General features: G+C 48.9%; 1 pseudogene; it reads left to right on the forward strand.

Annotated features, from left to right (window-relative positions):
- The first annotated feature begins 5648 nt into the window (after positions 1-5648).
- Positions 5649-31132, forward strand: LOC147967762 (uncharacterized; annotated as a pseudogene).
- The last annotated feature ends 40957 nt before the right edge of the window (positions 31133-72089 follow it).

The following is a 72089-nucleotide window of genomic DNA, read 5'->3' on the forward strand; positions in this document are numbered from 1 at the left end:
TATACTTTCAGTGTCATCTAAACAGTGCGTGCATGCGTGGTATCCTTTGTTTGTCTGTCCTGAAAGGTTACTGAGAGCGGGCCAATCGTTGATGGTCACGAACAGCAACGCCTTAAGGTTAAATTCCTCCTGTCTGTGCTCATCCCACGTACGTACACCGTTTCCATTCCACAGCTGTAAAAGTTCTTCAACTAATGGCCTTAGGTACACATCAATTTCGTTGCCGGGTTGTTTAGGGCCTTGGATGAGAACTGGCATCATAATGAACTTCCGCTTCATGCACATCCAAGGAGGAAGGTTATACATACATAGCGTCACGGGCCAGGTGCTGTGATTGCTGCTCTGCTCCCCGAAAGGTTTAGTGCCATCCGCGCTTAAAGCAAACCATACATTCCTTGGGTCCTTTGCAAACTCATCCCAGTACTTTCTCTCGATTTTTCTCCACTGCGACCCGTCAGCGGGTGCTCTCAACTTCCCATCTTTCTTTCGGTTCTCACTGTGCCATCGCATCAACTTGGCATGCTCTTCGTTTCTGAACAGACGTTTCAACCATGGTATTATAGGAGCATACCACATCACCTTCGCAGGAACCCTCTTCCTGAGGGGCTCGCCGTCAACATCACCAGGGTCATCTCGTCTGATCTTATACCACAACGCACCACATACCGGGCATGCGTTCAGATCCTTGTATGCACCGTGGTAGAGGATGCAGTCATTAGGGCATGCATGTATCTTCTCCACCTCCAATCCTAGAGGGCATACGACCTTCTTTGCTGCGTATGTACTGTCGGGCAATTCGTTATCCTTTGGAAGCTTCTTCTTCAATATTTTCAGTAGCTTCTCAAATCCTTTGTCAGCCACAGCATTCTCTGCCTTCCACTGCAGCAATTCCAGTACGGTACCGAGCTTTGTGTTGCCATCTTCGCAATTGGGGTATAACCCTTTTTTGTGATCCTCTAACATGCGATCGAACTTCAGCTTCTCCTTTTGACTAATGCATTGCGTCCTTGCATCGACAATGACCCGGTGGAGATCATCATCATCGGGCACATCGTCTGGTTCCTCTTGATCTTCAGCAGCTTCACCCGTGGCAGGATCATTGGGCACATCGTCTGGTTCCTCTTGATCTTCACCAGCTCCCCCGTTGCAGCATCACCGTATTTAGGGGGCACATAGTTGTCATCGTACTCTTCTTCTTCGCCGTCTTCCATCATAACCCCTATTTCTCCGTGCCTCGTACAAACATTATAGTGTGGCATGAAACCCTTGTAAAGCAGGTGGGAGTGAAGGATTTTCCGGTTAGAGTAAGACCTCGTATTCCCACATTCAGTGCATGGACAACACATAAAACCATTCTGCTTGTTTGCCTCAGCCGCATCGAGAAACTCATGCACGCCCTTAATGTACTCGCGGGTGTGTTTGTCACCGTACATCCATTGCCGGTTCATCTGCGTGCATTATATATAATTAAGTGTCCAAATTAATAGAAGTCCATCATCACATTAAAACCAAAGTGCATACATAGTTCTCATCTAACAACATATGGCTCTCCAGAGCATCTAATTAATTAAACCATACATTGAAACTATGTAAAACATTTCAATGCGAAAACAAATGCGATCATAATCGCAACCAAGGTAACAATTGATCCAATGGCATAATGATACCAAGCCTCGGTATGAATGGCATATTTTCTAATCTTTCTAATCTTCAAGCGCATTGCATCCATCTTGATCTTGTGATCATCGACAACATCCGCAACATGCAACTCCAATATCATCTTCTCCTCCTCAATTTTTTTTATTTTTTCCTTCAACAAATTGTTTTCTTCTTCAACTAAATTTAACCTCTCGACAATAGGGTCGGTTGGCATTTCCGATTCACATACATCCTAGATAAATAAAATCTATGTCACGTTGGTCGGCATAATTTTCATAAACAATAAATGAACCAATAGTTATAAAGATAATATACATACCAAATCCGAATCATAGACAGGACGAGGGCCGACGGGGGCGGATACCAAAACCATCGCACTATATAAGATGCAATAATAAATGTAAGAAAATGATACAAGTATCTATCTAAACATACAAGTAAGAATATTTTTCCTTTCAGAAAGAAGATAAGAACAAGAGGCTCACCACGGTGGTGTCGGTGATGAGATCGGCGCGGGTGATCGACGGTGGTGAAGACGGGGACGGGGCGTGACGGACCGCTAAATCTAGACAAATCTCGAGGAAAATGGAGCTTGGAGGTCGAGCTTCGAGAGGAGAAAGCTTAAGTAGTGTGGCTAGGGCATTCCATCAAACACCTCATGTGCATAGGAGGTGAGCTAGAGCACCACAAAGCCCTCTCCCCCTCGGCCAGAAAAAATAGAGCACTGTGCTCTGCTCTTGCGCGAGGAGGTATATATAGGCACCTCATTGGTCCCGGTTGGTGACATGAGCCGGGACTAAAGGGGAGCCTTTGGTCCCGGTTCAAGCCACCAACCGGGACCAATGGTGGTGGGCCAGGAGCGAGGCCCATTGGTCCCGGTTCGTCCCACCAACCGGGACCAAAAGGTCCAGACGAACCGGGACCAATGGCCCACGTGTCTCGGCCGGCCCCCTGGGCTCACGAACCGGGACCAATGCCCACATTGGTCCCGGTTCTAGACTGAACCGGGACTAATGGGCTGAGCCGGCCTGGACCATAGCCCTGTTTTCTACTAGTGGGCGCAAACGGTTCCGGGCCATGGTAAGGCGACACCCATGGGATACCGTGCGTGAGGCCGCAAAGTGATATGAGGTGTTACCGGCTAGATCGATGTGGCTTGGAATCGGGGTCCTGACAATGGGCTAGAGTGAAATGATTATGTTGGTACTGTGAGGGATGTGTTGAACATGATTTGGTAAAGGTATCGATGAGAGGCCATGTAGGAGTACATGGTGGGTTGTTTCATTGAGGCCGTCCTTAAGAACTGAGATATGTATGTGTGATTTAAGAATCAGTTACTACCATGCATTGGGATCCTTAATTGACCCTCTTGGCTTCTTAACCACCCTAGTCCTCTGTCCAGGAGTTGCAACTAGTTTCTGGTGTTTATAGGTTATGTGTTGGCGGCCGTGCGTAGCACTGACCCTAGGGGTGGGCTATGATGCAGTAGATACACCATGGCACGGTGTACCGAGTCGCCCATTTGGTGTCTCGGGAACCCTATACACATCGTTCGGGGCCGTATGTGGAAACCTTGGCCGGACTCCCTGCGGATGGAACCTGGATAGGCGATAAACCTGGACTAGAGACTTGAGTGTTTAGGTAGGCCGTGGCCGACACCCTCGTTGGGCTTCCGCTTGAAGGTCGCCGAGTACATGTCGTGTAAACGACGATAAGTGGTGAGAGCGTGTATGAAGAAGTACACCCCTGCAGGGTTAACATCATCTATTCGAATAGTTGCGTCCGCGGTAAAGGACTACTTGGTTGCCTATACAGTTCATAGACAAGTTAATGGTTACTACTAAAAGACTCAAGATAAGTGTGAGTACCGAGGATGGCCCTCTCGTAGGATGACGAGGGAGGATCCACGGTGGAGTATTGTGTTGGCGATTAGTGGACTCGTGTGGGAAAACTATTTTACAAGTGGTGTCTCGTAGGGTAGCTTAGCCAAGAGTCAAAGCTGGCTTGCTACAATAACTCTGCCACCTTCTTGAGAATGAGCATGTATAGTAGGATCTGTTGTAAGTCTTGCTGAGTACCTTTGTACTCATGTTGCTTTAATTACTATTTTCAGACGACAACACAGCCCCATCCGACGGGTTTTACGTAGACCTCGACGTCGATGAGTGACTTGCCACCCAGGTGGTGATTCCGAGCCATGGAGGGCCCTATGTAGATAGACAAGCTTCGTCAAGCCTTCTTTCTTTCTAGTGTCTGTACTCAGACTAGTTTGCTTCCACATGTGCTTGTATGCTTGTATGACTTGAGTGTAGGGTCATGTGACCCCTACCTGTATGAACATGTTATGTATGGCTCTCCGGAGCCTTTAAATAAAGTACTTGAGTTGTAGAGTTTTGTTGTGATGCCATGTTGTATTTACACATATCGAGCATATTGTGTGTATGATTGAAATGCTTGGTATGTGTGGGATCCGACAATCTAGTTTTTTTATCCTTGGCAGCCTCTCTTTTGGGGAAATGTAGTCTAGTGCTTCATGAGCCATAGTAGTCCGCTACAGCCCGGTTCACCGGAGTCCTGCTATCCCAGCACTACTGCTCAAGCACTTGACTGGCCGGCATGTGTTTCACTTCGTTCATGTGTCTGTCCCTTCAGGGAAATGTCACACGGTGACATCTGGAGTCCTGCCTAGCCTGCTACAGCCCGGTTCATCGGAGTCCGGTTACCCCAGTGCTACAGCCCGGATTCACTCCCTGTTGACCGACATGCTCGATGTTGATTCATGTATGCATGTCCCCGTAAGTTTGTGCCTCTTTGGGTTCACGACTAGCCATGTCGGCCCGGGTTCTCTGTCATATGGATGCTAGCGACACTATCATATACGTGGGCCAAAAGGCACAAACGGTCCCGGGCCATGGTAAGGCGAGACCCATGGGGATACCGTGCGTGAGGCCACAAAGTGATATGAGGTGTTATAGGCTAGATCAGTGTGACTTGGAATCGGGGTCCTGACAGCATTGGCATCAGAGCCAGACTGCCTGTAGGTTCGTTCAGCCAAACTGGTTGATGTCGAGTCTAGAAATGCTTTAGTTATATGTAGGGGAATTGATTGTGGGAGGGAACGTAAGGCTCTTTTACTCCTTTACCTTATTCCCTCGGGTCTGAGTCATTCTCTTTTATTTCTACGTGGGTTAAGGACTAGGCTCTCTTCTCTCTATCAGGTTCACGTGTTACTAATCCGTAGTAACTTATAGGATTGTTGGTTACCAGCCTCAGTTCAGTTTCTACTACTTTTAGTATGTTGTCAGTTGAACCAGAACCTTGATATGATGTTGTTGAGTGGTTTTGACAACTGTTGTGAATGTCTCAAATCTTTTTCTGAGCATTTACAGCCGTTATGCTGTCCGATCCCTCCTAGAAAATACTAATGCCTTTGCATTACTTCGTGCTTTCAGATGGCCACCCGTTCATAGAATCAAGTGGTTCGTATGACTCGGTGCCTCGATGTACCTGGTCACACGGCCATACTGGTCCGAGTGATGGTCGAGACAGGCTATCGATGGTATCCTGCGTATACCGTCGAGGAGCAGTTCCAAGACTTCAATCAGAGCCAATACCTTTGTACCGTCAGGATATACCCCTCTTATCCTGGAGCTACTGAACCCCTCCACTGCTCTTATGGACTTGGGGTTACTATCGAGATGTCCGTGCAGGACGCAGCTTACTCAATGATGACTATGATTCGAGCCAGAACTGTCTTGCTTCGGAACACCGATTTCCGCTACATGCCAGCCTCACTCCCTGGGGCACAGGGGTACTATCAGGCTTTGTACTGTGACTCTACACATGAGGATTCACTACTCCGCACCACTGACGAGATGCTCGAGGACAAGGACCGCGAAAATCGTGCCTTGCGAATGGAGCTCTTCAACTCTCGTTCTGACCACTGGGCCACTTTGACACGGTTTGCACCTTCCGTGTAGGCTAGATACATGGACATGAGGGACATGTACCCCGTGCGGTCTGGGTTGCCAGATTGTATGGACTGGCGTGATGTAGGAGGAATTAGCCCTCCCGTGGACCCCGTCTGCCACCGTTTGTTGGGCCAAGGCCACATCAGAGTCCCTATGGACCTCAAGCTCCACAGGACCAACTGTTTCCAGATGATCATGTTCAGCTCCCAGGACATGGTGGTGATCCCTATGAAGATTACTATGGAAACGTCTGAGTTGGTAGTAGCTTCACTAGTATTGTAATAGTTGTATCCTCCACAGTCCTGCGTGACCCGTGGAATATGACTTGGTGTGTATCACATTCCGGAGGTGTAGAAAATAATGTATAGGAGCTTGGAATGCCTCCGATGAGATGTAACGTCTTTCACCGTAGTTGTACTCTAGCCTGGGCTTGTACTAAACTATGTACGGTGTGTATGACCGATGGTATATATATGGCAATTTCTATATTACCATGTCGTGCAAATAAACATCTCAGCATTCCATGTTATCCATTACATTCCACACTTCCTTTCCAAGATTGTGCCATCCTTGTCTAAACATTGTCTTGTTTTTCCTAGGATGGTCAACACCCGCAGCAACCCTGCTGCCCCAGAGCAGGGTGAAGCCAGTGCAGCTAGGGATGAGAATCTGCCTCACCCGCCTTCTCTGGCCGAAGTTATGCTAGAGGCAGAAAGAAACAAGCGTGAGACTAACCGCTTGCTGGAGCGGATTGAGCAGAACACTGCACGTCATCAAAGGAACAACATGGTGTCAATAAATGACTTTATCAAGTTGTACCCACCAAATTTTAATCATTCTGTTGAGCCCCTCGATGCGGATGATTGGCTTCGCAGCATCACCCATAAGCTACATTCTGCCAACGTATAGCCGAAACTGATAAGGTTACCTACACTGCCTATCACCTCGAAGGCCCTGCTAGCCTTTGGTGGGAAAACTTTGAGGCTATGCGCCCGGCTGGCCAAATCACTACTTGGGCTGAATTCAGTGAGGCTTTCCGTGAGCATCACATTCCGGAGGGTCTCATGGATCGTAAGCGGGAAGAATTATGTAATTTCACCCAAGGCAGACTGACGGTGGATGCATACAGTCGTGAGTTTGGAAATCTGGCACGTTATGCTCCTGAAGAGGTATCCACCGACGCCAAGAAGCAGGAAAGGTTCCGTAAGGGACTTAGCCCCGAGCTTCGCCGTGACCTCCGTCTGCATGATTGCACCTCCTTCCAGAAGTTGGTCAATGACGCCATCAGTGCTGAGACAGGTCAGACTGACTATGACGCTTCACGCAAGCACTCCCATGATTTTGGTTCTTCATCCGGCTCTGGATCTCAGAAGCGCCGGGTGTGGATTCGAAACACAGCGCTGCCACCCAGGTTCACCCCGAGGCCATCCTTTGAGGCGCCTCGCCCCAACCAACAGTTTGCACCGCCTAAGACCTATGGTGGCCCCGCTGCTAATACTGCTCCACACCCCAATGTTGTGACATGTTTCAAGTGTGGAGAGCCGGGTCATTATAGTCGAGAGTGTCCCCAGAACAACAACCCCAACCAGTCTGGAAAGTCCGTTGGCCGTGGTAAACCAGCGGGAAAGACATTCTACGCCAAGCTAGACACCACTACACGTCGCCATGTCAACTATGTCTCAGCTGAGGAGACTCGTGATGATCCCAACGTCATCCTTGGTACGCTCCTTGTTAATTGCCATCCGGCATATGTTCTTTTCGATACTGGAGCATCTCATTCATTCATATCTGAGAGCTATGCTCAATTGCATAACACGACATTATGTGACATGCCCACTTCCATGGTAATTCAAACTCCGTGTTCCAAATGGCAAAACTCTAGAGTAAGCCATGGGAATGAAATTCTTATCGATAGACTTGTCTTCCTTGCACCACTAATAGCTCTCAAGTCCTCGGACATAAACATCATCTTGGGTATGGACTGGATGTCAGCCCATTATGCTAATATTGATTGCTCTACTAGAACTATTCAACTTATCCACCCATCGGGCAAGACAGTCAATGTCTTAACTCGAGTGGCCAAGCTCTAGCTTTACTCCCTAAATGCCAACCCCCTTCCAGACCTTGAAGATATTCCGGTAGTCCGAGACTTCTCGGATGTCTTTCCTGAAGAATTGCCAGGTGTTCCACCTGACAGAGATGTCGAGTTCGTGATAGACCTTGTTCCAGGAACTGTTCCGATCTCTAGAAGACCCTATAAGATGGCACCCTTAGAACTAGCTGAGCTTAAGAAACAACTCGATGAGTCCTTGAAAAAGGGTTTCATCCGCCCTAGTTCTTCTCCTTGGGCTTGCCTCGTCCTCTTCGTCAAGAAGGATGGAATGGATCGGATGGTTGTAGATTACCGACCAGTCAACTTGGTCACTATCAAGAACAAGTATCCTCTTCCCAGGATCAGTGATCTGTATGATCAGCTCGCTGGATCCTCAGTCTTTTCCAAGATGGATTTGAGGTTGGGCTACCATCAATCAAAATCAAAAACGTGGACATTCCCAAAACGGCCTTTGTTACTCGTTATGGCTAATACAAGTACACCGTCATGTCCTTTGGTTTAACCAATGCCCCAGCCACCTTCTCTCGGTTAATGAACTCGATCTTCATGGAGTATTTGGATAAATTCGTCGTGGTATACCTCGTTGATATACTCATCTACTCCAAGAATGAGCAAGAACATGCCGAACATCTAAGGCTGGTATTGATGAAACTTCGAGAGCATCGCCTTTATGCCAAATTCTATAAATGTGAATTTTGGTTGCCAGAAGTGACCTACCTAGGCCATGTAATCTCTGGTAAGGGTATTGCTATCAATCCCGAGCGAGTTCAAGCCGTCCTTGATTGGACTCCGCACGAAACGGTCAAGCAAGTTCAGAGTTTCCTTGGCTTAGCGAGCTATTGTCGCCACTTCGTCGAGAATTTCTCCAAGGTTGCTAAACCTCTAACTGAACTCCTGAAGAAATATAAAAAGTTCGAGTGGACCCCATAGTGCGAGTTCAGCTTTCAGGAACTGAAAAGACGCCTGACATCTGCTCCCGTACTGGAGCCACCAGATTTCTCCAAGGACTTTTGAGGGAGTCCTGGATTAGGGGGTGTCCGGATGGCCGGACTATACCTTCAGCCGGACTCCCAGACTATGAAGATACAAGATTGAAGACTTCGTCCCGTGTCCGGAAGGGACTTTCCTTGGCGTGGAAGGCAAGCTTGGCGATACGGATATGTAGATCTCCTACCATTGTAACCGACTTTGTGTAACCCTAACCCTCTCCGGCGTCTATATAAATCGGAGGGTTTTAGTCCGTAGGACAACATATAGATTAACAATCATACCATAGGCTAGCTTCTAGGGTTTAGCCTCTCTGATCTCGTGGTAGATCTACTCTTGTACTACCCATATCATCAATATTAATCAAGTAGGACGTAGGGTTTTACCTCCATCAAGAGGGCCCGAACCTGGGTAAAACTTCGTGTCCCTTGCCTCCTGTTACCATCCGGCCTAGACGCACAGCTTGGGACCCCCTACCCGAGATCCGCCGGTTTTGACACCGACATTGGTGCTTTCATTGAGAGTTCCTCTGTGTCGTCGCCATTAGGAAGGATGCCTCGCCCCGTCTTTAAAGACGACACTGTTGCTAAGGGAGCTTTGGCTGTCAGCCAAACCCTCCGGCTAGGTGGTTTTCTTATGACCGCCTGTTCGGCTTCTGCGCCGACGATGACCTCTCGAGCCATCAAAAACAATCTTCATGTCAGCTCGGAACTCGCCGAGCAGTTAGATCCAATGGAGCTCTCCTCCATAAACGAGCTCTTGGATCGCATCGCCGCCCTAGGAGTCGCTACGGATTACGACCAGATTGGGCCTAAGCCCGATATGAGAGAGATTAACTCTGCCCAAGTCACCCATGACGTTGTCGTGGTAGAGGGACAGGGTGGCGACCCCTCATCTATCTTAAGGACTAGCTATGTCCGGATTTCCGATCCCTCCAAGCCGGATACCCGTGGAGGGGAGGATATCACTCAAGACCTGAACCTAGAGTCAAGCGACGGACTGGATTCATTGGACAACATCCAGGAATCCAAATTCTCGAGTTCGGAAATTCCTTGGCCTCTGAGCCTCAGATGGGGTGAGGCTTCGGATTTAATTCCACCCACCCACCCGAACATAAGCGATCTATCCCAAATTAGGCAAGAGCCTGAAGAAATCGTACATCATTATTGGGCCAGATTCCTCCTGGTTATGAACAGGATAAAGGACTGCCGCAAGGAAGACGCAATTTCATTCTTCTACAATAATTGCACGGACAAGGGAATCCTCAACACCATAAGTCGCCGTGATATTACACGCTTCACTGACTTGGCGTCCATTGTACAAAAGTACTGTGCGATGGAAAGCGCCTGGAAAACCGAAATAAAATTTTGGGACAATTCGGCCCTGAATACAGACCCAGTCCGAAATAAAAGGGTGCATCATCGCCAGACACTCGGGTCAAACACCAAAAAGCAAAAACCCTCTACAGGGCATGGAACCGTATTGGAAGGACGCCACACCAACTCATAGCCTTAGAGCATGTTGGATACTCCGGCAGGTGGCCAAAATTGGCGAAGATCTCCTAATTCCGGAGGCCACAGAAAGCCACCCCAGAGAAACCAATACGGTATTAACAGTCTTCGAGACTTTCGCATCAAATAACATCCGAAAAAGGACACTCCACAGCCTTGCCAAAATCTACCAAGTGGCAACAATAAACCCATGGAGTGACACGGCTATTACCTTTAACGCCAGTGATGAACCTAAATTCCGAACAGCCCGAGTACCAGCTGCATTGGTCCTCAGTCCAATAGTGGACGGCTTTCATCTTACCAAGGTAATCATGGACGGCGGCAGCGGATTGAACCTCATTTATGAGGAAACCCTTCAAAAAATGGAAATAGACTGGAACCGCATTGAGCGAAGCAGCACAACCTTTAGAGGAATAATCCCCAGTCGGGAAGCGCGTTGTACAGGAAAAATCACACTAGATGTGGTGTTCGGCATGCCAGATAATTACAGGTCCGAAGAGGTCACGTTCCATGTGGCTCCGTTCAGCAGCAGTTATCGCGCTCTGCTAGGAGGGAAGCGTTTACAATCTTCCAAGCAATACCCCATTACGGGTACATGAAGCTCAAGATGCTCGGGCCTAACGGGATCATCACTCTCGCTAGTGATCCGGACATAGCACTCCGCGCCGAAAACAAGATAGCCGCATTGGCCCTCGAGGCACTATCCGAAGCCCTAGCGGCTGAGGAACTGACTGCGCTGCGCTCCACGGTGAATAGAGACGATGTGGTACTCGACAAAAGATCCAAGTCCACCTCCTTTAAACCGACGGACGAAATAGTCAAATTCTGTCGGCGTTCTGGGAACGGGGGTCCCCAGACTTTCGTGCCTGCAGCCTGCGGCGTGGCTCAAAAGGGGGCCCAGCGCGGCCCATCTTCATCAACACAGACCCAAGACCCTCGCGAGGGGCCAAGCCTCGCGGGGCGGATGACACGGAGCTTCCTCAGGCACGGCCTCATCAGGCTGGCCCGCGAGGAGGCGAAGAGATCAAGGCGAGGTACCTCACGAGGTGCCCGTGACGCAAGCCATGACGACCAAGGGTGCCAGGCGGGCGCCAGCTCTCGCAGTGTCCTTCTTTCCTCTTTGGTGCAAAGGGAGCAAGCGCAGGCGAGAGCATCAAGCAAAGGCACCCGTTTCGGTGCAATGGGACCAAGACCAGTCCAACGGCAGGGAGGAAGTCATTGTGGAGCCCAAGCCAGCATCACCACCAGAGCCTTTGGCAGGCGAGGACCAACTTTAGTCAGGATAAGTGTACTAGATGTTCCCCTTCAAAGTGGCCAATTGTTGGCGCCCTTCCCGCTCAATATTTGGGAAGAGGCCCAGGGCCTTTGCCTATAAATAGGACTAGCCACCCACAGGGTAGAGGGGATCGAGCATCGGCCAACCTAGAAACTAGAAGGGATCGGATCGCAATCGAGAAGAGAGTGAGAGAGAAGGGTGACTGAACTCCTCCTAGCAGTTCATCGCCCCAGCCAAGAACAGACCCTCGCGAGGTTGTTCTTCCTTGTATTGCTCATCATCATCAGCCCAAGAGGCAATCCACCACACCACACACTGGAGTAGGGTATTACACCACAACGGTGGCCCGAACCAGTATAAACACTTTGTCTCTTGTGCTGTTCTTTCCATAGCTTAGTCCTTAGCGAGGCGGAGGGGTGCAGGTAGGTAGAAGGCGAAATCTCCGTGCGCACCCCAGTGTTCGAACCTCAAGGGTCTGCCGGAACCCGAAATCCGACATTTGGCGCGCCCGGTAGGGGTGCGCCGGAATCCACCTTCTGCCGCTTCGTGTCCCGTCGCGTCGTCACCACCATGTCCGGCGACCAGGCGGGCAACCCAGATCCATGGGCGGCGTGGCCCGCCCGCACAGAGCCGCTCGCCTCGGGCGACCCCGTGCCCCAGGCAGCTCGCGGTCCGCAGGGCGCTGTGGGCCGCGGGCGACGCGGACAGGCTTCGACAGTTCTCACACCGTGGCAGGCGCAGTCCGCAGCAAGGGCCTCCAATCACGCCGCAACCGCGACACCGTACACCCGCCGGGAGCAGGCGAACTCGAGGGCCGCTCTCACGGTGGCCCGAGAGCTGCTGCAGTGCAGGCTGCTGGAGGGCGGCCGCGACGTGCTGCTGGAGCGGGTGGCAGAGCTCCTGGGCTTCGTTGCCTCGGGGGCTCACCCCTTCTGCACCCAGCTCCCATCTCAAGCCCAGGGCGGCCCACGCGGGGGCTCCACGCGCACCCGCGGGCTCCAAGGCTACTCCAACGCCAGCGAAGCTGTCGGCACCGGACCGGCGGCAGCGCTGCCCCCGCTCCCGGTCCGCGAAGAAGGACTCGACGCGACCCACGGCCCAAGTGGACAGCCGCGCTACCACCCCACGGTGGGCGCGTCAAGCAGAGCTGCGTGGCACGCGGAGCACTACGGCATGGCCTTCGGGATGACGGCGCCAGAAGAATACGTGCCCCTCATGATGGACCAAGGACACCCTCACGAGGGCGAACAAGGCTCGCTCCTCAGCCCAAGCTGGGGGGACGAGGCGCCAGAAGCTGAGCCCTTCCAGGAGCCCCGGGACGGTCCCACTGGCCACACTGGAGGCAACGATTATCGAGTATCGCTAATTTCTCAGGAGCAGGCATACGCTAATCATGGATCGCATGAGGTGCAGGTCGCCACAGCGAGCAGCTGCCCCGCTCCCACAGTCTCCTACCCCTCGGGAGGAGGGCGCAGGGGGCTGCAGGGGAGGGGCCGAGATCCGACATCACCACCACGGCGTTCGGAGCAAGTTGTTCTCAGGAGGTAGGCCCTCTGCTGGGGAGGTGCCTCAAGGCCTGCCCCTGGCGGAGGACCCGTGGTCGTCGGGGGAACCGCTGGCGACCGCTCTACCACATCGGCGGCGTCCTGGTTTCCGGTCGTCGTTGATGGCACTAGAGTGTGGCGCAAGGCGGGGCCCTCGTCTGGCGATATGAAGCAAGGCCGGTACCTGTGAAGAAGGCCCAGTGCCTGTGAAGCTCGCCGCCCCGTGACACTCTCATGTAATAATGAGTGGGGTTGTACACGCCCCGGAGTCTCAGGGGTGCCAGCCTCAGGCCCTGGGGCTCCCTCCCACGCCCAGTGGTGACACTTAGCTCCGCGCTGGTGAGAAGACGTCCAATACTAGATTAGGTGCCGGACGCGGCCTTTTGTCTGCTTTCGTTGCTTTGGTTGTCACTTTCCCCCGCTGGATTTAAGTTAGATTCGAATTTGAGATTTGCGTGTGTTCGGGGAAGAGGTGCTTAGTCTCGTTCGAGCAATTTCTCGCGTTTTGATTACCACTTTGCCTCAGCTGCCTCCCCTCGTGAGCCCCTCGCGAGCCGGGTCAGGCCTAGCTTGCGCGCAGCCCAGACTGCCGCCGCCGCATCCTCTCAGGAGGGTTTTTTACTGCAGATCCTACGGATTCGATCAGGGAACACTCGAGACACCACAGCCTCCCACAGGCTACCTCAGGGCCCGCACGGGACAAAGGTAAACTAGCCGACCAGTGCGTCGCTTAAGCCAACCACTTGGCGCGGGCGCATGGGCAATGTAACGTCTACTAATACGATGGACACAAGTTTTACATGAGGGGCTCCCCCTCCAAAATGCTCCCATAGCCATCAGGCCAAAACCTGAGTTCTGTTCATGCAGGGTAAGGAAACAAGAACGATGCATGATCAGTCGGATAAATCCCCCAATGCGTCCTCAGGAGCACCACCCAAACCGTTGCTGGCATCGCTGAAATCGCCATCGCTGTCTGCGTCGCCGCCAGCGGCGTCGGGGCCGTTCACCACACCGCCCTCTTCGGCAGCCACGATCACGCCGTCGTTGTCTGAAGCAAAGGCCCTGACAAGAGCATCCACATTGTCTTCCACCCAGTGCGCCAGGTCGTCTCGGACGGCCTGGGGGACTGGGGCGATGGCGGCGTCGAAATCGAAGTGGGGATCCATGTTCCGGAGATGGCTGAAGACGCGAGAAAAGACGCGCCCGAGCAGGGCACAGCTCCTCTCCTTCACCAACCTGTCGGCCCTGACCGACCGCGCCTCGAGCTGTGTCACCACATCGGTGAAGAACAGAAGGTTGCCGGCGTAGTTGACTGCGTGCGGCTCGCCAACAGCCGCCTCGCAGATGTTGCCCAAGGCTGTGTTGGCTCTCTCCCGGAGCGTGGTGAGCATGGGGCCGTGCTCATGCTCCAGGATCCGCCGCTGACGTATCTCGTCCGCATTCTGGTGCGCGACGACCTCAGCCTCCTCCACCCGCTGGCGAAGAAGGAGCACCTCGGCCTGGGAGGTGGTTGACTCCCCTTGCGCTACCTCAAGGGCGGCCCGAAAAGCATCGGCCCGCCGCGTCGCTTCCTCCAGCTTGGCCCTCAAGGCAGTAGTCCTACCTTCAGCCTCGGCCTGGATCAACCCCAGCCTCTCCTCGAACTCGTGCTCGAGGTTCAAGCGCGCCATCGCTACCCGACGTCCGACCTCCTCCAGGACACGGGCTTCCCGTGCAGCGACATCATCCTTCGCCTGCGTCACCAAGCACTCCCTCGTCTCCAGACGCTCGTACTCGTGGGTACGTTCGGCGGCTTCCAGCGTCAGCGCCTCCTCATGCTTCTGGAGCTCTGCTGGGTCGCCAGAGGCCACCTTCATCGACGCGAGGGCTGCCTCGCGCAGCTCCACTTGCTCCTCCAGTGAGTGGCACCAGGCCAGGAGCTCCCGAGCCCGCTCCTCCACCGCCTCTCGCCGCCGGTCAGCTTCCCGGGCCTCCTCAGCGGCCCAAGATCGGGCCTCCCGAGAGGCCACCAGCGACGCCTTGGCCTCTGCGTCGTCAAGATCGCGCTGACGGCGCGCAAGGGCGATGGCGCCCTCCAGCTCGCGCCTCTCTGCAGCCAGGTGCAGGCCCTCGGCCTCAAGGCGCGCGTCTTCATCAGCAAGCTCCTCACCAAGCAGGCTCACCGCGTCAGCCGCCCTTCGAAGGAATCCTTGGCGAAGAGCACGACGCTCCCGGGCGCGCTCGAGCACGTCTTCCACACCATCATCTGCCCCAAGCAAGCGTCGGGGGCCACGAATCAGCACTCCCCCTCCGGGCAGGGGGCTGGGGGCTGGCACCCTCGCGACGGCCGGGCATGCCACGCTAGAAGCCCGGCCTGGAGCCAGCCCGTCCCCAGATGAAGAGCGCAGGGAGCGCCTCAGCCAATCGCAGTCCACGACCAGGCGAGAAGCCCACGGAAGGCTGGCTATGCCACGAGAAGGCCCGCGAAGGAGGATCGCGAGGTGCGCAGGGCCACGATGCGCCTCGGGATGGTTCGCCTCTCCGATCTCCCTCACCACAAGGGCTCTGCTGCTCAGAGCGCTTGAGGACGGTGGAGGGGGCGAAGCCAAGGGGGACGCCACCTCAGCCGTCTCCGCGAGCTCGGTTGGAAGGGGCCTGCGGAGCAAGGATCAGTAAAAGCAACAGAAGGATCGGGAGCCGGAAAAGGAGAAGGCTTACTCATCAGTGGCGAAGTACTTCCTACGCTTCAGCAGGCGACAAGGGTAATCGTCGCCCAGGGCTTCCCTTCTCTTCCGGAGGGCCTCAAAGTCCACGCGGAAGCGGCCCAAGAGTTGAGCGCAGGGATCAACCTACGATGAAGACGGAGCGTCAAGGCCATCCGTGTCAGGGGCGCCTGCCTGATGCGTGCTTCCAATCGCCTCGCCAAGAGAAGTGGCTGAAGCCTCAGGGGCCTCAGTCACAGGCACTGAGGGCAGCTGCTTGCCACCCTCAGCCTCAGCGGCACGGGCCCCAAGAGCTGCTCCCTCGTGAGCATCGCCCAGCGCTGTCACCCCGCCGGGAGCCCCCTCGGCCTCTGGCGCCTCATGCCTCCCTGCTCTGCCACTTGAGAAAGAGTCGCCTTGGCCGACTGGAAGGGGCAGTCACCATCACTGGGTTCTCGCGAGGCCCCTGGAGGCCGGCAGGGCGCGGTCCCCACTCATCAAAGATAGGCATCTGATTCACAAAATCGCCCCTATTCTGGCAGAGGTATAGCAAGGCCCCTCCTGCTGGATGCTGCCAGGGTTGGGGTCCCCAGTCAGGATCAAGAGCGCTGTCCTCAGCACTTCAGGCATCAGGTCCTCTTCCTGGAGCCTCATACGATCATCACACCCGCTGAAGGCCCACATCCGACGGGAGTGGCGTTGGAGAGGAGCAACGCGACGTAGTAGGAACTCCTTCACCACCTTGGGCGCTGTCACGCCAAGCGACCTCAAGAACGCGAAGCGGTGCCAGACGAAGACGAGCCGGGGGCCCTCAAGCGTCTCCTGGCCCCAGCCCGAATTGGGGACAGCAGGAGAAGTTGGCTCTGATAGCAGGGGGCTGGGCACCCCTGCATCCACATACAGCCATCGCTCGCGGAACCTAGCCGCGGGCAGAGGGAGCCTGAAGTCAATCCCTGAGGCCGTTGTCTCAGACGCGGCAACGAAGCTCACGCACGCCCAGCATTGGGTAGGGTCGACAAGGCGCAGAGAGAAGAAGTGGCGCAGCAAGGCAACCGAAGGAAGGATGCCCATCATTCCCTCGCAAACAAAGGCGAAGACCAAAAGGAGGGTGATGGATTCAGGACCCAGATGCATCATGTGAATCTGATAGTGGAAAGCACGGCATTGAAGAAATTAGAAAAGGGGGGAACCAGACCCTCCCACAGGGCGTCGCAAAATACGGGACCTCGGTGACTATCCTATCGATGGAGAAGTGGGACACGGGCCAGGCCGTCGTCCTCCCGCATTCGTTGAAGATAGTGGCCAGAGCCGAGCTGACCTTGCCCAAGCCCTCGGCGGGGGCAGCCAGCGGCGGCGAGCAAGGCGCAGGCATGGGTTTCTTCCCTTCTTCGTCGGAGCCATGGCGATGGGAAGGGGGGGAAGGTTCGAGATTGGGTTGAAAACAGAAGCTGGAGTTCAAGAGGAGGAAGGACAGAGGGCGCTCGAGCAACAGAAAGGGGAGCGGTTGTGTACGACTACGAGTCCACCTAGCATGGCGCAAAATAAGGGGGCGTGGGGGAACAGTGCCGCCCACGCCCAATCAACCGCCATGCGGCGCCCAAGGCCGCAGGCTGTTAGGGCCCGCGGCGCTTCGCTCTTGCCGTTTCGCCTCCCTGCACGGCCATGTCCGGGCGCGCCTTGGGCCCAGGGGCTACTGTCGGCGTTCTGGGAACGGGGGTCCCCAGACTTTCCTGCCTCCAGCCTGCGGCGTGGCTCAAAAGGGGGCCCAGCGCGGCCCATCTTCATCAACACAGACCCAAGACCCTCACGAGGTGCCAAGCCTCATGGGGCGGACGACACGGAGCTTCCTCAGGCACGGCCTCATCAGGCTGGCTCGCGAGGAGGCGGAGAGATCAAGGCGGGGTACCTCACGAGGTGCCCATGACGCAAGCCATGACGACCAAGGGTGCCAGGCGGGCGCCAGCCCGCGCAGTGTCCTTCTTTCCTCTTTGGTGCAAAGGGAGCAAGCGCGGGCGAGAGCATCAAGCAAAGGCACCCGTTTCGGTGCAACGAGACCAAGACCAGTCCAACGGCAGGGAGGAAGTCATTGTGGAGCCCAAGCCAGCGTCACCACCAGAGCCTTTGGCAGGCGAGGACCAACTTTATCAGGATAAGTGTACCAGATGTTCCCCTTCAAAGTGGCCAATTGTTGGCGCCCTTCCCGCTCAATATTTGGGAAGAGGCCTAGGGCCTTTGCCTATAAATAGGACTAGCCACCCACAGGGTAGAGGGGATCAAGGATCGGCCAACCCAAAAACTAGAAGGGATCAGATCGCAATCGAGAAGAGAGAGAGAGAGAGAAGGGTGACTGAACTCCTCCTAGCAGTTCGTCGCCCCAGCCAAGAACAGACCCTCGCGAGGCGGTTCTTCCTTGTATTGCTCATCATCATCAGCCCAAGAGGCAATCCACCACACCACACACTGGAGTAGGGTATTACACCACAACGGTGGCCCGAACCAGTATAAACCCTGTGTCTCTTTTGCTGTTCTTTCCATAGCTTAGACCTTAGCGAGGCGGAGGGGTGCAGGTAGGTAGAAGGCGAAATCTCCGCGCGCACCCCAGTGTTCGAACCTCAAGGGTCTGCCGGAACCCGAAATCCGACAAATTCCAGGTCCATCCAACGGACCCCAATAAAACAGCTTCCATCGGGGCACAGTTAAACCCTGATGTAGATGTTGCGCTGCGAGAGTTCCTACGAGAGAACTGGGATATTTTCGCCTGGCACCCTTCAGACATGCCAGGAATCCCACGCAGGCTGGCCGAGCACAGCTTAAATATCCTAAAAGAATTCAAACCTGTCAAGCAAGCTCTTCAGCGTTTTTCTGAACCTAAGAGACATGCCATGGGAGAGGAGCTAGCAAAGCTATTGGAGGCCGGATTCATCAGAGATATAAAACATCTGGACTGGCTAGCAAACCTGGTGATGGTACCAAAGAAGGAAAAATCCTGGCGCCTGTGCGTTGATTTTAAAGACCTTAACAAGGCTTGCCCAAAGGATCCCTTCCCCTCCCCCGCATCGATCAAATTATCGACGCTACCGCAGGACACGGTTCGTTGTGTTTTCTGGACACATATTCCGGCTACCATCAAATCAAGATGGCAGAATCAGACCAAGCCGCAACGGCATTTATCACACCATACGGCCCATTCTGCTTCAACCCAATGCCCTTCGGTCTCAAAAACGCCGGCGCAACATATCAGCGCATGATTCAGACATGTCTGGCAAACCAGATCGGCAAAACGGTGGAGGCATATGTAGATGATGTGGTCGTCAAAACAAGACATGTCGAATCTCTAGTAGACGACTTCAGGCTCACATTTGATAACCTCCAAACATACGACATCAAGCTCAACCCAGAAAAATGCGTTTTCGGCGTCCCAGCCGGAAAGCTCTTGGGCTTCATTGTATCCGGTAGAGGAATTGAAGAAAATCCAGCCAAGATCCGAGCTCTGTCACAATTGGATATCCCAAAGAACCTCAAACAAATACAAAAGTTAACCGGATGCGTGGCGGGTCTAAGCCTCTTTATCTCCCGCTTGGGAGAAAAGGCCCTACCCCTTTACCGCCTCCTTCGGCGCACTGAACACTTCGAATGGATGGATGCAGCCATGGCCGGACTCGACGAAATAAAAGCCATATTGGCAACAAACCCAGTCCTGGCCGTGCCAAACATTGGCGAACCAATGATATTGTACATTGCAGCAACACATCAGGTAGTAAGCGCAGTGCTCGTCGTCGAACGAGAAACGGACGGACACAAATTCCCCCTTCAAAAGCCAATCTATTATGTGTCCACTGTCCTCACTCCGTCCAAATCATGGTACCCGCATTATCAAAAGATTGCTTACGCGGTATTCATGGCATCTCGGAAGCTACGACACTACTTTCAAGAGTGTTCAATAATAGTAGCCTTGGAAGTACCACTTAACGATATTATAAACAACCGTGATGCAATAGGCCGGATTGCAAAATGGGCCATTGAGCTCCTCCCATTCGACATAACTTATAAGCCACAGCGAGCCATCAAGTCGCAAGTTTTGGCCGACTTCGTCGCAGAATGGACGGAGGCCGAACTCCCTAAAGAGTACGGCACATATTCAAATTGGATCATGCATTTCGACGGCTCCAAGATGTTGGCCGGACTAGGGGCTGGCATCGTTTTGACGTCCCCCACAGGAGACACAGTTCAATACGTACTCCAGATTATGTACAAAGACTCCAACAATGCAGCCGAATATGAGGCCCTTTTACATGGTCTCCGGATGGCAGTATCCATGGGCATTCAACGCTTGGAGGTGCACGGGGACTCGAACCTCGCAATATCCCAAATAAATGGAGACTTCGATGCCAAGGATCCAAAAATGGCAGCTTACCGCAACGTCATCCTAAAAATGTCAGCTCGGTTCGAAGGGCTTGAATTTCACCATATAGCCCGGGAAAATAATCAGGCAGCAGATGTCCTGGCACGCATTGGCGCAAAACGCGATGTAATCCCCCCAACATCTTCTTGGAAAGGCTGCTCAAGCCATCCGTAGTATGGGAAGGGGAGCCGAACAATAACAGCCCAGACCTAACTGCACTGCCCGACACCGAACATTCTGACACAATAGGAGGCTCTGCCAATGAAATAACACCTTCAGCCCACGTAATAATGGCCGTCATCCCCCCGTGGACAGAACCATTCCTCGCCTACCTTACTAGGCAGGAACTCCCCGAGGACCAAAATGAGGCACGCTGTATAGTGCGGCGATCCAAAGCCTACAAAGTCCACGAGGGAGAGCTTCATAAGAAAAGCACTACCGGAGTCCTTCAAAGGTGCATCTCCTAAGAGGAAGGGTGGAACCTCCTGGCTGAAATTCATGCCGGACTCAGCGGTCATCATGCTGCAGCTCGGTCCCTTGTAAGCAAGGCCTTCCGTACAGGCTTTTATTGGCCGATGGCCCGGGCAGACGCCCAGGACTTAGTCCAACGATGCGCCGGTTGCCAGCTCTTTGCAAACCAAAGCCATATGCCACCCACCGCCCTCCAAACTATCCCCATCACTTGGCCCTTCGCGGTCTGGGGGCTTGACATGGTTGGACCCCTTAAAGGCGGAACCCACAAATACTTACTGGTCATGGTGGATAAATTCACCAAATGGATAGAAGCCAAGCCTGTTAAGACGGCCGAATCCGGACCGGTGATAGACTTTATATCCGGGGTCGTACACCATTACGGCGTCCCCCACAACATCATCACTGATAATGGCACAAACTTTACGGCCGATGAGGTAAAACTCTGGTGCAAAAACATGGGCATCAAGCTCGATTATGCTTCAGTCTATCACCCACAAACTAATGGCCAGGTCGAACGTGCAAATGGTCTTATCATGAGCGGCATCAAACCCAGATTAGTGTGGTCCCTCAAGGAATCTAACACGCACTGGGTAGAGGAGCTCGACTCCGTACTCTGGGGGCTACGGACCATGCCGAATCGCACCACCGGATACACACCATTCTTTATGGTGTACGGCGCAGAGGCAGTTTTGCCTTGCGACATAATTCATGACTCACCTCGAGTGCGCATGTATGAAGAAAGAGAAGCCGAGCTCGATCGGAAGGACAGTTTGGATGCATTGGAGGAGGAGCGCGACGTGGCAAAAGCCCATTCCGCATTCTATCAACAACAGGCTCGAAGATACCAAAGCAGAGAAGTACGGGCCAAAAATTACAACATTGGCGAATTAGTTCTACGCCTGCCGGACAAGAAAAAGGACAAACTCAAGCCCCAGTGGGAAGGTCCCTTCATAATTGACCAAGTCCTGACTGGTGGAGCGTACCGCCTGCGAGATGCATCGGATAACCGACTCGAGCCGAACCCATGGAACGCAGCCCGTCTCCGAAGATTCTACGCCTAGCGTCGGACTCTGTGTTCGTCTCCTTCCTCTGTCCATTTTTTATATACTGTCTGTCTTACATTTCTCTCCTTCTCCCCTTCCTTTCTCTTATATCCTTTAAAGGCTCATCAACTGACGTGCTATTCGCACTCATTAAACCTAGGGGCTTCTTTTAACAGAAGCTTATTTATACGGGCTTCATGCCCAACACATGTGTTACACTTCCGCATGTACCTTTTATTTCACCATTATATGCATCGATATGACTTAAGTTTTAGCCAAGCTGGGTTGCCTGGCTCCTGTGCTTACCCCATACGTTCCCGATTATTCGGCTAGGCGGTAAAGGGAGCATCTCTATGATTGTTACTGCCGGATCAGCCGGATGTGTACCTCAGACTGGGTGAAGCCGAAAGCTAGCGTTCTTAAGGGAATATTCGGTCGGTGACCTAAAAGATGATCTTTTCACTTATTTATTTATGTGCCCCCAGATGCTTTTTCCTGCGTCTTTCTCGTAGAATGGGCATGCACTTTAGGGCATGCCTCCCAGGGAAAGGAACTCCTAACGGAACTATTCTTCCTAGAAGATGTTTCTTACTAACCATGTAATATAACACAACTAGTCGGGCACTTGTGTGTTCACGCACTAATGACCCCTACTCTTGGTCTCCACGCATTCCCTGGTTCTTATATAGCTGCATGGGAATTCGGATGCACTCCGGACCGTCAGGTCCCGAGGCTGAAGCGAAAAGGTCGGCCATGACAAACGATCTACAATCCGGCTAGAAGGCATTATAAATGTCAATTACATTACATAGTCATTCTGACTGATTGTATTCCTCTTCAATACCATCTAACAGGCTGTCTAATTTACAGTGCTACTGGGAATACTTTGCGGCCAATTCTACTTGGCCGTATACTAAGCTTACAGGGATCTCCTTCCCATCGGGCCCCACAGGGCCGACCTCGGCCATGTGGTTGGGGTCAGCCTTTGTGTACCGCGTCTTCACCATGGCCCAGGCCTCCCTAGCGCCTTGATGGCAGGCCGATATCTTCCACAATCGGAAGCACCGCCGTGCTCCCTTTAGCTTCTCCGCAAGCTCTCCAAGACCTTCGGGCATGGAGATGGATGGCCACAGGGCCTGGGCAACGCCTTGCATCGCCTGCCGAACTCGCTCGAGCAGTTGTGAGAGCTCGGAAAGAAGGTCACCCGTAGAACCGGGCATCTCCTCTGCAAGACGACCTGTTAGCACACCTACAGACATTACTCTGTTAGTCGACTTCCCTGCCGAACCTTTTTTCAAAAGGTTCGTTCAAGCACTTACTAAATATGCCGCGCCGAAGCCGCTGATTCTCCTTAACGGAGTCTGACAGCTGGGCACGAACATCTTTCAGTTCGACATCCAGCTTGGTGTTGGCATCTTGGAGATCGTTCTTCTCCCGCCTCACCTTTGTCAGCACCTTCTCACCAGCCTTCAGCTGGTGTAGGAGGTGTTTCCTTTCCGGATTCAATCCGGCGCCATCTGCAATTTCATTTGTCAGATTCGCACCCATGCCGTGCTTTGCAAAATACTTATCTTTCGAAGTGTATATCACCAGAGGGGGTCTCCTTGGGCTCCCCTGCCACGGCTAGTGCGGCCTCAAGTTGGGCTTTGCACTCTTCCAGCTCCTTGGACTGTAGGGAATTCTTTTCTGTAAGAACCTGCATAACAAATGATCCTTAAATCAGTTATTCTAACTGTTTCAAGTCTCGGGGGCTACTAGTATATATATATATATATTTACCAAAATTTTCTTACCCGTATGTCTTTTACATATTGCTCCGTGGCTCTGGCTAGACCATTTTGAGCGGCACGGAGGTACGCATCTCCCGAATTGAAGGCGTCTAATGCCTCTCGGGAGAAACAAGCGTCCGGTGCGCACCTTGTGTTCTTCTCCGCCTCCAGACCAGGCTTTGGAGCCTGGCTGGTGGAGGCGCGATTGGCAGCCTCTCGGGATATAGTCCGGCGAGGTCTCTTTATCCTGAAGAAAGCACGAGTGTTAATATACCTTGAAGGTATAACACCTGGGATAAGGTGGCGCGCCATACCTTTGCGCTGACGCCTTGGTCCGGACTGCACCTCTTTTCTGCCCACGGGGCCCTGCGGCCCCTCGTTGGCTTGTCGCCGCAGGTTCGGCCTCCCGTCTCAAAAACCTCCCCTGCAAAGTTCGGTTGTAATCACGAAACTGAAAACACGAGAGGGCGGACCCCTATTCGGGGTACTGGGACTTCAATCTCAGTTACCTGGGAGGCCGGGATTAGCCCTGGGTAATCGGCCGTAATGGCCACCAAGGCGTTGTCCTTGCTCAATTGATGGAACACTCCATCAATCAGCTCCACAGATAAGTCCGGATCCTCTTGAGAGGCCGGGTCGAGGGACCGTCCTGGGTCCTCGGGTTGTGGAGGAGGGTTGTTTATTTCTTTAACAGCCTGGCGTAGTTCCTGCGTTGAAGTCGTTAGACTGAATATTTAACAATGGGAATATAAAATGAATGGGCAGGTAAATGTGGCCACTTACCCAGCTTGGGGGATTGTACATAGAAAATCCACCCTTTGGGTTGACGTGGAGAAATTCCTCCTCTTCTCCCTTGTATAAAGCGGACAAGGTCTTTGTTAGAGTCGCAGCCGAATCCGGCCCCTTACGGCCGTAGCGGGTGGCGTCGTCCTCCCCGTTGAAGTCCCACATGGGGTGGCCTCTATACTGTAGCGGCTGCACCCCTCGCATGATGCATGCGGCCATGACCCCGATCATGGTCAGTCCGGAATGAGCTAACAACCTTATCCGGCCCATCAGGTAACGGACGTCCTTGTCACTTTCCCTCTGAGGGCTCCATGGACGCCAACTTAGGCGCTTCTTTAGTGGAGCACTGTCGAACTCAGGGAGGCCAGTCCGTACAGGATCCGGCAACGGGACGTCCTCTATGTAAAACCATTCCGAAGGCCAGTCCTCGGACGCCTTCTTCGGGGTTCCGGATAGATATCCGGTCCCGGCGATGCACCACACTTCGGCTCCACCCACTTGATATATTGACCCCTTCTGAGAACGAGGCACAAGGCAGAATAGCTCTTTCCACAGCCTGAAATGAGCCTCAACACCCAAGAACAGCTCACAGAGGGCTACGAAGCCCGCGATATGCAAAACGGAGGCAGGCGTAAGATTGTGTAGCTGGAGGCCATAGAACTCTAGGAGCCCCCGGAGAAACGGGTGGATTGGAAATGCGAGCCCCATATTAAATAAGGTACGAGGCATACCCGCTCTCCTTTGGAGGGACTAGGGGCACTCTCCGCTTGCTCTCCGCCATTATAGATAGCAAGACCGGCTCGAACCGGGACCATATAGGCCGGGGGGAGAAATCCCTTGGTCTGGAGCATCACTAGCTCGCTATGCGGGATGGAGCATCTCTCCCAATATCCAGGCTGAGGGCTGGAAGGGCGAAAGGAGGAGTTGCGGCGGCTGGCCATGGTGGTATGGACCTTTGTCGGATGCGCTCTGATGAACACTCGCGAGGGGGAGAAGGTGTGGTTTGGATCTAAATCCTCGTCCCTTTAAATGGGCGGCTCATTTATGCGGCTAGGGGTGTGGATGTAAAAACACTCAGACTTTTCATATTCGTTTGACATGTGGGAGATGACCATTATTGAGCGTAGAAGCCAAGGAGCGCAACATCTACAAGAAGCCGGACTTTATTCAACTGGTACACAGAATTTGGAGGAGAACCCGCCTTGCAATGCCGAAGACAATCTGCGCGCCGGACTCATCGTCATTGAATCCTGGTTCGAGGGCTACTAAGGGAGTCCTGGATTAGGGGGTGTTCGGATGGCCGGACTATATCTTCAGCCGGACTCCCAGACTATGAAGATACAAGATTGAAGACTTCGTCCCGTGTCCGGAAGGGACTTTCCTTGGCGTGGAAGGCAAGCTTGGTGATACGGATATGTAGATCTCCTACCATTGTAACCGACTTTGTGTAACCCTAACCCTATCCGATGTCTATATAAACCGGAGGGTTTTAGTCCGTAGGACAACATACAGATTAACAATCATACCATAGGCTAGCTTCTAGGGTTTAGCCTCTCTGATCTCGTGGTAGATCTACTCTTGTACTACCCATATCATCAATATTAATCAAGCAGGACGTAGGGTTTTACCTCCATTAAGAGGGCCCGAACCTGGGTAAAACTTCGTGTCCCTTGCCTCCTGTTACCATCCGGCCTAGACGCATAGTTCGGGACCCCCTACCCGAGATCCGCCGGTTTTGACACCGACAACTTTATTATCTATTGCGATGCCTCGTGACAAGGACTAGGTTGCATACTCATGCAAGATCGTCAGGTAATTGCCTATGCTTCACGGCAATTACACCCACATGAGGAAAACTATCCCACACATGATCTACAGCTTGCAGCTGTAGTCCATGCACTTAAAACTTGGCGACATTACCTTCTCGATAATCGTTGCGAGATCTTCACCAATCACCAAAGTCTGAAATATATCTTCACCCAACCGGATTTGAATCTCAGGCAAAGATGTTGGGTCGAGTTGATCTCAGATTACGACTTAGGGATAACTTACACCCCGGGAAAAGCCAATGTTATGGCTGATGCACTATGTCGTAAATCCTATTGTAACAACCTGATGTTACAACAAGGTCAACCACTTCTCCATGAGGAATTTCGGAAGCTTAATCTTCACATTGTTCCTCAGGGATTCCTATCTACCTTGGTGGTGAAACTGACACTTATGGATCAGATTGTAACCGCCCAGCGGTATGATAAGGGGATATCTCGGATCAAGCAGAACATTGCTAGCGGAGCTGCTACATGTTTCTCTGTGAACGATCAAGGTGTTGTCTTCTTTGAGAACCGCCTAGTGGTTCCCAAGAAACAAGAACTACGGCAAATGATCCTTAAGGAAGGTCATGAATCCCCCCTCACCATTCATCCCGGTAGTACTAAAATGTATCAAGACCTACACCAGAGGTTTTGGTGGACTAGGATGAAGAGAGAAATTGCTCATTACATTGCTAACTGCAACGTCTATCGTCGTGTTAAAGCAGAGCATCAACGGCCTGCTGGCACCCTTCAACCTTTCGCTATTCCTGAATGGAAATGGGATAAAGTCATTATGGATTTCATTACCGGGTTTCCCAGGACCAAGAGAGGGAATAATGCTATCCTCGTTGTCGATCGTATTTCCAAAGTAGCCCACTTCCTACCTGTTCGTGAGAGTATAACCGCTAGCCAGCTAGCTGACTTGTACATCTCCCGAATAGTGGCTTTTCATGGTGTCCCATTCGAAATTAACTCAGACCATGGGAGTCTCTTCACCTCTAGATTTTGGGAAAGTTTCCAAAATGCTATGGGAACCCGTCTCTCCTTTAGCACCGCCTTCCACCCCCAATCAAGTGGACAAGTAGAACGAGTCAATCAAATTCTGGAGGATATGCTCCGAGCTTCGGTCATCTCTTTCGGTATGGATTGGGAGAAATACCTTCCATTCGCGGAGTTCGCTTATAACAATAGTTATCAAGCTAGCTTGGGCAAAGCTCCTTTTGAAGTTCTCTATGGACGAAAATGTCGAACGCCTCTTAACTGGTCAGAAACCGGAGAAAGGCAACTCTTTGGAAAGAGCAGGTTCGCGTTATCCGTGAGAAATTGAAAACAGCCCAATCTCATCAAAAGAGCCAATATGACCGCAAACATAAGCTCATGACTTATGAAGTCGGCAAGAAGGCTATCCTTCGGGTTACTCCTTTAAAGGGAACCCATCGTTTCGGTATCAAAGGCAAATTGGCTCCTCGTTACATTGGACCCTTTCGCATTCTTGCCAAATGAGGAGAAGTTGCCTACCAATTGGAACTACCTCCGCATCTTTCCAGAGTTCACTATGTCTTCCACGTTTCTCAACTCAGGCGTTGCTTCGCGGATCCTATCCGTGGAGTGGACCACGAAACGCTTGATCTACAAGATAATCTCACATATCAGGAATATCCCGTTCGTATCCTTGATGAAGCCGAGCGTACCACTCGACGCCATAACATCAGGTTTCTCAAGGTTCAATGGTCACACCACTCTGAGAAAGAAGCCACTTGGGAAAAGGAGGATCGTCTTCGACTTGAGTACCCCCACCTTCTTTCCAACGGATCCTAAATCTCGGGACGAGATTCTTTTGAGTGGGGGTGAGTTGTCACACCCTAGCTAGCTCATGCATTAGAGTGTTGCATCATATCTACTTTTCCAGAAATTTGAAATGGGGATGACAGAACCCCCAGCACCCCCCTGGAAACAACTAGGGTTTACAAAAATCTTTTTCAATGAATCTGAAATGCCATTCTAAAAAGTCCACCGTTTTTGCCTTGGGTTAGAACCACTGACAAAATGGGTTCACATTTTTGTAGGACACATAAGATCATTGGATTAAATCTTTATCTATTTGCATTTGGGCATTTAAATGCTATAAGATAATTTAAATGCCCAAATAATTTTGGAAATAAGTGTGGGCTGTTGGAAATAATCTAAACAGAGCCCCTGATTATTTTTAGGATTTTTGAAGATGCCAAAGTATTTTTAATAAAGCCACACAGTTACAGAAAAAATAGAAAACAGAAATTAAAAGAGAGGGAGGGAACTTACCTGGCCGCAGCCCATCAGCCGGCCCACCTGGCGGCCCAGCGCTGTGCTGGCCCATGCCAGCCAGCTGCTTCGTCCCTGCCAGGCAGGCAGAGAGGTGACGCCGGCGAGCACGAGCTTGCCACGGCGCTACCTGCTTGCCGCCCATGCCCCTGGACACCTGGGCGAACCCCACGTCGCTGCCTCGACCCCGCGGACACCTCACTCACTCCCCTGCCTCTCTGCCTCGCTCTCCCGCACCATGGCCGACGCTGTCGCGCCCGCGCCACCGTGAAACTCGCGTCCGTCGTCGTCCCCGTGCCGCGCTGCCGTGTCCAACAGCTTCGCCGTCGTCGTCTCCGTCGAGCGGCCCGAGCCCCGAGCGCTCACGCGCCCTGCTTCATCCTCTTCGAGCTCGACTTCACCGAGCACCGTCGCAGATCCCCTTCGACGTCACCATCGCAACAGTTCGTCCCCGGCCGCGCCGTCTGCTCCTACGTGATCGCCGTGAGCTCCTGCACCTCCCCATCCTCTCTGTTCTCTCTCTCGAGCACCGTAGCGACTGCACGAAGCATCACCGCACGTGCCGCCGCGGAGCTCGTCGCCGATGTCACTCCGGCTACCCACCGTCCACACCACCATGACCAACACTCTCATCGCATCGCGAGGAGTCCGTAGCACCACTCCACGCGCCTCGATGTGCCCCGTAGCCTCGGGTTCGACTTCACCCGACTCCGGCGACCACCAAGGTCGTCGCCGGCGACGTTACCGGCCACCCAGAGCTCCACCACTTCCACCAAACGATGCGGCTCGCTCCCCGCGTCCCGTAGATGCCCTCCGCCACCCATTTGGTCGCCGGAGCACGAAAACCGCATTGCCCTGCCTCGTCTGGCCTCGCCGGCGGCTAAACGCCGGCGAGTTTGACCCCGTTTGACCCTGTTTGACAACATGTGGGCCCAGGTTGACTCCTCCCTGAGTCCATGACAGGTGGGGACCGTCTGCTAATTAAGTTAGGTTTAGTGCTAACTAGAAATTAGTTAGGCTAATTACACTAACATGGGGGTCCCACTGGTTAGGTTTGACCTGGACCGGCTCCGTTGACCGCTGACGTCACCATGACGCACTGCTGACGCAATAGCTATTTTCTGGAATTACTTTTACACAGGAAATTCCAGAAATACTACAAACTTCAAAAATTCATAACTTTTAATCTGTAACTCCAAATGCAAAGATTTATATATGAAATTTGATCAAAAAAATTTAATCTTTCCATTTGTAATGGTTTCATGCATGACAGAACACTTTAACCTTGCTGTTTAGGTGAAACAATCTAATGCACTTATATGACTTCATAACATGAGCTTCCATTTGAATCCTTGATTCAAATAGACTCAAACCAACATGTTTTACAATGCATTAGCCAGGACATATCATATTGCCATGTCATAGCCTGCATCATATTGTTGCATATTGCCATGTGATGATTGTGTTCTTTGTTGTCTTGCGTGGTAGGTTCTGCCTCCGAGGATACCTTCGATTATCCAACTGAAGGGCAGTACCCTACTACTACTCCATCAGGCAAGCAGCCCCATTGATCATATCGATACGATCCCATGTTCTCGCTCCTGCTCTCATTTACTGCATTAAGACAACAACGTTTCAAACTATTGTGTGCTGTGGTAGTTGAACCCTTTTCCTCTGCATGACCTGTCATTGCCACACTAACTAGATGAAACCCACTAGCATGTGTAGGAGTTGATTGAGCCATGTATGTGTTTCCTACCTTGCTATGCCTGCTATGCTTAGAGTTGTGTCAGGTCTGGTTCATCTGGGTGATGGGCTAGAGTGAAATGATTACGTCGGTAATGTGAGGGATGTGTTGAACATGATTTGGTAAAGGTATCGATGAGAGGCCATGTAGGAGTTCATGGTGGGTTGTTTCATTCAGGCCGTCCTTAAGAACTAAGATCTGTATGTGTGATTTAAGAATCAGTTACTACCATGAATTGGGATCCTTAATTGACCCTCTCGGCTTCTTAACCACCCTAGTCCTCTGTCAAGGAGTTGCAACTAGTTTCTGGTGTTTATAGGTTATGTGTTGGCGGCCGTGCGTAGCGCTGACCCTAGGGGTGGGCTATGATGCGGTAGATACACCACGGCACGGTGTACCAAGTCACCCGTTTGGTGTCTCGAGAACCCTGTACACATCGTTCGGGGCTGTATGTGGAAACCTCGGCCGGACTCCCTGCGGATGGAACCTGGATAGGCGATAAACCTGGACTAGAGACTTGAGTGTTTAGGTAGGCCGTGGCCGACACCCTCGTTGGGCTTCCGCTTGAAGGTCGCCGAGTACATGTCGTGTAAATGACGATAAGTGGTGAGAGCGTGTATGAAGAAGTACACCCCTGCAGGGTTAACATCATCTATTCGAATAGCCGCGTCCGCGGTAAAGGACTACTTGGTTGCCTATACAGTTCATAGACAAGTTAATGGTTACTACTAAAAGACTCAAGATAAGTGTGAGTACCGAGGATGGCCCTCTCGTAGGATGACGAGGGAGGATCCACAGTGGAGTATTGTGTTGGTGATTAGTGGACTCGTGTGTGAAAACTATTTTACAAGTGATGTCTCGTAGGGTAGCTTAGCCAAGAGTCAAAGCTGGCTTGCTGCAATAACTCCACCACCTTCTTGAGAATGAGCATGTATAGTGGGATCTGTTGTAAGTCTTGCTGAGTACCTTTGTACTCATGTTGCTTTAATTACTGTTTTCAGATGACAACACCGCCCCTTCCGACGGGTTTTACGTAGACCTCGACGTCGATGAGTGAATTGCCACCTAGGTGGTGATTCCGAGCCATGGAGAGCCCTATGTAGATAGACAGGCTTCGTCAAGCCTTCTTTCTTTCTAGTGTCTGTACTCAGACTAGTTTGCTTCCGCATGTTCTTGTATGCTTGTATGACTTGAGTGTCGGGTCATGTGATCCCTACCTGTATGAACATGTTATGTATGGCTCCCCGGAGCCTTTAAATAAAGTACTTGAGTTGTATAGTTCTGTTGTGATGCCATGTTGTATTTACACATATCGAGCATATTGTGTGTATGATTGAAATGCTTGGTATGTGTGGGATCCGACAATCTAGTTGTTTATCCTTCGCAGCCTCTCTTATGGGGAAATGTAGTCTAGTGCTTCATGAGCCATAGTAGTCCGCTACAGCCTGGTTCACCAGAGTCCTGCTAGCTTAGCACTACTGCTCAAGCACTTGACTAGCCGGCATGTGTTTCACTTCGTTCCTGTGTCTGTCCCTTCCGGGAAATGTCACGCGGTGACATCCGGAGTCCTGCCTAGCCTGCTATAGCCCGGTTCACCGGAGTCTTGTTAGCCCAGTGCTACAGCCCGGATTCACTCGCTGTTGACCGACATGCTCGATGTTGATTCATGTATGCATGTCCCCGTAAGTTTGTGCCGCTTTGGGTTCACGACTAGCCATGTCGGCCCGGGTTCTCTGTCATATGGATGCTAGCGACACTATCATATACGTGAGCCAAAAGGCGCAAACGGTCCCGGGCCATGGTAAGGCGACACCCGTGGGGATACTGTGCGTGAGGCCGCAAAGTGATATGAGGTGTTACAGGCTAGATCAATGTGATTTGGAATCAGGGTCCTGACAGCGTATTGGATCAGACCATGTACCGCTGATTTTTTCCTCAGGGGAGGATCTCATTCGGCGCAGCCCTAGGTTCTACTTCGAAACGGCTTGGTTCGAAGCGGAGGGATTCACCCAGAGGGTGGTAGATCGTTGGGGAGAGATTGGTAACCAGCTGGGGCCCCAACACGGGTCAGCAGAGTGCTGGAACGCGGCTGCCGGCAAGCTTCGTGCCTTCCTGCGCGGGTGGGTGATGTCTACTACACAATCTTCTTCTTGTAAACATTTGTTGGGCCTCCAAGTGCAGAGGTCTGTAGGACAGTAGCAAATTTCCCTCAAGTGGATGACCTAAGGTTTATCAATCCATAGGAGGCGTAGGATGAAGATGGTCTCTCTCAAGCAACCCTGCAACCAAATAACAAAGAGTCTCTTGTGTCCCCAACACACCCAATACAATGGTAAATTGTATAGGTGCACTAGTTCGGCGAAGAGATGGTGATACAACTGGTATATGGATAGTAGATAAAGGTTTTTGTAATCTGAAATTATAAAAACAGCAACTAACTAATGGTAAAAGTGAGCGTAAACGGTATTGCAATGCGTTGAAACAAGGCCTAGGGTTCATACTTTCACTAGTGCAAGTCCTCTCAACAATAATAACATAATTGGATCACATAACTATCCCTCAACATGCAACAAAGAGTCACTCCGAAGTCACTAATAGTGGAGAACAAACGAAGAGATTATGGTAGGGTACGGAACCACCTCAAAGTTATTCTTTCCAATCAATCCGTTGGGCTATTCCTATAAGTGTCACATACAGCCCTAGAGTTCATACTAGAATAACACCTTAAGACACAAATCAATCAAAACCCTAATGTCACCTAGATACTCCAATGTCACCTCAAGTATCCGTGGGTATGATTATACGATATGCATCACACAATCTCATATTCATCTATTCAACCAACACATAGAACCTCAAAGAGTGCCCCAAAGTTTCTACTGGAGAATCACGACGAAAACGTGTGCCAACCCCTATGCATAGGTTCATGGGCGGAACCCGCAAGTTGATCACCAAAACATACATCAAGTGAATCACGTGATATCCCATTGTCACCACAGATACGCACGGCAAGACATACATCAAGTGTTCTCAAATCTTTAAAGACTCAATCTGATAAGATAACTTGAAGGGGGAAACTCAATCAATTATAAGAGAGTAGAGGGGGGAGAAAACATCATAAGATCCAACTATAATAGCAAATCTTGTGATACATCAAGATTGTATCACCTCAAGAACATGAGAGAGAGAGAGAGAGATCAAACACATAGCTACTGGTACATACCCTCGGCCCCGAGGGAGAACTACTCCCTCCTCGTCATGGAGAGCGCCGGGATGATGAAGATGGCCACCGGAGAGGGATTGCCCCCTCCGGCAAGGTGCCAGAACGGGTCTAGATTGGCTTTCGGTGGCTACGGAGGCTTCTGGCGGCGGAACTCCCGATCTATTGTTGTCTCGGATGTTTTTAGGGTATATGGAGATATATAGGCGGAAGAAGTACATCAGGGGAGCCACGAGGGGCCAACGAGGTTGTAGGGCGTGCCCTAGGGGGGTGGGCGTGCCCCCCTACCTCGTGGCCTCCTCGAAGCTTCCCTTACGTGCACTTCAAGTCTTCTGGGCTTCTTTCCTTCCAAAAATGAGTTCCGTGAAGTTTTAGGTCAATTGGACTCCGTTTGAATTTCCTTTCCTTCGAAACCCTAAAACAAGGTAAAAACAGAAACTGGCACTGGGCTCTGGGTTAATAGGTTAGTCCCAAAAATGATATAAAAGTGTATAATAAAGCCCATAAACATCCAAAACAGTAGATAATATAGCATGGAGCAATCAAAAATTATAGATACGTTGGAGACGTATCAGCATCCCCAGGCTTAATTCCTGCTCGTCCTCGAGTAGGTAAATGATAAAAACAGAATTTTTGATGCGGAGTGCTACTTGGCATAATTTCAATGTAGTTCTTCTTAATTGTGGCATGAATATTCAGATCCGAAAGATTCAAGATAAAAGTTCATATTGACATAAAAACAATAATACTTCAAGCATACTAACTAAGGAATTATGTCTTCTCAAAATAACATGGCCAAAGAAAGTTCATCCCTACAAAATCGTATAGTTTGGTCATGCTCCATTTTCGTCACACAAGAATGCTCTCATCATGCACAACCCCGATAACAAGCCAAGGAATTGTTTCATACTTCAGTAATCTCAAACTCATAAACCTTCACGCAATACATGAGCGCGAGCCATGGACATAGCACTATGGGTGGAATAGAATATAATGAGGGGGTTATGTGGAGAAGACAAAAAAGGAGAAAGTCTCACATCGACGCGGCTAATCAATGGGCTAGGGAGATGCCCATCAATTGATGTCAATGCAAGGAGTAGGGATTGCCATGCAACGGATGCACTAGAGCTATAAATATATGAAAGCTCAACAAAAGAAACTAAGTGGGTGTGCATCCAACTTGCTTGCTCACGAAGACCTAGGGCACTTGAGGAGGCCCATTGTTGGAATATACAAGCCAAGTTCTATAATGAAAAATTCCCATTAGTATATGAAAGTGACAAAACAAGAGACTCTCTATCATGAAGATTATGGTGCTACTTTGAAGCACAAGTGTGGCAAAGGATAGTAGCATTGTCCCTTCTCTCTTTTTCTCTCATTTCATTTTTTGGGACTTCTCTTTTTTTATGGCCTTTCTCTTTTTTTGGGCCTTCTCTTTTTTATGGCCTTTCTCTTTTTTTTATTCCTCACTTGGGACAATGCTCTAGAAAATGATGATCATCACACTTCTATTTATTTACAACTCAATGATTACAACTCGATACTAGAGCAAAGATGACTCTACATGAATGCCTCCGGTGGTGTACCGGGATATGCAATGAACCAAGAGTGACATGTATGAAAGAATTATGAATGGTGGCTTTGCCACAAATACTATGTCAACTACATGATCATGCTAAGCAATATGACAATGATGAATGTGTCATAATAAACGGAATGGTGGAAAGTTGCATGGCAATATATCTCGGAATGGCTATGGAAATGCCATAATAGGTAGGTATGGTGGCTGTTTTGAGGAAGATATAAGGAGGTTTATGTGTGAAAGAGTGTATCATATCATGGGGTTTGGATGCACCGGCGAATTTTGCGCCAACTCTCAATGTGAGAAAGGGCAATGCACGGTACCGAAGAGGCTAGCAAGGATGGAAAGGTGAGAGTGCGTATAATCCATGGACTCAACATTAGTCATAAAGAACTCACATACTTATTGCAAAAATCTACAAGTAATCAGAGACCTCGGCACTATGCGTATGCTCCTAGGGGGATAGATTGGTAGGAAAAGACCATCGCTCGTCCCCGACCGCCACTCATAAGGAGGACAATCAAATAACACCTCATGTTTCAAATTTGTTACACAACGTTTACCATACGTGCATCCTACGGGACTTGCAAACTTCAACACAAGTATTCCTCAAATTAACACCTACTCAACTAGCACGACTTTGATATTATTACCTCCATATCTCAAAACAATCATCAAGCATCAAACTTCTCTTAGTATTCAAAACACTCATAGGAAAGTTTTATTATTCTCGAATACCTAGCACATTAGGATTTTAAGCAACTTACCATGCTATTTAAGACTCTAAAAATAATCTAAGTGAAGCATGAGAGATCAATAGTTTCTATAAAACAAATCCACCACCGTGCTCTAAAAAGATATAAGTGAAGTACTAGAGCAAATGACAAACTACTCCGAAAGATATAAGTGAAGATTAATGAGTAGTCGAATAATTATGCAACTATGTGAAGACTCTCTAAAATTTAATAATTTCAGATCTTGGTATTTTATTCAAACAGCAAGCAAAACAAAATAAAATGACATGTAAGAATAGCAAACATCATGTGAAGAAGGAAAAACTTAGGATCAACCGATACTAACCGATAGTTGTTGAAGAAGAAAGGTGGGATGCCAACCGGGGCATCCCTAAGCTTAGACGCTTGAGAATTATTGAAATATTATCTTGGGGTGCCTTGGGCATCCCCAAGCTTGAGCTTTTGTGTCTCCTTAATTCCTCTCATATCACGGTCTCCCTAAATCTCAAAAGCTTCATCCACACAAAACTCAACAAGGACTCGTGAGATAAGTTAGTATGAACCATTGCCAAAACCTTGTCATAATCTACTGTAGAAAATCACTAAAATTATTATTAAAAATTTCATACTAAATGCCTCTTCATATTTAATATTCCTATCCTCAAATAGAATGATTAAAGAAGCAAACATATGCAAACAATGCAAACATAACAGCAATCTGCCTAAACAGGACAGTCTGTAAAGAATGCAGCAACATCCATACTTACCTAGCTCCAAAAATTATGAAAGAAAATTCCCACTGTAGTAAATTTATCAGAGCTTAATATGCAAAAGGTTTCAACATTTTATCACATTCTGACTTTTCTAGGGAATTATTGCAACAGCGGTAAACTTTCTGTTTTCAAACAGCAACAGGAAGACTTGTAAAATAGGCATAGTAAAGGCTATCAATGCCACTTTTATTGAAATAAAATATGCAAAACAATGTTCTAAATAACAGAAAGCAAATCCTAAAAAAATAAATTGACGCTCCAAGCAAAACACATATCATGTGGTAACTAGAAATATAGCTCCAAGTAAAGTTACCGATGGAAGTAGACGAAAGAGGGGATGCCTTCCGGGGCATCCCCAAGCTTAGGCTCTTGGTTGTCCTTGAATATTACCTTGGGGTGCCTTGGGAATCCCCAAGCTTAGGCTCTTCCACTCCTTATTCTATAGTCCATCAAATCTTTACCAAAAACTTGAAAACTTCACAACACAAAACTTAAAGTAGAAAACTTGTGAGCTCCGTTAGTATAAGAAAATAAATCACCACTTCAAGGTACTGTAATGAACTCATTATTAATTTATATTGGTGTTAAACCTACTGTATTCCAACTTATCTATGGTTCAAACCCTCCGATACTACTCATAGATTCATCAAAATAAGAAAACAACACATCGAAAACAGAATCTGTCAAAAACAGAACAGTCTGTAGTAATATGGATCAAACGTACACTTATGGAACCCCAAAAATTCTAAAATAAATTTCTGGACCTGAGTAATTTATCTACTAATCATCTTCAAAAAGAATTAACTAAATATCTCTCTCCAATGAAAAATGGCAGCAATTCTCGTGAGCGCTAAAGTTTCTGTTTTTGACAGCATGATCAACAAGACTTCCCCCAAGTCTTCCCAACGGTTCTACTTGGCAAAAACACTAATTAAAACATAAAAACTCAATCATAACAGAGGCTAGATAAATTATTCATTACTAAACAGGAGCAAAAAGAGAGTAACAAAAATAAAGTTGGGTTGCCTCCCAACAAGCGCTATCGTTTAACGCCCCTAGCTAGGCATGATGATTTCAACGATGCTCACATAAAAGATAAGAATTGTAACATAAAGAGAGCATCATGAAGAATATAACTAGTACATTTAAGCCTAACCCACTTCCTATGCATAGGGATTTTGTGAGCAAACAACTTGTGGGAACACGAATCAACTAGCATAGGAAAGCAAAACAAGCATAACTTCAAAACTTTAAGCACATAGAGAGGAAACTTGATATTATTGCAATTCCTACAAGCATATATTCCTCCCTCATAATAATTTTCAGTAGCATAATGAATGAATTCAACAATATAACCAGCACCTAAAGCATTCTTTTCATGATCTACAAGCATAGAAATTTTATTACTCTCCACATAAGCAAAATTCTTCTCATGAATAATAGTGGGAGCAAACTCAACAAAATAACTATCATGTGAGGCATAATCCAATTGAAAACTAAAATCATGATGACAAGTTTCATGGATATCATTGTTCTTTATAGCATACAAGTCATCACAATAATCGTCATAGATAGCAACTTTGTTCTCATAATCAATTGGAACCTCTTCCGAAATAGTGGATTCATCACAAAATAAAGTCATGACCTCTCCAAATCCACTTTCATCAATATAATCATCATAAATAGGAGGCATGCTTTCATCATAATAAATTTGCTCATCAAAACTTGGGGGACAAAAAATATCAGCTTTATCAAACATAGCTTCCCCAAGCTTGTGGCTTTGCATATCATTAGCATCATGGATATTCAAGGAATTCATACAAACAACATTGCAATCATGCTCATCATTCAAATATTTAGTGCCAAACATTTTATAGATTTATTCTTCTAGAATTTGAGCACAATTATCCTTTCCATCATACTCACGAAAGATATTAAAAAGGTGAAGCGTATGAGACAAACTCAATTCCATTTTTTTATATAGTTTTCTTTTATAAACTAAACTAGTGATAAAACAAGAAACTAAAAGACTCGATTGCAAGATCTAAAGATATACCTTCAAGCACTCACCTCCCCGGCAACGGCTCCAGAAAAGAGCTTGATGTGTACTACACAACCTTCTTCTTGTAGACGTTTGTTGGGCCTCCAAGTGCAGAGGTCTGTAGGACAGTAACAAATTTCCCTCAAGTGGATGACCTAAGGTTTATCAATCCGTAGGAGGCGTAGGATGAAGATGGTCTCTCTCAAGCAACCCTGCAACCAAATAACAAAGAGTCTCTTGTGTCCCCAACACACCCAATACAATGATAAATTATATAGGTGCACTAGTTCGGCAAAGAGATGGTGATATAAGTGGTATATGGATAGTAGATAAAGGTTTTTGTAATCTGAAATTATAAAAACAGTAAGGTAACTAATGGTAAAAGTGAGCGCAAATGGTATTGCAATGCGTTGAAACAAGGCCTAGGGTTCATACTTTCACTAGTGCAAGTCCTCTCAACAATAATAACATAATTGGATCACATAACTATCCCTCAACATGCAACAAAGAGTCACTCCGAAGTCACTAATAGCGGAGAACAAACGAAGAGATTATGGTAGTGTACGGAACCACCTCAAAGTTATTCTTTCCAATCAATCCGTTGGGCTATTCCTATAAGTGTCACAAACAGCCCTAGAGTTCGTACTAGAATAACACCTTAAGACACAAATCAATCAAAACCCTAATGTCACCTAGATACTCCAATGTCACCTCAAGTATCCGTGGGTATGATTATACGATATGCATCACACAATCTCAGATTCATCTATTCAACCAACACATAGAACCTCAAAGAGTGCCCCAAAGTTTCTACCGGAGAATCACGATGAAAACGTGTGCCAACCCCTATGCATAGGTTCATGGGCGGAACCCGCAAGTTGATCACCAAAACATAAATCAAGTGAATCACGTGATATCCCATTGTCACCACGGATACGCACGGCAAGACATACATCAAGTGTTCTCAAATCTTTAAAGACTCAATCCGATAAGATAACTTGAACGGGGAAACTCAATCAATTACAAGAGTGTAGAGGGGGGAGAAAACATCATAAGATCCAACTATAATAGCAAAGCTCGCGATACATCAAGATCGTATCACCTCAAGAACACGAGAGAGAGAGAGAGAGAGATCAAAAACATAGCTACTAGTACATACCCTCAGCCCGAGGGAGAACTACTCCCTCCTCGTCATGGAGAGCGCCCGGATGATGAAGATGGCCACCGGAGAGGGATTGCCCCCTCCGGCAGGGTGCCAGAATGGGTCTAGATTGGCTTTCGGTGGCTACGGAGGCTTCTGGCGGCGGAACTCCCGATCTATTGTTATCTCATATGTTTTTAGGGTATATGGAGATATATAGGCCAAAGAAGTACGTCAGGGGAGCCACGAGGGGCCCACAAGGGTGGAGGGCGCGCCCTAGGGGGGTGGGCGCGCCCCCCTACCTCGTGGCCACCTCGAAGCTTCCCTTACGTGCACTTCAAGTCTTCTGGGCTTCTTTCCTTCCAAAAATGAGTTACATGAAGTTTCAGGTCAATTGGACTCCGTTTGATTTTCCTTTTCTTCGAAACCCTAAAACAAGGTAAAAAACAGAAACTGACACTGGGCTCTGGGTTAATAGGTTAGTCCCAAAAATGATATAAAAGTGTATAATAAAGCCCATAAACATCCAAAACAATAGATAATATAGCATGGAGCAATCAAAAATTATAGATATGTTGGAGACGTATCAGGTTGGAGCTAACCACGGTAGCGAGTCCAAGAAAGAGCGCGCGCGCATTGTAGAGACAATTGCGCTGTTAGATGCTGAGGCGGATCGCCGTCCCTTCTCGGAGGCTGAGTGGGCCCATAGATACGCCTTGGAGAATCAAGTCACGGCGATTTTGCGCGCGGAAGAGGAATATTGGCGACGCAGGGGTGGAGTCAAATGGGTCACGAAAGGAGACGCAAACACAGGATATTTCCACACCTATGCGAACGGGCGGAAAAGGAAGTGCTCCATTCTGCGTCTCCAAACAGATCACGGTATACTTCTAACGTAGGAACAAATCATGGCCCATATCTACGAGTTTTTCATAGGTCTTTTGGGGACGGCCGTTTAAAAACCGTTACGCTTGCGCGATGATATATGGGTTCCTGTCGGTGTCAAAACCGGCGGATCTCGGGTAGGGGGTCCCAAACTGTGCGTCTAGGCCGGATGGTAACAGGAGGCAAGGGACACGAAGTTTTACCCAGGTTCGGGCCCTCTTGATGGAGGTAAAACCCTACGTCCTGCTTGATTAATATTGATGATATGGGTAGTACAAGAGTAGATCTACCACGAGATCGGAGAGGCTAAACCCTAGAAGCTAGCCTATGGTATGATTGTTGTTCTATATGTTGTCCTACAGACTAAAACCCTCCGGTTTATATAGACACCGGAGAGGGTTAGGGTTACACAAAGTCGGTTACAATGGTAGGAGATCTACATATCCTTATCGCCAAGCTTGCCTTCCACGCCAAGGAAAGTCCCTTCCGGACACGGGACGAAGTCTTCAATCTTGTATCTTCATAGTCTAGGAGTCCAGCTGAAGGTATAGTCCGGCCCTCCGGACACCCCCTAATCCAGGACTCCCTCAGTAGCCCCTGAACTAGGCTTCAATGACGACGAGTCCGGCGCGCAGATTGTCTTCGGCATTGCAAGGCGGGTTCCTCCTCCAAGTACTTCATAGAAGATTTTGAACACAAAGATAGTGTCCGGCTCTGCAAAATAAGTTTCCACATATTGCCGTAGAGAGAATAATATTTACACAAATCTAATCTGCTGACGTATTCCGTAGTGTGATATCGCACCACGGCCAAGCCTTTATTCGAATCATTTTATTGTCCCACCTCAGCGTGTCATGCGAGGCGGTTTCCTTGGCACGTCTCGTCGAAGCAGAGATCGTGTCCCCTTATTCCGGGATTCTCATCAATACGGGCGTGGGTAACTCAACCGCTTTTAGGACTCCTAGACTATAGGCAAGTCCAAACGGCCACAGAGAGGACGCTTGATATTCACCCTCTTTATAAAGGGACAAGGCTTTTATTTTTTCCCTCCTGTGCTCAATCGAATCCTTCCCCCACCTCAAGCTCAAACACCCAAAGTTCAGGTCAGGTGCTCTGAACCTTCAATCATGTCCGGATCTCGCCTTCAAGGCCGATGGGTGCCTTCCTCCGTCACGGAAGAAGACATCAAAAAGTTGAGGGAGGCCAGATATCTGACCGCCGAGGTTTTGCATCGGCTGCCTGCCCGAGGGCAGGCCGTCCCCTCCCCCGAACCCAACGAGAACGTCGTGTTCGTCTCCCACTTCCTCCGAGGTCTAGGCCTTGCTCTAGATCCTTTCGTCAGGGGTTTGATGTTTTATTACGGGCTAGATTTCCATGATCTAGCTCCGGACTCCTTTCTTCATATCATGACATTTATTGTCGTGTGTGAGGCCTTCCTCCGGGTTACCCCACACTTTGGCCTGTGGCTCAAGACCTTTGAAGTAAAGCCGAAGATGATTGAGGGGCAACATGCAGCGTGTGGAGGTGCCTCAATATGCAAAATGACGGGACCTCCATGGCCCAAAGGTTCCATTCCAGAGGTGTCTGAATTGTGTCAACAGGAGTGGTTCTACATCACGGCTCCTAGAAGTGCCAAGTGGGCGGTTGCCCCTGTTTTCCGCTCGGGCCCTCCACCACAACTGATGTCATGGATCAGCAGAGGTCTGAGCTGGGGTCTAGCCAAGGACGTGCCTATACTGCAAATCCGCATTCGAGATCTCTTCAATGGAGATTTTAGTTTGGTTGCGGTAATACAAGTTATGTTGGTTCGTCAAGTCCAGCCTTGCAAACGCCGGCCCCTTCGCTTGTGGGAGTTCAATCCCGAGGGACCGCGTGTCATTCAAAATTTCCTTGGCCTGACGCACGAGGAGATGTACAAGTCATTCTTCGGACCTCAGGTAGAGTGTCCGGAAATCACCAAGGACGTGGGCCTGAGCAGTAACCGCGCCGCCGAATAGGTAAGGAATCTTCCGGCCGAACATACTATCTCTCATTTGTTACGAAGTTATTTCTGAGAGTTCGCTTTTTGACCAAGACTGGCTAACAAAGGCGAAGTTGATTCGGTGTTCGGGCCCCCTCCCTGAGGGTTTGGACAATCCGGTACTGGAAAAGATGCTCCAGGTCGCACCTTGCCCGGAGCCCTTTAAGGAAGATACTAAGGAGGATAATACGGGCGGACGCGGGCCCCCAACGCTGCCCATTCTAACCGAGGGAGCGAGCGTCTCCATGAAGGAAGACGACCAGAGGAGGAAAAGGACTGCGCCCGGGGATTCGGAAGCCGAAGCTTCCAAACGGGAGAAGAAGTCTCCCACAGAGGGTCCTACCTTGGGGGGTGCTTTTGCCGCACAAAGTCCGCGGTGGGATCAATTCTCCAGCGAGTCGTAAGTGACCCGAAATACTTTAATAGTACAGGTATGCCATCTTTTTCTTCTGAGAAAATAACCACCGCATATATCTTTGCAGTTCGGGCCTTAGCCCCTCTCAAATGAGCTCGTCTTCGGGGAATCTTCTTCCAGAGATGATGGAGAGTGAAACGCCTCCTCCGGACTCCTCCGCTCCGGAAGCGGGCGACCCCGAAGTGTCATCGCGGAGGGCCTCTCCGAGTCCGGTGAGGCCAGAAGATAATCCCATTGACCCCCGAAGCTCCCAGTGTCCGGCTCCCAAAGAGAGCGGACAAAAGAGTCTGGCACCGTCTGGTGTGCGATCGGATGTTCTGAGGGAGTTGGTGGGGCGAGCGGCCATCTCAGATGAACAACGTGTGCTGATGAATATGGTGATGGAGAGAATCTCGTCCGCCAAAAGCGGATTGCATGAATATTTTATGAGTCTACTGACAGGCTTTGAGGTACGTAAAATAATGTATGATAGCCCTGCACATGCTAGGTGTGCCCTGTGTAGATAGTAGCCCCTGAGACTCTGGTTGTCGTCGGAAACGACGACGAACAGAGGATCATATTCCCAGGTAATAACCATACTGCCTCTATGTGCATGTGATGGAAGCTCCAGTGGCTAGCCGGACTAGCGAGTTTGCCCATTTAAAACGGCAGTTGGATGCGGCAGACGCCGACATTGAGCTTGTTAACAAAAAGCTTGACGAGGCACAGTGTAAGTGTCATTATCTGGTAAATGCCACCATAGTAAGAGCAGCATGATGCCAGTATCTTTAATATGTTGCGACTGTAGATGGAGCTGCCACTGTTGAAGCCTTGCGGGCAGAACTTGCCCGAGCCAAGGAACAAGCGAGGTTTGGTAATGCGGCTGCTTTGAAGGCGGCCGAAGAGTTGAAAGCCGAGAAGGCCGCACATGGCGAGAGCCGAGATAAGATGGCCAAGATGGCCATAGAATTAAAAGCCGCCACCGACCATTGCCGGGTTCTTGAAAAGGAAAACCTAGCGGAGGCATCGGACCTTGAGAAGTCTGCTGCGACGAGAAAAGACATCCGCTCTGCTATGAGGGCGAAGAAGGAGGAGCTGCGGGAAGCCGGGGATATTGTAGCTGGGAAATCCTTTATGTTGCGGAGGAAGTTCGGAGATCCACGGTATGCCTCTCTGGATCGGCTGTGGAGTTCGGAGGATGTGTATATGGATTTGGCGGCGAGCGCTGCCGATGCGGCCAAGTACTTCCAGGGTCAGACGGACCGTGAAGTGGACCAGCTGTTTTGGACACAATTCCATTCTCCCGAGCGTCCGCTTTCATTGACTGACCAATTAGCCGAATGGGCCGAACTGCATAGGTTGTCCGTACTTGCCATGAGGTCTGTTGTGGATCAGCTATGGCCGGAAAGGCCAAAACCGAACAGCTATTTGTAACACCCCGGATATGATTTACCCAATATGTACTTCAACTCTTGCCGTTTCCGGCCTTAAGTTATTTTACTTTCTCACGTTCGGGTTTTTGTCTCCGTGTGTTATTGTCGTTGTCATGCATCTCATATCATGTCATCATGTGCATAGCATTTGCATACGTGTTCATCTCATGCATTCGAGCATTTTCCCCGTTGTCCGTTTCGCATTTCGGCGCTTCGTTCTCCTCCGGTGGTCATTTCTACCTTTCTTTCGTGTGTGGGGATTAAATATTTCCGGATTGGACCGAGACTTGCCAAGCGGCCTTGGTTTACTACCGGTAGACCACCTGTCAAGTTTCGTACCATTTGGACTTCGTTTGATACTCCAACGGTTAACCGAGGGACCGAAAAGGCCTTGTGTGTGTTGCAGCCCAACACCCCTCCAAGTTGGCCCAAAAACACCAAAACCCTCTCTGTCATCTAGAGCGTTCGATCACGATCGCGTGGCCGAAAACCGCACCTAATTTGGACTCTCCTAGCTCCCTCTATGCCTATATATAGACCCCTTCCCCGAAATCCAGATCTCTTCCCCGTCCGAACCCTAAAAACACCCCACTGCCACCGGACATGTCCGCCTCCGCGCCGGACACCGCCCCGCGCCAATAGACGGGCGCCACGTGGCGGCTCCTGTCGCCGCCGCCGCCGAGGCCCGCCGGCCCGAAGCCGGCCCTCCCCGCGTTCCGCCCGGGCCAGAGCCTCCGCCCGCGCGCGCCGCCCTCCTTCCCCGATGCCGTCGCCCGACGCCGTCGCCCGACGCCGCTGCCCCGGCCGCCGCCTCCCCGCGCCGGCGCCGCCGCGCCATTGCCGGCCGGAGCGAGCTCTGCCGGCCGGACCTCCTCGCCGCCGCCTCACCTCGCCTCCGCTGCCCCGGCGCCGTCGCGCGCTGCCCGACGCCGCCCCGTCGTCTGAGCCCGCCGCCGCCGCCTCCTCGCCGCCCCTCGTCGCCGGCAAGTGCCGCCCCGGCCATCCTCGGCAACCATGCCAGCTACAGTACCGGCCCGATCCGATCTGGATCTGAGATCCAAAACTCGGTTGACTTTCTCCCGAAACCCTAGTTATTTTGCTCATGTTCGTCATGCCGTAACTCCGCATCCGTTGCTCCGTTTTAGGCATATAGCATATCGAAATGTTCATCTCAGAGAGTACATCATTTCACCTCATTGCATCATTTTCATTTGAGTTCATCTTGATGCCCGAAATGCTGTTAGAAGAGTGCTATTTGAGATATTTGTCAGATCTGCTGCTTCAATTAGATATTTGTCATTTTTGCCATGATTATTGTATGCATGATATGCCCAGGTGCTCTACATGTGTTTTGTTATAGGTTTTGCCATCTATCCAGAGGTCCAACCCATGTATTTTTGTGATGTGTGTGGTGACTAGCACAAGCTTGCAAAGTGAGGCATTTGTTAATGCTGATTTCAGGGACTTAGCATTTCCACTAAGTCCTTGAGCTGGTTATCTCATATGGCCATATGTTCATGTTGCTTCCTAGTGATCCGTGCCTCTTTTGAGGATGATCAGCAAGGATGTTTTGTTAATCTTGTAGTTCTCTATCCATCCATGTCTTTGTTTGCATTTATGGAGCACCCTAGCTTGAGTCAATCGAGCTCTACTTTTGGCATTTCGTGAATCTGGGCAGATTGTCTACTTGTTAGCAATTTTGCCGAGGATGTTGTAGTTGTTCCGTCAATGCTATGATATTGTCCTTGCCATGCCTAGCTTGTATTTTGTGTATTCTTGATGGGTGTATGCTTAGATTATCATGACTTGCTCTGTAGTGAGTGCATTGAGCTCGTAAACATGCCTACTTGATATCTGTTTCAGCATGCTCCAGTTTTCACAAAGTCTGTGATCTGATTATGTTTTTGCCATTTTCACTTGCTTGCAAATGTATTTTCTGATCCCTTTTAGCTCAAGGTCACTAAGGTACTTTTGTTAAGCTCTTTGAGTAGCTCCATGCCATGCTTTACTTTTCCATGTTAAGGTCCTGTAGCGTATAGTTTTCATGCTCCGAAGAGTGCTATCTGATCTGAAATTCCAGACAAGTGTTAATTTCACTAAGTCTGAGATCTGTTTTCCAAATGCATTTTTGCCATGCTTGTTTGAACCTGTTAATGGATGAATTGGCCGTAGCTCAGTGCTAGATTTTTGTTAAGAATCATGAATGGATTCCTGGCATATATTTTGTTGTCATGTTTGGGTGCTGTAGCATGTTCATCTTGTTGCATTTAGATGGCTACTTGCTGTAAATCGCAGAACATGGTCATATTTGAATTGCTTGCCACTCCCAAACCGTAACTCCGATTCTGGCGTTCTTTATATCGTTTTCAAGCGATTTCATCTCATCTTTCCAGTGGAACACTTGGATTTCCAAGTTGATGCCAGGTTCATGCATTAATTGTCCATTCTTGCATAAGCATCCCGCATCGCATCCCGCATAGCATACCATCTTTGCATCATGTTGTTTGAGTTTGCACGTGGTTGATTGTGCTCCGTTTGCTTGTTTGTCTTGTTTGGGAAGAGTCGGGAGACGAGTTCGCGTTGAGTTTGCTTTCGAGGATCCAGTCAACTCTGACAACTTTGGAGGCAAGATGATCATACCCTCGAAATCACAACTATCTTTGCTTTGCTAGATGCTCGCTCTTTTGCTATGCCTATGCTACGATGCCTACCACTTGCTTATCATTCCTCCAAAATTGCCATGTCAAACCTCTAACCCACCATGTCCTAGCAAACCGTTGATTGGCTATGTTACCGCTTTGCTCAGCCCCTCTTATAGCGTTGCTAGTAGCAGCTGAAGATTGGAGACCGTTCCTTGTTGGAAATTTATTTACTTGTTGGGATATCATTATATTGCCAAGTTATATTAATGCATCTATATACTTGGTAAAGGGTGGAAGGCTCGGCCTCTCGCCTAGTGTTTTGTTCCACTCTTGCCGCCCTAGTTTTCGTCATATCGGTGTTTTGTTCCCGGATTTTGCGTTCCTTACGCGGTTGGGTTACAATGGGAACCCCTTGATAGTTCGCCTTGATTAAAGATTTTCCAGCAATGCCCAACCTTGGTTTTACCATTTGTCACCTAGCCTCTTTTTCCCTTGGGTTTCCGGAGCCCGAGGGTCATCTTATTTTAAACCCCCCGGGCCAGTGCTCCTCTGAGTGTTGGTCCAACTCGTCAGCCGCCGGTGGCTACCAGGGGCAACTCTGGGCTGGCCTACCAGAAGTTTAGACAATCTGAGTGTGCCCTGAGAATGAGATATGTGCAGCTCCTATCGTGATTTGTCGGCACATTCGGGCGGCGTTGCTGGTCTTGTTTTAACCTGTCGAAGTGTCTTGAAGAACCGAGATACCGAGTCTGATTGGAACGTCTCGGGAGGAGGTCTATTCCTTCGTTGACTATGAGAGCTTGTCATGGGCTAAGTTGGGACTCCCCTGCAGGGATTTGAACTTTTGAAAGCTGTGCCCGCGGTTATGGGCAGATGGGAATTTGTTAATGTCCGGTTGTAGATAACTTGAACTTTAACTTAATTAAAATGAATCAACAGTGTGAGTTACCGTGATGGTCTCTTCTCGGCGGAGTCCGGGAAGTGAACACGGTGTTGGAGTAATGTTTGTCGCAGGTTGCCCCCTAGTTATTCGACCGTGCTTTGCCTCCTCTTCTCGCTCTCTTTTGCGAATAAGATAGCCACCATATATGCTAGTCGCTTGCTGCAGCTCCACATATTTACCTTGCCTTACCTATAAGCTTGAATAGTCTTGATCGCGAAGGTGCGAGATTTCTGGGTCCCTGTGGCTCACAGATTACTTCCAAACCAGATGCAGGGCCTGATGATTCCGCTCCAGGTGACGCGCTTGAGCTCAAGTGGGAGTTCGACGAGGACTCTCAACGATACTACGTGTCTTTCCCTGATGATCAGTAGTGGTGCCCAGTTGGGGTGATCGGGACCGTGTCGCATGTTGGGTTATCTTTTATTTTGGCGCCGTAGTCGGGCCATGAGTGTTTGAATGTTGTAATGTTATTTATGCACTTTGATTGACGTGGTGAGTGTAAGACAACTATGTATCTCCCCTTTATTATTTATGTTACATGGGATGTTGTGAAGATTGCCTAACTTGCGACATTGCTTTTAATGTGGTTATGTCTCTAAGTCGTGCCTCGACATGTGGGAGCTATACCCGCATCGAGGGCGTTACAAGTTGGTAATCAGAGCCTTCCCCGACCTTAGGAGCCCCCATTGCTTGATCGTTTTTTTAGCGGCCGAGTTGTGTCTAGAAAAATGTTTTGATTCTTCTAGAAATTATATATCGGAGAGTTTAGGAATTCTTTTTACTTCCCAGTCTCCTCATCGCTCTGGTAAGGCATCCTGACATAGAGTTTTGACTCTTCTCTTCTCAAATTTCACTAAAAAAAATTTAGGATCACGCGGGTATCTTGGAATCGTTCCGATGGTTTTGTGACGAGAACATTGTCTTGGTGCCTCCTGTCAGGGGTTTTGTGGAAGTGTCCCGGGGAGTTGAGCTCTGAGGTGTTGTCGTCATAATTTTAGCGTTGCAGTTCTGGAATACCTGAGTTTAGTACGCCGACATCGAAAATCTCTTTTATGCAGTTCGTTGGTGAGATAACCTCGACGCCACCCAGTACTGGGGCGGGAGTTCGGGAGTATCGCCATAACTTGTATAACGGATGCTTTTCGAAGCTTGAGGTAGATGGTTTCCGAAGTTTTCTCGGTTATGTGTTGAAGGATGGATACAGCTGGATGTAGGATTTGCTAGATTTGGGTGAGATATTATGCTTCCCCTGTATCCCCAACACCTGATTGCATAACCGGAAAGGTTCGGGAGTTTCATAGGTGGAAATTCTTGTAGCTCTAGTTCTTCTTCCACGGATATTTGGTTTGAGATTGGGATTTCTTACCGATTATTCGTTCTTGATCCGTACCTTGTTGATTTACTTCTTTACCTAAATTCTAAGTGGCTTCTCAATTTATGGATATGTGACCATTTCAAGAGGAATGCATTCGTTCATTTTGTTCGGATGTGAAGACTTTATGTTGCAATTTTCATTCCGTTGGATTCAGCTTCATTTTATCTGTCAATGTGCTAACGGTGGTCAACCTCTTCAGGATGGCTCCCGCTAAGAGCACCAATCAGAATCAGAATCAAGATCCGCCACCACCTCCACCTCCTCCGGAGGCATGGCAAGCTGTGATGGCCGCAACCAATGCAAACACACAGTTGATCATGAAAATTCTTCAAGAGCGCAATCAAGGCAACCAAGGGAACCAAGGCAACAATCAGAATCACTTTGCTACACTCAACCAGTTATGTGCTAACGTCCCAAAGACTTTCAGCAATTGTGTTGAGGCAACTGATGCTGACGATTAGCTCGTGGATCTGTGCAAGCATTTCGAGTGCAGTAACGTCAGGCCTGAGGACTTCGTCAAGTTCGCTTCTTTCCAACTCAAAGATCAAGCTGCAGAATGGTTCCAGCAGTACAAGGATTCCAGAGGTGGACGTGGGATTACCTGGGATGAATTCCGTCAAGATTTCAAAGCTCATCATATTCCCCAGAGTGTGGTTGAAAGCAAGCGTGAGGAATTCCGCAACCTGAAGCAAGGCTCTTTGTCTGTCTATGACTACAACAAGTTGTTTCAGAAGCTCGCCCGCTTTGCTAAGCAGGACGTACCTGATGAGAAGAGCATGATATACCAGTTCAGGGGTGGTCTCAAAGAAGAAATTCAGCTAGCTCTTGTTCTCTTTGAGCCCTTGAGGTACGATGAGTTCTACAACATGGCACTAAAGCAAGAGGCTGCTCAACTGAGGTGTGATGCTTCCAAGAAGCGAGTCAGAGACACTACTCCTTCTTCCTCTACACAAGTGACCAAGCAGCAGAAGTATTGGCTTCCTCCTCCTCCTTTTCGTCAGCCGTATCAGAAGAGCAAAGGTGGCAGTGGATCTTCCCACCCACCCAACCCTGGCTTTCAAAACAAGACTTTGTCTCAAGCTCCAAGATCGAGTGCTCCGTATCACCGTCCGCTTTCAGAGGTCACGTGCAACAAGTGCCAACCGAAGGGTCACTATGCCAACAAATGCTTAAATCAGAGGCGTCTCCCTCCTCCTCCTCCTGTGAGATCGGCAAGTACAGCTGTCGTCAAGCATAACCCCAAGTACGCCAAGGTCAATATGGTGAATGCAGCTCAGGCAGAGGATTCATCAGATGTCATCATGGGTAACCTTCCTGTTAACGATGTTCCCGCAAAAGTTCTTTTTGACACTGGTGCATTGCATTGTTTTATCTCAAGACCTTTTGCATCTAAGCATGGTTGGTTTTCTATGCATAAACCGTTAGCAGTTGTCTCTCCGTGTAGATGTTTGCTCGCTAACTACGAGGTTTTGGATATTTCTATCTCGATGGGTGATTTCAAGTTTCTGGCTTCTCCAATGATCCTTGGTAACTCGGATATTGATCTTATTCTCGGAATGGATTGGCTTTCTAAGCACAAGGCTCAGCTTAATTGTGCAGCCAGGAAGATTCAATTGACTCATTCGTCTGAGGATGTAATTGTCTTTGCCGCTCGTGATAATACAATCCATCTGTTTTCCCTCAATGAGAAGGGTGAACTGGATGCTATCTCGCAAATTCCAGTCGTTTGCGAATATCAAGACGTCTTTCCAGAAGAGCTTCCAGGAATGCCTCCGCACCGGCTAGTTGAATTCGTCATCGATCTTGAGCCCGGTACGGAACCTGTGTGCAAGCGTCCTTACAAGCTCGGACCTGAAGAGTTAAAGGGGCTGAAGAAGCAACTCGATATTCAAGAGAGAATGGGTCTCATCCGACCTAGTTCTTCTCTGTGGGGTTGTGGTGTTCTTTTTGTGAAGAAGAAGGATGGAACGGACCGACTTTGTGTTGATTACCGTCCATTGAACAAGAAGACCATCAAGAACAAATACCCACTTCCCAACATCAATGAGCTGTTCAAACAACTCAAAGGTGCCCAAGTATTCTCCAAGCTTGATCTCCGTATGGGTTATCATCAGATTCGAATCCGTGAGCAAGATATTCCCAAGACAGCTTTCAGGACAAGCTATGGTTCATATGAATACACTGTCATGTCTTTTGGCCTCGTCAACACTCCTCCGACTTTCTCTCGCATGATGAACTTCATCTTCAACGCCTACACCAATGACTTCGTTTTGGTCTATCTCGACGACATTCTGGTTTTCTCGAAGAACAAGGAAGATCATGTCAAGCACTTGCGTTTGGTACTCGATAAGCTGAGGGAACACCAGTTCTACGCCAAGTTCTCCAAGTGCGAATTTTGGCTCGATGAGGTTCTTTATCTTGGTCATATCATCTCTGCCAAGGGCATTGCGGTGAATCCTGAGAAGGTGTCTGCAATTGTGAATTGGGAACCTCCTCAGAACGTGAAGCAACTCCGTAGCTTCCTCGGTCTCGCAAGCTATTGCCGAAGATTCGTTGAAAACTTTTCTAAGATCGCGAAGCCTCTCTCAAATCTTCTCCAGAAGCACGTCAAGTACGTTTGGTCTCCGGAGTGTGACATTGCTTTCAACACTTTGAAAGAGAAATTGATCACTGCTCCAGTTCTGACTCCGCCTGATGAATCCAAACTGTACGAGGTCTTTTGTGATGCCTCTCTCCAAGGTCTTGGCGCAGTGTTGATGCAAGAGAAGAAAGTTGTTGCTTATACCTCTCGCCAATTGAAGCCCAACAAGAAGAACTACCCCACTCATGATCTCGAGTTGGCGGCAGTTGTGCATGCTCTTTTGACTTGGAGACATCTCTTATTGGGAAGAAAAGTGGACATTTTCACTGACCACAAGAGTCTCAAGTACATCTTCACTCAGCCTAATCTCAACCTCAGGAAAACTCGATGGGTCGAAATGATTCAAGAGTATAATCCGAGTATCGAGTATACTCCAGGCAAGGCTAATGTGATAGCTGACACATTGAGCAGGAAGGCTTATTGCAATAGTCTGATTCTCAAGCCTTATCAACCCGAGCTTTGTGAAGCTTTCCGCAAACTTAATCTGCAAGTTGTTCCTCAAGGTTTCCTCGCCAACCTTCAAGTCTCTCCTACCTTGGAAGATCAGATTCGCCAAGCTCAGCTTCTTGATGCTATGGTGAAGAAGGTGAAGATTGGGATTGCCAAGAATCAACCCAAGTACAAGTGCTACCGCCTTGATGACAAGGATACTCTCTTCTTCGAGGACCGTATTGTTGTGCCCAAAGGTGACCTTCGTAAAGTGATCATGAATGAGGCTCACAATTCTCTCCTTTCCATCCACCCTGGGAGCACGAAGATGTATCAGGACCGCAAGCAGGCTTATTGGTGGACTCGAATGAAGCGCGAGATTGCTCAGTTCGTGAATGAGTGTGATGTCTGTAGAAGAGTGAAGGCAGAACATCAAAGGCCAGCAGGTCTCCTCCAACCTCTTGCCATTCCAGAATGGAAGTTTGACCACATTAAGATGGACTTCGTGACTGGGTTTCCAAAGTCCAAGCGTGGCAATGATTCTATATTCGTTGTCATCGACAAACTCACCAAAGTGGCTCACTTTCTGCCTATCAAAGAGTCGATCACTGCAGCTCAATTGGTGGAACTCTATACCTCTCGGATTGTCTCTCTACACGGTATTCCACAAGTGATCTCTTCAGACCGTGGCAGCATCTTTACCTCCAAGTTTTGGGATTCTTTTCAGAAGGCCATGGGCACCAACATCCGCTTCAGCACAGCTTTCCATCCTCAAACTAGCGGTCAAGTCGAGCGTGTCAACCAGATTCTTGAAGATATGCTCAGGGCTTGTGTGATCTCCTTCGGCATGAAGTGGGAGGATTGTCTTCCTTATGCTGAATTATCCTACAACAACAGTTTTCAAGCAAGTTCGGGCAAGGCCCCATTTGAAATTCTATATGACAGGAAGTGTCGTACCCCTCTCAACTGGTCTGAAACCGGTGAACGTCAGCTTCTCGGAAATGACTTAATCACAGAGGCAGAGGAAATGTGCAAAGTCATTCGAGATAACCTCAAAGTAGCCCAATCCCGCCAGAAGAGCTACTATGATAGTAAGCACCGTGATTTGGCTTTCGAGATCGGAGATCATGTTTACCTCCGCGTCTCTCCAATGAAAGGTACTCGTCGCTTCGGTATCAAAGGGAAGCTTGCCCCTAGATACGTGGGACCTTTCAAGATTGTCAGCAAGAGAGGCGATCTCGCCTATCAACTCGAGCTTCCTTCAAATTTTGCAAATGTTCATGATGTGTTCCATGTCTCTCAGCTCCGAAAGTGCTTCAAGACTCCTGACCGCACCGTCAACTTCGAGGACATTGAGCTCAAAGAAGATCTCTCTTATCGTGAGCACCCAGTTGCTATTCTTGAAGAGACTGAACGCAAGACTCGCAACAAGTCAATCAAATTCCTCAAAGTCAAGTGGTCACACCATTCCGACCGTGAAGCTACCTGGGAACACGAGGATCACCTCCGTTCTGAGTACCCAGCATTCTTTCAGTCCTAGATCTCGGGATGAGATCCTTTCGTATTGGTGGAGTGTTGTAACACCCCGGATGTGATTTACCCAATATGTACTCCAACTCTTGCCGTTTCCGGCCTTAAGTTATTTTATTTTCTCAGGTTCGGGTTTTTGTCTCCGTGTGTTGTTGTCGTTGTCATGCATCTCATATCATGTCATCATGTGCATTGCATTTGCATACGTGTTCATCTCATGCATTCGAGCATTTTCCCCGTTGTCTGTTTCACATTCCGGTGCTTCATTCTCCTCCAGTGGTCATTTCTACCTTTCTTTCGTGTGTGGGGATTAAACATTTCCGGATTGGACCGAGACTTGCCAAGCGGCCTTGGTTTACTACCGGTAGACCGCCTGTCACGTTTCGTACCATTTGGACTTCGTTTGATACTCCAACGGTTAACCGAGGGACCGAAAAGGCCTCGTGTGTGTTGCAGCCCAACACCCCTCCAAGTTGGCCCAAAACCCACCAAAACCCTCTCCATAATCTAGAGCATTCGATCACGATCGCGTGGCCGAAAACAGCACCTCATTTGGACTCTCCTAGCTCCCTTTATGCCTATATATAGACCCCTTCCCCGAAATCCGGATCTCTTCCCCGTCCGAACCCTAAAAACGCCCCGCCGCCACCGGACATGTCCGCCTCCGCGCCGGACACCGCCACGCGCCAATAGACGGGCGCCACGTGGCGGCTCCTGTCGCCGCCACCGCCGAGGCCCGCCGGCCCGAAGCCGGCCCTCCCCGCGTTCCGCCCGGGCCAGAGCCTCCGCCCGCGCGCGCCGCCCTCCTTCCCCGGCGCCATCGCCCGACACCGCTGCCCCGGCCGCCGCCTCCCCGCGCCGGCGCCGCCGTGCCATTGCCGGCCGGAGCGAGCTCCGCCGGCCGGACCTCCTCGCCTCCGCCGCCCCGTCGTCCAAGCCCGCCGCCGCCACCTCCACGTCGCCGGCAAGCGCCGTCCCGGCCATCCTCGGCGACCGTGCCAGCTACAGTACCGGCCCGATCCGATCTGGATCTGAGATCCAAAACTCGGTTGACTTTCTCCCGAAACCCTAGTTATTTTTCTCATGTTCGTCGTGCCGTAACTCCGCATCCGTAGCTCCGTTTTGGACATATAGCATATCAGAATGTTCATCTCAGAGAGTACATCATTTCATCTCATTGCATCATTTTCATTTGAGTTCATCTTGATGCCCGAAATGATGTTAGAAGAGTGCTATTTGAGATATTTGTCAGATCTGCTGCTCCAATTAGATATTTGTCATTTTTGCCATGATTATTGTGTTCATGATATGCCCAGATGCTCTACATGTGTTTTGTTATAGGTTTTGCCATCTATCCAGAGGTGCAACCCATGTATTTTTGTGATGTGTGTGGTGACTAGCACAAGCTTGCAAAGTGAGGCATTTGTTAATGCTGATTTCAGGGACTTAGCATTTCCACTAAGTCCTTGAGCTGGTTATCTCATATGGCCATATGTTCATGTTGTTTCCTAGTGATCCGTGCCTCTTTTGAGGATGATCCGTAAGGATGTTTTGTTAATCTTGTAGTGATCTATCCATCCGTGTCTTTGTTTGCATTTATGGAGCACCCTAGCTTGAGTCAATCGAGCTCTACTTTTGTCATTTCGTGAATCTGGGCAGATTGTCTACTTGTTAGCAATTTTGCCGAGGATGTTGTAGTTGTTCCGTGCATGCTATGATATTGTCCTTGCCATGTCCAGCTTTTATTTTGTGTATTATTGATGGGTGTATGCTTAGATTATCATGACTTGCTGTGTAGTGAGTGCATTGAGCTCGTAAACATGCCTACTTGATATCTGTTTCAGCATGCTCCAGTTTTCACTAAGTCTGTGATCTGATTATGTTTTTGCCATGTTCACATGCTTGCAAATGTATTTTCTGATCCCTTTTGGCTCAAGGTCACTAAGGGACTTTTGTTAAGATCTTTGAGTATCTCCATGCCATGCTTTACTTTGCCATGTTATGGTCCTGTAGCATATAGTTTTCATGCTCCGAAGAGTGCTATCTGATCTGAAATTCCAGACAAGTGTTAATTTCACTAAGTCTGAGATCTGTTTTCCAAATGCATTTTTGCCATGCTTGTTTGAACCTGTAAATGGATGAATTGGCCGTAGCTCAGTGCTAGATTTTTGTTAAGCATCATGAATGGATTCCTGGCATGTATTTTGTTGTCATGTTTGGGTGCTGTAGCATGTTCATCTTGTTGCATTTAGATGGCTACTTGCTGTAAATCGCAGCACGTGGTCATATTTGAATTACTTGCCATTCCCAAACCGTAACTCCGATTCCAGTGTTCTTTATATCGTTTTCAAGCGATTTCATCTCATCTTTCCAGTGTAACACTTGGATTTCCAAGTTGAGGCCGGTTTCATGCATTACTTGTCCATTCTTGCATACGCATCCCGCATGGCATCCCGCATAGCATACCATCTTTGCATAATGTTGTTTGAGTTTGCACGTGGTTGATTGTGCTCCGTTTGCTTGTTTGTATTGTTTGGGTAGATCCGGGAGATGAGTTCGCTAATGAGGAGCCCGTTGAGTTTGCTTTCGAGGATCCAGTCAACTGTGACAACTTTGGAGGCAAGATGATCATACCCTCGAAATCACTACTATCTTTGCTTTGCTAGATGCTTGCTCTTTTACCTATGCTACGATGCCTACCACTTGCTTATCATGCCTCCCAAATTGCCATGTCAAACCTCTAACCCACCATGTCCTAGCAAATCGTTGATTGGCTATGTTACCGCTTTGCTCAGCCCCTCTTATAGGGTTGCTAGTTGCAGGTGAAGATTGGAGACCGTTCCTTGTTGGAACTTTATTTACTTGTTGGGATATCATTATATTTCCAAGTTATCTTAATGCATCTATATACTTGGTAAAGGGTGGAAGGCTCGGCCTCTCGCCTAGTGTTTTTTTCCACTCTTGCCGCCCTAGTTTCCGTCATATCGGTGTTATGTTCCCGGATTTTGCGTTCCTTACGCGGTTGGGTTATAATGGGAACCCCTTGATAGTTCGCCTTGATTAAAGATTTTCCAGCAATGCCCAACCTTGGTTTTACCATTTGTCACCTAGCCTCTTTTTCCCTTGGGATTCCGGAGCCCAAGGGTCATCTTATTTTAAACCCCCCGAGCCAGTGCTCCTCTGAGTGTTGGTCCAACTCGTCAGCCGCCGGTGGCTACCAGGGGCAACTCTGGGCTGGCCTACCGGAAGTTTAGACAAGCTGAGTGTGCCCTGAGAACGAGATATGTGCAGCTCCTATCGGGATTTGTCGGCACATTCGGGCGGTGTTGCTGGATTTGTTTTAACCTGTCGAAGTGTCTTGAAGAACCGAGATACCGAGCCTGATCGGAACGTCTCGGGAGGAGGTCTATTCCTTCGTTGATCGTGAGAGCTTGTCATGGGCTAAGTTGGGACTCCCCTGCAGGGATTTGAACTTTCGAAAGCCGTGCCCGCGGTTATGGGCAGATGGGAATTTGTTAATGTCCGGTTGTAGATAACTTGAACTTTAACTTAATTAAAATGAATCAACAGTGTGAGTTACCGTGATGGTCTCTTCTCGGCGGAGTCCGGGAAGTGAACACGGTGTTGGAGTAATGGTTGTCGTAGGTTGCCCCCTAGTTATTCGACCGTGCTTTGCCTCCTCTTCTCGCCCTCTTTTGCGAATAAGATAGCCACCATATATGCTAATCGCTTGCTGCAGCTCCACATATTTACCTTGCCTTACCTATAAGCTTGAATAGTCTTGATCGCGAGGGTGCGAGATTTCTGAGTCCTTGTGGCTCACAGATTACTTCCAAACCAGATGCAGGGCCTGATGATTCAGCTCCAGGTGACGCACTTGAGCTCAAGTGGGAGTTTGACGAGGACTCTCAATGATACTACGTGTCTTTCCCTGATGATCAGTAGTGGTGCCCAGTTGGGGTGATCGGGACCGTGTCGCATGTTGGGTTATCTTTTATTTTGGCGCCGTAGTCGGGCCATGAGTGTTTGAATGTTGTAATGTTATTTATGCACTTTGATTGACGTGGCGAGTGTAAGCCAACTATGTATCTCCCCTTTATTATTTATGTTACATGGGATTTTGTGAAGATTGCCTAACTTGCGACATTGCTTTCAATGCGGTTATGTCTCTAAGTCGTGCCTCGACACGTGGGAGCTATAGCCGCATCGAGGGCGTTACACTATTTCAGCTTGGTGCAGCAGTTCCTTGACGTGGTGTCGCGCATTAATGCGATGAAGAGGTCGGCGTGCATAGAGGGCTCACGGATGGCCTTTGCCCGTGTTAAAGCATACTGGGTGGAGATGGATGCTACCACTGCGTAGCGTGGGATTAGGCCATAGGTCGGATGGCTGCTGAGCACTACTTTGAAGAAGTTCTTGAGGGTGCTCGTTTGATAGAGACCCAGTGCTCAAAAAATATTATGTTTGAGTGATATGTAATCTCATTGTAAGCTAAATGCTTTTATAAATTTTTATAAGGCTATTTTTATACTTTTGCCTGAAAGTAATATGATGCCTCTTGGGCGGCCGTTTATGTATACATGTGTATAACCTAAAAGATTGCAGCCGTCGGCTTCAACCCCCACGCATATAATCCGGAGGTGCTCGCAAAAAACACGCGTTCACACTTAACCCAACGTCTTGGTCCTATTAAGGAGGTGATAGCGGAGCAAGTGAGGCAACCGGACTATAATGCTTTAGCACTTTCACTTAGCCATAGGAGTTTGACAGTGGGGCTACTAGATAGCCCCTGGTGGTTCCGCACTCTCCCGATCCCAGGGTGCGTACATGTCTGGCCGGAAAACGGCCCTTCGTTAAGGCGGAGGAATTCTAACATTCCAACAGGTCATCGAGTGGTTGACCAGTCTCACGCTATATCATGACAGTCAGTTTTCGGCTTTCTCTACTGAGGTGCTCGTCCGGATGAACCAGGGCACAATCATAGTAGTTCTCCTGGTGCTACCTTAGCCGGTAAAGCGGAACGTAAGGCACCAAAACACAGGAGCCGGGCAAACCCAACATTTTACCAAAGACAATGATTCGAAGCTGATGCATATAGGGCCAAACTCGCGACGCCGAACACTCCCTAAGGTATTCGGTCTTTGTGGTATAAATCGGGCCTAAATAATGGCCTTTGTAAGAAGCCCCTTGTGTCCAGGTACGTGCATTGTTCTGGCGTGGCCACATGCCAAGACGTCAGCATCCTTCTCAACGGTGGATATGTATCAACAAGTGACAATAAAAAAGGTTTATGCAGGGTCTTAATCTAAAAAGAATCCTTGGAGCGGGTCCCTGCTGCACGTCTGCGCCTGTGTCTCCGTTGTGCCGTATCCTGGACGGGTGTAGCACGATGATCGTCTGTCAAAGAGAGGAATTTAGGTAAAAAAGTTGTCGTGCAAAAAGATAGTTTTTAAAGAAACCATGTATAATTCAAGATGAGAAGAAATTGCCACTTGTCTGCGCGCGTTGAGCCCCTTGTGTTGACAAATAGGGGTGTGACCATTTATTCGGTATAAATAGCGGCGCCGGACTTGATTAGTTGTGTCTGAGGTCTTGACGACCTATTGGATGCTTTCACTGGTTGGCGCGCAGAGATCGCTTGAGATTTCCGTTCACTGAAATGATGCCACGTGGACCGGGCATCTTGAGTGTGAGTGAGGCGTAGTGTGGTATTGCATTAAAGCGAGCGAAAGCTTCGCGTCCGAGCAGTGCTTGATAGCCACTTTGGAACGGAGCGATGTGGAAGGTTAAATGCTCGCGAGGAAGTTATCGGGGGAGCCGAATATAACTTGTAGTAGGAGGGAGCCCGTACAACGAGCCCCTGGGCCTGGCGTTACTCCTTTAAAGGTAGTATTGCTATGGCGAATTTTTGTTGGGTCTAACCCCATCCCGCGGATTGTATCCTGATATATTAGGTTTAGATTGCTACCACCGTCCATCAAGACTCGTGTGAAGTGATATCTGCCAATTACTGGGTCTAATACCAGGGCAGCCCATCCTGCGCGTCGGATACTTGCTGAGTAATCGCGATGGTCGAAAGTGATCGGTTGAGACGACCAGTGGCAGGACTTCACGGTGACAGGCACTTGGGTATATTTTCCTGGGAGTGCCGCATTGTTTTTTCCCTTGATCACGTGTAACACGTTTACTGTTTTGACTTCTGGTGGAAATTTCTTTTGTTCGCCAGTGTCTTGCTTGGGAGGCTCGTCCTCGTCTTCACTTGGTGTATCCTCCCCCTTGTGTATGGTGTTGAGCTTGCAGGACTGCTTGAAGACCCAACATTCTCTATGGGTATGATTAGCAGGTTTACCAGGGGTACTATGGATCTAACATACTTGGTCCAAAATTTTGTTGAGGCTGGACAGTTCATCCCTGGTGCCTTTAGAGGGCGGCTTTTGACCTGGCCGAGAGCTTTTGAATCCGACGTTTACTGTTGTGCCCTTTGTGCTGTCTTCTTTATTCCGGCGTTTGTTATTGCTGTTGCGCGGTGATTTCCTGTTTCCATCTCTAACTTCAGATGTACTGGGGTCGCTGGTGCTGCATCTGGCTAGCCAGCTGTCCTCACCCGCGCAAAAGCGGGTCATGAGGCTTGTTAATGCGGCCATCGTTCTCGGCTTGTTTTGGCCGAGGTGTCTGGCGAGCCATTCGTCACGGACGCTATGCTTAAAAGCTACCAAGGCTTCGGCGTCCGGACAGTCGACAATCTGGTTCTTTTTAGTAAGAAACTTGTTCCAAAGCTTTCGGGCTGACTCTCCGGGCTGTTGAGTTATATGACTCAAATCGTCCGCATCCGGAGGTTGGACGTAAGTCCCTTGAAAATTTGCCCGAAAGGCGTCTTCGAGCTCTTCCCAACTTCCAATGGAGCTTTCGGGGAGGCCTTTAAGCCAGTGACGAGCTGGCCCTTTGAGCTTGAGGGGTAAGTACTTGATGGCGTGGAGATTATCTCCTCGAGCCATATGGATATGAAGGATGTAGTCCTCAATCCAGACCCCAGGGTCTGTTGTTCCGTCGTATGTCTCTATGTTTACGGGTTTGAATCCCTCTGGAAATTCATGGTCCAGCACCTCATCGGTGAAACATAGGGGGTGTGCGGCACCCCTGTAGCTGGGTGTACCGCGTTGTTCGGATGTTTGTTGTGTTGCATTGTATGCTGGGGCGCGCTTGTGTGGTCCATAGATGGATCTTGTTGCGCCGTCCTTTGGGTGCGAGCCCTCGCATGGGTCGCGTGTTGTATTGTGAGTGGCGTTGTATGCCGCTCTGTGTTGGTAGACGGGTCGTCTATCCGGCCAGGTGGCTGCTTTGATATTTGGTTGTGGGGGCTCTGAGGCCTCCTCATTGAATTCAGGTAGTAGCTTCCGCTTTGGGTAGCTCTTGGAGGGGCGATTGTCGCTGTACCTCGCTGTTGTGTTGAGTATTTTACTCCATCTGATTTGGAGTGTGTCTTACGCAGCTTTGAGCCTTTGCTTATGCTTTTTAAGACTCCTCGCGGTGGCAACAAGCCTTTTACGGGCATTCTGCTACTCCGGGTGCCTGTCCGGCGTTATGTCGTCCGGACCATTATCCTTGATAGAATTTGTTTGTTCAGTTTGATTATCCGGATTGCCGTTGTCCGGCAGCGGTTCGCCCTGCTCCAGCGCTGGGTCTGTGTGATCGTTATTTCTGTCGAGGCGGGATTTGGGGCGGTGCTTGCGTCGCCGCTTTGACTGCTACTCGAGGGAACAAGCCTTCGGTGCGTCCTTCCGCTCCTCGTTGTCATCTTTTGGTGCGTCCACCATGTATATGTCATATGACGAGGTGGCTTTCCACGGCCCAATAGGCGTTGGTTCTTCATCGTCTCCTTCATCGGCGTCCATACCGTCGATGTCTTCGGAGTCGAAGTCGAGCATGTCGGTTAAATCGTCGACAGTGGCTACAAAGTGGGTGGTGGGTGGGCTTTGAATTTCTTCATCGTCCGTATCCCAACCTTGCCGAACGTAGTCCAGCCAGGGCTCTCCTGATAAAGAGAGAGACTTTAGTGTCTTCAGAATATCACCGAAAGGCGAGTGCTGAAAGATGTCCGTGGCAGTAAACTCCATGATCGGCGCCCAATCGGATTCGATCGGCAGGGGCTCGGAGGGTTCGGAGTCCGGAGAGGAGTCCGGCTCCTTGGAGTCACGAGTCTCGCGGAGTGCGGGGCTAGTGTTCGGCTCGATCGCCGTTCGGATCGCAGCCCCCGAGGCGGCGTCCAACCACCCATCCTCGATCGGCGCAGTTGGCTCCGAATTAAGGGTCGAAGCCAATGTGGGTGCGGCCTCCAGGGCACTGTTCGGCGACAGAGCTAGATCATGCCCGTCGTGACAGTGCGGCGCGCTCGGCAGTGGCTCGACTCCATCGAAGATCAAGTCCCCACGGATGTCAGCCGTGTAGTTTAAACTTCCAAACCTGACCTGACGGCCAGGGGCGTAGCTTTTGATCTGCTCCAGATGGCCAAGCGAATTAGCCCGTAGTGCAAAGCCGCCGGATACGAAGATCTGTCCGGGGAGAAAAGTCTCACCTTGGACTGCATCATTGTTGATGATCGGAGGAGCCATCGAGCCTAACAGCGACGACACAGAGGAACTCTCAACGAAAGCACCAATATCGGTGTCAAAACCGGCGGATCTCAGGTAGGGGGTCCCGAACTGTGCGTCTAGGCTGGATGGTAACAGGAGGCAAGGGACACGAAGTTTTACCCAGGTTCGGGCCCTCTTGATGGAGGTAAAACCCTACGTCATGCTTGATTAATATTGATGATATGGGTAGTACAAGAGTAGATCTACCACGAGATCAGAGAGGCTAAACCCTAGAAGCTAGCCTATGGTATGATTGTTCTTCTATATGTTGTCCTACGGACTAAAACCCTCCAGTTTATATAGACACTGGAGAGGGTTAGGGTTACACAAAGTCGGTTACAATGGTAGGAGATCTACATATCCGTATAGCCAAACTTGCCTTCCACGCCAAGGAAAGTCCCTTCCGGACACGGGACGAAGTCTTCAATCTTGTATCTTCATAGTCTAGGAGTCCAGGTGAAGGTATAGTCCGGCCCTCCGGACACCCCCTAATCCAGGACTCCCTCAGTTCCAGCGGAACGTGTCTCACTGGAGGAGAACGAGAGACTTGCCCTCGCTTTCCTCCCTGAGGAAATAGACCAGGCCCTGCACGACATGAAAACAAGCACGGCACCTGGGCCAGACGGATGGCCGGTCGAGTTCTTCAAGAAGTTTTGGCCCTGCCTTAAGCACCTGTTCTATGACATTGTCAACGGCTTCGCCTTAGGCACAGTTGACCTATCCCGTTTGAATTATGGAGCCATTAGCCTTATTCCTAAGGTGAAAGGGGCGGACAACATTAAGATTTTTAGACCCATTACCTTGATTAACGTCCCCTTCAAAATTTGTGCGAAAGCCTATGCCTCACGCTTGGCTCTGGTCGCTCAAAGGGTTATTAGTTCTAGTCAAACAGGCTTTCTCAAACGTCATAACATCCTCGAGGGACCAATTGCGTTACAAGAGATCGTTCACGAGCTGAAACGAACCAAGGCACAGGGTGTGCTGCTTAAATTAGACTTTGAGAAAGCGTACGATCGCGTGAACTGGGATTTCGTGCGGGAGGTCTTCCTCAAAAAGGTTTTTGAGGCAGGATTCGTACATCGCATCATGCACCTCGTGTGTAGTGGGCACACGGCGGTCAATGTCAATGGCACAATGGGTAAGTTTTTCCGTAACAAATGGCAGCTATGTCAGGGAGACCCAAGCTCGCCACTCATTTTTAACTTTGTTGCGGATGCCCTGGCGGCCATGATTAATAAAGCGAGGTCAGCGGGGCACATTAAAGGGCTTGTAGCCCACCTTATCCCTGGCGGGGTTATGCATCTGCAATATGCAGATGATACGATGCTCTTATTCGAACCCGATGACCACAGCATAGCTACCATCAAGTTACTACTGCTCGCTTTTGAGATTTTATCGGGGCTTAAGATCAACTTTCGGAAGAGCGAAGTGATCACCATTGGGATGGATGATCTAGCAAGCACTCGGATTGCGAATCTACTTATTTGCAAGCTAGGGAGCTTCCCGATTAAATACTTGGGTCTTCCGATCTCGACCAAGAAACTAACCATAGCGGAATGGGAGCCGATGTATGGGAAAGTCGCTAACAGAGTGAGCCCTTGGAGGGGCAGGTTTATGTCCTCGGTGGTGAGGCTTATCCTCACCAACTCGAGCTTATCCTCCCTTCCTATTTTCACAATGGGAATGTTCCTACTTGCGGATGGGGTTCACGCTAGACTCGATACTCCGCGCTCCTGGTTCTATTGGGAAGGAGCTGGGACCAAGCGCAAGTACCATTTAGTGAAATGGGCAGCGGTTTGTAGGCCAAAAAAATTTGGCAGCCTGGGTATTATGAACTCTAAACTCATGAACGTGGCCCTGCTTACTAAGTGGTGGTGGCATCTCGCCCAAAACGAGTCGGGACTCTGGGCAGACATCCTCCGGGCTAAATATTTCCTGGATGGGAATTTGTTCAAGGCCAAAAGCAACGGTTCGGCCTTTTGGAACGGGGTCCAAGCGGTACGACCGGCCTTTACAATGGGTGCATAGTTCCATGTAAATGATGGCAAGTCCACACGCTTCTGGCTCGATCATTGGTGGGGTCAGGAACCGCTGTGGCAATCTCACCCGGAGCTGTACCAACTGGCAACGGACACCAACATTACGGTGGCCAATGCGCTGCGAGTCCAGCCGCCGGCCATCTCTTTTATTAGGACTCTAGAGGCAACGGAGGCCGCTTGCTGGAACGCATTGGCGGCTAACTTGGGAGGGATGACTAGTAGTAATGGGGTGGATACGATAACGTGGAAGTTGACCTCCTCCAATAAATTTAAGGTCAAGTCCCTGTACGACAAGCTCTCCGAGGGTGCTACGCTGGATATAGCTAGGGGGTATGGAAGGCTGGCATTCCTCTCAAAATCAAGATCTTCTTATGGCAAATGTTTCGCAACCGCTTACCTACTACGGATAACGTGGCCAAATGCAACGGGCCGGCTGACGGAACATGCACCACTTGCGGTTTAGGGGAAAACGTGAATCATGTGTTCTTTGGCTGTGTGCTCGCTAGATTTGCATGGAGTGCGGTTAGAGACGCTTTCAAACAAAATGGGAATCCACAGTCTAGCCATGATGTTCTAGATATCTTAACATCGCAAAGAGGGGCCAATATTAGGATCATTTGGAGATGCGTTGGGGCACTACTTTGGTCCCTTTGGACGGTTCGGAACAAAATTACGATAGAGCACAAGTTTCCGGGCCACCCCGTTGATATCATTTTCAAATGTCACATTTTCCTTCAGGTATGGGCATCGCTGGGGAAGAAGTGTGACGTCGACCGCATGAACGAGACTATGGAGCTGATCAAGACGACTATGGTGAAGGCACGACAAGAATGACGGCTTGATCATGAGACCTCTACTTTTAGCTATCTTTCGTCTCGATGCTCCACTTTTCCGCTATGGAACTTTTGGCTATGGCCTTCTTATCTTTATTCTGAGCCGTGGGCTCGTTGACTGTTTTATTTGGTTTGTAAGACTTAATATGTGTGGATCCTGCCTGGTGGCTTTATTAATTTAAAGCCGGACGCTTCTAGCGTCTATGTTCCAAAAAACCTTATCTCATGAGTCCTTGTTGAGTTTTGTGTGGATGGAGCTTTTGAGATTTAGGGAGACCGTGATATGAGAGGAATTAAGGAGACATAAAAGCTCAAGCTTGGGGATGCCCAAGGCACCCCAAGATAATATTTCAAGAAGTCTCAAGCGTCTAAGCTTGGGGATGCCCCGGTTGGCATCCCACCTTTCTTCTTCAACAACTATCGGTTAGTATCGGTTGATCCTAAGTTTTTGCTTCTTCACATGATGTTTGCTATTCTTAGATGTCATTTTATTTTGTTTTGCTTGCTGTTTAAATAAAGTATCAAGATCTGAAATCCTTAAATGTTAGAGAGTCTTCATATAGTTGCATGATTATTCGACTGCTCATTGATCTTCACTTATATCTTTCGGAGTAGTTTGTTGTTGCTCTAGCGCTTCACTTATATCTTTTTAGAGCACGGTGGTGGTTTTATTTTATAGAAATAGATGAACTCTCATGCTTCACTTATATTATTTTGAGAGTCTTTAGAATAGCATGGTAATTTGCTTTGGTTATGAATTTAGTCCTAATATGATGGGCATCCAAGAGGGATATATTAAAAACTTTCATATAGAGTGCATTGAATACTATGAGAAGTTTGATACTTGATGATTGTTTTGAGATATGGAGATGGTAATATTAGAGTCATGCTAGTGAGTAGTTGTGAATTTGATAAATACTTGTGTTGAAGTTTGTGATTCCTGTAGCATGCACGTATGGTGAACCGTTATGTGATGAAGTCGGAGCATGATTTATTTATTGATTTTCTTCCTTATGAGTGGCGGTCGGGGACGAGCAATGGTCTTTTCCTACCAATCTATCCCCCTAGGAGCATGCGCGTAGTACTTTGTTTAGATAACTAATAGATTTTTGCAATAAGTATGTGAGTTCTTTATGACTAATTTTGAGTCCATGGATTATACGCACTCTCGCCCTTCCACCATTGCTAGCCTCTCTAATACCGTGCACTTTTCGCTGGTATCATAAACCCACCATATACCTTCCTCAGAACAGCCACCATACCTACCTATTATGGCATTTCCATAGCCATTCCGAGATATATTGCCATGCAACTTTCCACTGTTCCGTTTATTATGACACGCTCCATCATTGTCATATTTATATGCATGATCATGAAGTTGACATTGTATTTGTGGCAAAGCCACCGTTCATAATTCTTTCATACATGTCACTCATGCATCATTGCACATCCCGGTACACCATCGGAGGCATTCATATAGAGTCATATTTTGTTCTAAGAATCGAGTTGTAATTCTTGAGTTATAAGAAAATAAAAGTGTGATGATCATCATTATTAGAGCATTGTCCTGGTGAGGAAAGGATGATGGAGACTATGATTCCCCCACAAGTCGGGATGAGACTCTGGATGAAAAAAAGAGGCCAAAGAAGCCCAAATAAAAAAGGCCATAAAAAAGAGGAGGCCCAAATAAAAAATAAAAAAATGAGAGAAAAAGAGAGAAGGGGCAATGCTACTATCCTTTTACCACACTTGTGCTTCAAAGTAGCACCATGGTATTCACTATAGAGAGTCTCCTATGTTGTCACTTTCATATACTAGTGGGAATCGTTCATTATAGAACTTGGCTTGTATATTCCAATGATGGGCTTCCTCAAAATGCCCTAGGTCTTCATGAGCAAGCGAGTTGGATGCACACCCACTAGTTTCTTTTGTGGAGCTTTCATACATTTATAGCTCTAGTGCATTTGTTGCATGGCAATCCCTACTCACTCACATTGATATCTATTAATGGGCATCTCCATAGCCCATTGATACGCTTAGTTGATGTGAGACTATCTTCTCCTCTTTGTCTTCTCCACAACCACCATTCTATTCCACCTATAGTGCTATGTCCATGGCTCACGCTCATGTATTGCGTGAAGATTGAAAAAGTTTGAGAACATGAAAAGTATGAAACAATTGCTTGGCTTGTCATTGGGGTTGTGCATGATTTAAATACGTTGTGTGGTGAAGATGGAGCATAGCCAGACTATATGATTTTGTAGGGATAGCTTTCTTTGGCCATGTTATTTTGAGAAGACATGATTACTTGGTTAGTATGCTTGAAGTATTATTGTTTTTATGTCAATATTAAACTTTTGTCTTGAATCTTATGGATCTGAATATTCTTGCCACAATAAAGAGAACTACATGGATAAATATGTTAGGTAGCATTCCACATCAAAAATTCTGTTTTTATCATTTACCTACTCGAGGACGAGCAGGAATTAAGCTTGGGGATGCTGATACGTCTCCAACGTATCTATAATTTTTGATTGTTCCATGTTATTATATTATCAACTTTGGATGTTTATGGGCTTTATTATACACTTTTATATCAATTTTGGACTAACCTATTAACCCAGAGCCTAGTGCCAGTTTCTATTTTTACCTTGTTTTAGGGTTTCGAAGAAAAGGAAAATCAAACAGAGTCCAATAGACCTAAAACTTCACGGAACTCATTTTTGGAAGGAAAGAAGCCTAGAAGACTTGAAGTGCACGTAAGGGAAGCTTCAAGGAGGCCACGAGGTAGGGGGGGCACGCCCACCCCCCTAGGGCGCGCCCTACACCCTCGTTGGCCCCTCATGGCTCCCCTGATGTACTTCTTCCGCCTATATATCTCCATATACCTTAAAAACATCCGAGACAACAATAGATCGGGAGTTCCGCCACCAGAAGCCTCCGTAGCCACCGAAAGCCAATCTAGATCCGTTCCGGCACCCTGCCGGAGGGGGCAATCCCTCTCCGGTGGCCATCTTCATCATCCCGGTGCTCTCCATGACGAGGAGGGAGTAGTTCTCCCTCGGGGCTGAGGGTATGTACGAGTAGCTATGTGTTTGATCTCTCTCTCTCGTGTTCTTGAGGTGATATGATCTTGATGTATCGCGAGCTTTGATATTATATTTGGATCCTATGATGTTTCTTCCCCCCTCTACTCTCTTGTAATGGATTGAGTTTCCCCTTTGAAGTTATCTTATCGGATTGAGTCTTTAATGATTTGAGAACACTTGATGTATGTCTTGCCGTGCGTATCTGTGGTGACAATGGGATATCACGTGATTCACTTGATGTATGTTTTGGTGACCAACTTGCGGGTTCCGCTAATGAACCTATGCATAGGGGTTGGCACACGTTTTTGTCATGATTCTCCGGTAGAAACTTTGGGGCACTCTTTGAGGTTCTGTGTGTTGGTTGAATAGATGAATCTGAGATTGTGTGATGCATATCGTATAAGCATACCCACGGATACTTGAGGTGAGATTGGAGTATCTAGGTGACATTAGGGTTTTGGTTGATCTGTGTCTTAAGGTGTTATTCTAGTACAAACTCTAGGGCTGTTTGTGACACTTATAGGAATATCCCAACGGATTGATTGGAAAGAATAACTTTGAGGTGGTTTCGTACCCTACCATAATCTCTTCGTTTGTTCTCCGCTATTAGTGACTTTGGAGTGACTCTTTGTTGCATGTTGAGGGATAGTTATGTGATCCAATTATGCTATTATTGTTGAGGGAACTTGCACTAGTGAAAGTATGAACCCTAGGCCTTGTTTCAACGCATTGCAATACTGTTTACGCTCACTTTTATCATTAGTTACCTTGCTGTTTTTATATTTTCAGATTACAAAAACCATTATCTACTATCCATATACCACTTGTATCACCTTCTCTTCGCCGAACTAGTGCACCTATACAATTTACCATTGTATTGGGTGTGTTGGGGACACAAGAGACTCTTTGCTATTTGGTTGCAGGGTTGCTTGAGAGAGACCATCTTCATCCTACGCCTCCTACGGATTGATAAACCTTAGGTCATCCACTTGAGGGAAATTTGCTACTGTCCTACAAACCTTTGCACTTGGAGGCCCAACAACATCTACAAGAAGAAGGTTGTGTAGTAGACATCAACCGGTAGGGTGTTCAAGATCGAGGTCCTCAAATCCCTCCGTTATTTCGTCCACCATCACCCTAGCATATCCTTCTGGAATTGGATGGCAGTGAAAAGTTGCATCGGGTTCAGGAGGTCAAACAGAGCCGGCAGCTGCCTTGACTTTGAAGTTCGGCCATTGCGTCATAAGGTAGCATTTTTTGAGACTCCGTGAAGACAGGCTCCAGCTGAAGCAGCTCGGTGGAAGCCACGCTGCTTCTCTGCTGAGATGGCGGGGTAGCTTCGGGTGTAGCTTCGGCAAGTCGCTTGCTGCGAACTGCTTCTCATTCCATTATTGCTTGTACCCTTGCGTGCAGCGCCTGCCATTGGGTCTGCTCCACTTTGTTCCTCCTCTCCTAGAACTTGTAACCGCCTGTGTCCAGAAACCCATCCTTCCACGGAACGGAGCCTGGCGTGCCTCGTATCCGTCTAGGGTGCTCAGGATTCCCGAGGGCCATTGTGAGCTCGTCATTCTCTCTGTCTGGAATGAACGTCCCGTCCTACGCTACGGCGATATAGAACTTAAGCTTCATGACAGGTATTCTCATTTGCTCTTTCGTCCAAAAGCACTTCCCTGTTATAGGGTACAAGCTTCCGCCAACCCCGAAGAACCAAGTCCGGCAACGGTCTGGCCAATGCAATGTCTCTGGTTCTACCCCTTTATCAAGCAGGTCATTCTCAGCCTTGGCCCACAACGGCCGGGCTTTGAAGTAGCCACCTGACCCCATGTGATGGTGATTCTCCTTCTTCGCAGCATTTATCTTCTTTCTCGCTGACATCTGCTTACTCTTCTCTGATGTCTTGTGGGCCACAAATTCGTCCCAGTGATATCTGATCTTCTCATACCGGCCGGTGAATTCTCGTGTCTCTTCTTTGTCGACAAACGTTGTTTTCAGCTCATTCTTCCACCTCCTGAATAGTTCTTCCATCTTCTTAAGAGCATGATACTTGAGCAATTGCTCTTTAACTGGCTTCTCCGGATCCTCCTCTGGCGGTAGGGTGAAATTTGCCTTCAGTGTGGTCCAAAGATCATCTTTCTGCATATCGTTGACATAAGAGACCTCAGGGTCTTCCTTCTTAAGCTTCAACCATTGCTGGATGTTTATCGGGATCTTGTCCCTAACAAGAACCCCGCACTGAGCAAATGCTTCCTTTGTCTGGATTGGTTCAATCAGTTGGCCATCACGCGCGATTGCTGTGATCGTGAACCTTTCATCCGGGCGCAACTTTTTCTTCAGGCCTCATTTCTTTACGAAGTTGTGCTCGATCCGGAGGGCTAGAAAAAAGAAGAAAGATGGGAATTAATATGTGTACATACCAAAACAATGAATGCATCAATTAGCTAGTCAGCACCGGAGCCGTCATCATGGTCTCCTTCTTGCACCGGCATTCGGTCACCGAAGCCATCATAATCATGTATTTCCTCCTCCATTGTTTGATGACTGTAGCCTGCTTCTTCACCCTGTCCTTCCAGACCATCATTGTCATTAAGGTACGACATGACATCACCTCCGGCTAAGATTATGTCCCCCAACACCTGTTCTGCTGCCTCGTCTCGTCCATGCTCCATTTTTTCTGCAAATATTACAACATGGCAATTATTATACAAACATGACAGCAGGTGGATATATTAGTGGCAAACGTAGACCTAGCTACCTAATCACAACAATGAATCATATTAGTGGCCTCGACGCTTCTCTAGGGTTTGGGGTGGCCTCGGCAACGCTTCTAGGTTTTGGATCAACTTGTGCACATCCATAATGGGGGCATTCTTGATAAATCTAGACCCTCGACCCCTGGATGACCCCCGACGCTCGACCCCCTCATGTCACGTTTGTCTAGTGTCAAAGGATTCAACAAAACCATGTCTTCATCATTAAGTGAAAGTAACAGGCGCATCATGGTACGAAGTTCTGCAAAGTTGTTCTAGAACGGAGTCCCGGATAGGATAATTCGCTTTTTCGTATAAAGTTCAGCAAGAGCCTTCCGAATATCGCTATTTGGAAGGCCTTTGCTGAAATTTGTACAAAAAGGCGAATTATTCTATCCGGAACTCCGTTCCAAAACAACTTTGCACAACTTCGTATCATCATGCCCCGGTTACTTCCAGCTAATGATGAAGCCATGGATTTCTTCAATACTTTGACACTAGGCAACCTCTCGACCCCCTCGGCGACCCTCGAACCCTCGGTGACCCTAGTTCCCGACCCTCACCCCTCAAACCCTCGGCGACCCCCCACCCTCATGTCGAAGTTATCGGGGAGGGGGTATATCGACCCCCCCACCCTCATGTAAGAATAGAAAAAAGATCGAAGAAGAAAAAAGAGGAGAAGAAGAAAGGAATAGAGGAGAAGATCAAAGAAAAAAACAAAAAAAGAAAAAAAAGAGGAGAAGAAGAAAGGAATAGAGGGAATAGAGGAGAAGAAGAAAAAATAGAATAGTATTCCTTTCTTCTCCTCCTCTTTTTTTCTTATTTTTTTTCTCTTCTTATTTTTTTCTCCTCTCCTCTTCTTCTCCTTTCTTCTTCTCCTTCTTCCTCTTCTT

Source organism: Triticum urartu, chromosome 5A (assembly GCF_056163025.1).
Source record: "Triticum urartu cultivar PI428250 chromosome 5A, HENAU_Tu73, whole genome shotgun sequence".
NCBI classification, from domain to species: domain Eukaryota; kingdom Viridiplantae; phylum Streptophyta; class Magnoliopsida; order Poales; family Poaceae; genus Triticum; species Triticum urartu.